This window comes from Lactuca serriola, chromosome 4, assembly GCF_051521515.1.
Source record: "Lactuca serriola cultivar US96UC23 chromosome 4, Lser_US96UC23_V15, whole genome shotgun sequence".
NCBI lineage: Eukaryota > Viridiplantae > Streptophyta > Magnoliopsida > Asterales > Asteraceae > Lactuca > Lactuca serriola.
The window spans coordinates 16,030,291-16,102,379 of NC_136411.1; the positions used below are offsets into that span (position 1 = coordinate 16,030,291).

Below are 72,089 nucleotides of genomic sequence, written 5' to 3' on the forward strand. Positions count from 1 at the left end.
TCGTTTTCATGGTGGAAATTGGTGAATCGTCATTCGCCTACCTTCAAATGTTATATAGCTTGGATTATGGCATCCCTCTTCCAAGTTATAAAATATTGTGTTGGGTCCTAGCCTTAATATTTCATATTGGGTGTTATATTAAGGACTTTAGATCAACTATCTTGAATATCTCCCAATAGATGTCTAGTCCAGACATCTATGATCTTCCTAAATCTCTTGGAACTTCACTTCCTCCACCTCTCCAATTATTCTCCCTAACCCACAAGTTCAAGGTCACTAAAGCTCTATTGGCAAGCAAGGTCTATGTATACTCACATCTTGGAGATGGAGTCACATATTGACAAACCGGGAGAGTTGGGTGTCAAAGTCTTAAGAAAGTTGGATGTTCAATCACTTTCTAAGTCACATAGTGAGTTCCTTTGGGACTACTATGAAACAGACTATGACATGACCCTTAATGATCTTATCTATTTGCTTGTTGCTGCTGAATCAGAAATGATTTGAGGACTAGAAAAGAAAATTTGATTAGGAGATCAACTTCCCAATGGACATTGACAATGGGAACATTGGATATCTAGAAAAGCCTTTTCTTCCCAAGAAAAGGGATTGACCATAGTCAACTCAGTTGACCAAAAGGTAAAGAGAAAGGAAAGTCTGCGATAGTCCCATGTACCATTTCCAAAGAGTTCATATGATTCTCTTTCCAGAGGAAGGGGTATTGATTGCAAAGCTGCCTATTTACCTGAAAATCATAAGGTTGATCAAGTCAAGAAGTTTGACTCTACTTCAGATAAAGCCCACTATCTAACTCTGTTAAGTTTCTATTCTGAGATTCTTATTACATGATGTGACTGGGTCACATGATGATGTTTGAAGAATCAAAGAAAAATTGAAGGAAACTTAAAGAAAGAGTATGTTGAATCTGACTGCGAAGATGGATTTCTATCGCTTGATTGAAGATTGGATTCTTGAGCTAGTCTTAGGAGTTATGATAAATTGCTAGGAAACATGTAATGGTAGTTTTCATTTAAAGTTGCATTGTAAGGAAAAGTTTTTTCCACATTTTATGAATAAATAAAAGTTTGTTTTACTTTATTTTATATATCCTTGCAATGACATTTATGAAAACTTGATGTTTGTATGTTTCTAGCAATATTGGAAATATGAATTTGGTCCTTTCATTTGTGGTAGTGTCTAAATTACCAAATAAGGAAAGCTTCTCATCACCCAAGATTTCAGTTGGATAGAAACTTGGAATCATACAAGTTGTACAGTATGATGAATGAGAACTTTCAGCTTTGGAAAATTAAGACTAGTTCCTTGTTCACATGTGTATGTGAGTCAAGTGAAGGACTAAGGGATCGAGTAAACATTCTTGTGCACTGGTCAAGTCCACCACAAAAGATCGATAAGACTATTCGTCATAATTTACTAAAGTTTAGTAAATATGGTTATACTTACAGGCTTAAGTATAATTCTGAAGCATTGGAAAATTTTCGATGTATGGCAGAACGAATGAGAATAATCAAATTAGGCAGAAGGATAAAAGTTTCTCAAATCCGAAAAGATGGGAGAGTACTTTAGTATCATGTTATATGATCATATTAATGATTAAGAGACCTTATCACAATTCATCCTCTAAGTGCATTCTGATAGTGATATTGCCATATTTATACCTATTTTTGGCAATATTTAAGTACATTTTTATTAATAAGTTGATAATATGTTTAGAATAATGGTACTTATGACTTTAAATTGTTATTTTCAGTCAATTAAAAGGATTTTCGAAGAGAGGGACCAAAAGTGACAATATGCAAAACATGGGAGACTTGGAAGACAAGAGAAAAATAAATCCACGAAAGATACTGAAATCATGACGTGGCCAAGTCAGCCACGACGTGGCCAGTGAATTCTAGAAGATAAAGATCGCGATTTGGAGGAATCCTTGCCCGGTACGGATAACTTGAAGCCCACGACGTGGCCTGGATAGCCACGACGTGGCGCGGGATTTTAGAGTCTATTTAAGTGTTCCTGATCATTACGAATGAGAGGACCTTTTGGCTGAAGGAAAGAGTTCCAAGAGACGATTTGGAGCGAAAGAAAGGTTCTGGAAGAAGGTTTTCAACACCAAAAAGAATAAAGGTCTATATTTTAGTTAATTAAGAACATGTTTTCTATTACTTCAAATTGTGTAGGTTTGTTAGTTGCTATGATGAGCAGTTGAATCTAGCTACTCTTGTTTAGCTAGATGAAGCTTCCAACTTATGAATAGCTCAATGTTTATGGATTAAGTTTAGATGGTAAAAATTGCTTGTGTTTGATTTGTATTACCTAGCATGCTATTGTTTGTTTCTCTAATTGATTGATTGCATGTTCTATGTAGCTTAGTGACCATTAACTGCATGAATTTGTTTACCTATTGATTTAGTGAACATTAAATTGTTAGAGCTAGGATTGACCAATCTTAGTTAGTAAAGCTTAGCTGTGCTAGAGAACGCGTATTGTGACTATAATTGCGTTTATATAACAAATCTTACATAGCATATTTACATTCATAATTAGTTTTGTGTTTAATTATGTGTGAACATACATGGTTTGACATGAATTAGTTAATTATTGGTAAAGTTAGAACTAAATTACTAATACAACTAAAAACCAATTTAATAGTTCGTAATCATTAGCTAGCCATAAGGAAGAAGTGGATTCAAACTAAACAAGAGTGTGTGTTTTTACTTATTGAATTTGAATTTAAGTTCATCTGATCTTGTAAAATCAGATAAAACCCCTTTTAAACTAGTTAATAATTAGGTTAATTTAATAGTAAGTAAATTAATTAGTAACACCGTTCCCTGTGATCGACACCCGACTTACCCAAGCTATACTATAATCTGACTAGGTACACTGCCTATAAGTGCATAGTTAGTTAAGTTTGTTAGGTTATAAATATTAAAATTAGTGGGTACTTTTGTGCACATCAAGTTTTTGGCGTGTAAAATCAGATAAAACCCCTTTTAAACTAGTTAATAATTAGGTTAATTTAATAGTAAGTAAATTAATTAGTAACACCGTTCCCTGTGATCGACACCCGACTTACCCAAGCTATACTATAATCTGACTAGGTACACTGCCTATAAGTGCATAGTTAGTTAAGTTTGTTAGGTTATAAATATTAAAATTAGTGGGTACTTTTGTGCACATCAAGTTTTTGGCGCCGTTGCCGGGGAACGGCTTAGTTTTTAGCTTATTTATTTGCATTAAATTAATCGATCCTTCTTGTGAAGTAAAAAGCACAAAAAGTTAATTTTTCAGCAAACTATAATATTTTTTTTCTGTCAGTCACAGAGCCCACGACGTGGTTCCTGAAAATATTTTAGTTTTTAGTTTTTAATTTATTTTTCTATTTCAATGTTATGTTTTTTTTATTGTGTTAGAGTTACAGGAGTTCATGACCAGAAGCTCAAACACACCCTTAGTCCCACCACTTGAAGATCCCGAGTCGCAATTCACAAGAAAAAGACGCCCTTACAAGAATTGAAGTCAGCTTTTTCTAGGAAGTCGGGAAAGAAGACAGGAGAGTCAAGTTCATCCTCGAGGCACAACAGCAATCTTTAGCATTTGGATCATACGCCCGTCCAAACCAATACCAAGCCGGAATTTGAAGAACACACAAGCGAACCCGAGAACGAGCCAAGGAACGAGATGGCAGCAATTTAAGAGATGTCCATGGGAGCTTACAAGAAGCAGATCCGAGAAGATGTGGGTCCCGGTTTAGTCCAACCCGCAATACCTGCCACTGCCATATTCAAGTTGAAGGGGCACATATTGACTGCACTGAAGGACATCCCATTTTTCGGGAAAGATCATGAGGATGCTTCCCATCACTTTCAATGTCCCAAATGTGAACAGAAACACAGTCTTGCTTAGGATGCTTCCCATCACTTTCAAAGGAGCTGCTAAGGAGTGGTTAAAAGCACTTCCACCGGGTACAATTACCACTTGGGCTCAAATGCATGAGCAATTCCTAGACCAGTTTTGCCCGCCATCCAAGATAGCCAAACTCAAGAAGGCAATAGCCAACTTTGAGCAACAGCCGGGGGAGTCATTATACGAAGCATGGGAGCGGTACAAGGGCTTGCTCAGAAATTGCCCTCAGCATGATCTAAATGTGCAACAAGAGATGTCAATTTTTTATGTTGGGGTCAACGTTATGACAAGACAACTCCTTGATTCTCAAGGACCTTTGACAAAGAAAAATCCAATGGAGGTCAAGGAGCTAATTGAAGAATTCGCGAAGCACTCTCGCGAATACCACAACCCTAGGCAAGATGGAATCAAAGGCGGTGGAGGGGCCCAAACTGAAGAAATAGCAGCTATAATGGCCATGCTGAATAATTTGGATCGAAGGATAACACAAATGGACCAGTCAATACATGCCATAAGAGTGGGTTGCGAGAGATGTAGTGGTCCACACTTGACCAAGGACTGCAATGTAGATGAGTTTGGGAACGGAAAAGCTCAAGTGTGCTACTCTAGTGGAGATAAGTTTGATGAGGACTGGAGGAAACCGAAGAAGGAGTGGCCGCCATATGAAGAGTATAAGAAGCAAAAAGAAGAGAAGTATAGGCAGACAGGTCGAGGCTTTTATTAAAAGCAGCAGCCACCAGCCGAGAAGAAACCCGATCTAGAGACCATTATAATGAAGTTTATGGAAGCTTCAAAAAAGAGACATGATGCCACTGATTCTGCTATTATAGAACAACAAACTTTAATAAAGAATCAGCAAGCCTCCATCCATAACCTTGAAGTACAATTTGGTCAACTAGCCACTCTGGTTCATGAAAAATTGTCCCCGAAGAATCCCGAAGTAAAGACCCAATCTCATGTAATGGCCATCGATACTGAAGAAGATGCAATCTCTAAGTTCCTGGAGGCATTGGAAGAAGAACCACAACAGCCTGATCCAAAACCAAAAAAGTCAAAGTTCGAAAGTGAAAAGGTTGCTGAAACATGCTTCGCCACGACGTGGCACTTCTCTGGCCACGACGTGGCGCATGTCTGATCAAAAAGTCTTTGAACCCGTTCCGGTTTATAAGCCACCGTTGCCATTTCCACCCCGAGCTGCACTTAGTCTACTGGAGAAGGAGCATATAGAGTTTGTAAAGTATGTGAAGGGGATCCCGATTAATACTCCCTTTGTCGAGTCCTTATCCAAAACTACCGAGAATCAGAAATTACTGCAAGATTTGATAGACACTCGCAGGCAATTAAAGAAGCAGTCTAAGGTGGTTCTAAGTGAACAAACCTCAAAAGCCGTGTTGGGAGAGACACCAGAAAAGATGGGGATCCTGGACGCCTCACTCTTCCGTGTGAGTTTGGTAATAAAATGAAGGTTAATGCTTTAGCCGATTCTGGGGCTAGCATTAATTTGGTGCCCTTTTCATTTTATCAAAAATTAAAAATTCAGAAGATGAAGGCTACAAAAATGAAGATTCACATGGCGAATCGTTCAGTTACACAACCCCGGGGCATCGTGGAGGATATTTTGGTGAAAATTGGAAAATTTGTTTTTCCAATCAATTTTATAGTGATGGATATGAAGGAAGATCCCGATGTCCCAATTATCCTTGGTCGTCCATTGCTTAACACTGTTGTGGCTCTTGTTGATATTCGTGAGTCTAAGCTCACTTTGAGGGTTGGAGATGAACAAGAAGTTTTTGGAATACAAGATGACTTCCAAGAGGATCATGTTCAAGAAGAGGTGCTCACAATTAATGAAGACAATGAACTAGAAGAACTGGAAAAGCTTATGGAAGAAGAGATCAAAGCAGTTCATCAAGTCAAAAGAACAAAACCGAGGGCATCTGTTCCATATTTGATTGAAGTCATAGCTTACAAGAGTCCACCTTCTTGGGTGAGCAAAGAGGATGAGGAGATGACAAGTGATGAAGAGGAGGTCACTTCAAGAGTGACAAAGCCGGTGGTGAAAGAGGAGGAGGATGCTATAGAGTGTAAGGAACAAACTAAGGGCACAAAACGCAAGCTTGAAGAAGAGGGCAAAACTAAAAAAGAGAATTCAAAGAAGGCATATAAAAGGTGAGTTCAAGCTTACAAGAGGCGATTCAAGGAACAAAAGATCTTAGTGGTGGACTCTTCAGAAGATTCAACGTAGAAGGCATGGAGTCCAGCTCAAGACTCCAAGAAAAAGAAGCGCTTCTCGGGAGGCAACCCGAGCTTGGTTTGCATTTTCTTTTCTTTTATTTTTTTTTTAGTTTTTAATTAGGAAAGATATCAACTCATCATCTAATAACTGATACTTAGTAAAGAATTAGCTGTGGGGAACTTTAATTAATAAATGAAATGCAAAGTAGATAGTTAAAATGTATGATTTTTCAAAATTTAGCGATCAGGCATATGCCACGTCGTGGGTTGATTCAACCACGTCGTGGTAAAAGTGTAATCACAGGAATAGATGACAGTTTCAAAGTCCACGACGTGGCATAGCCAGCCACGACGTGGCCTTTAAAAAGTCACGGGGCGACCATTTCCTTAAAACCCTTTGACCAATAATCCCCATTCCCCATTTGCTACTGCCGCACGAACGGGAACAAGGTCCCCACAACTAAATTCTTAATTTGCTTCCAATTTCCTTGCAAGTTCTTGTCAATTAACTCTACTTGGTATGTGTTCTACCCATCAATTGTAGTTATTTATTATAATTTTAAATTTTCATGGTTAGGGTTTATGTGAATAATGAGATTCACGAAATTGGTTAAGACTAGTTGTTGATTCTAGGTTGCATGTCCCTTAAATGTCCATAGGAACAAACCCTAAGCAGTATTTTTGGTGGAAATCACAGGTAGAGTAACCGATCGATACACAGTTTGCGACTGCGGTCCACGACGTGGCGAGCCTGGCCACGTCGTGACTTCTGAACAGACAGTTTAATTTGTTTTAATATTTTATGTGTTTGTTGCTTTGGTTTGATTTTGTATGCAGAAATGGGACCACGAAGAGCTATTCCACAGGAGGAAAACCCGATTGATGTGGCGAGTATACATCCTTTATATCAGTTTCCTCAAAACATTCCCCGACCATTGTTGACTACTTATGAGAATTGGATGGGATGGTTATACAATAGGGAATTTGCGATAGCCCCAATTATCGATTGGGGATGGCTCGGTGGTGTGGGAATGGTTGTTGATTTGGAACACTATTGGTCGAAAACATACGAAGGGGATCAATTTTCTTTCACTTGTCACGGGTGGAGGAATTTGTTTGTAATTCAAGAACCCGTATACCGGGAATTATCGGTGGAGTTTTTCTCTACCGTATGCTTCGAGGAACGCACCATTGATTTTACTTACAACCGGGCACTCGTGTTTCGTTTGGGTGGTGTTTATAGGGAGTGTAGTCTTCGGGAATTCGCTTGACGGATGGGGCTTTATACCGAAGTGGAGACTCGATCTCCGTTTTTCATACCATTCTTACTTGGATGCGTTCGGGATTTTAATCCCGGTATTATGGATGTTCAGTTCTGGCGGGGTATTTATAGCCATGAGTATAATACTCGTGACTCGAGTGAGTCACAAATTCGGAATCCTGTTTTCCGATTTCTACATCGCCTGATCACTTTTTCTATAAATCACAAGCATCATGGCGATAAAGTCCCTATTCACAATTTGTTTTATCTGTGGACTCTTATTACCCTGGGGGTTTGCTGTGATTTACCGTATATGTTGGCGAGGTTCGTGGGGAAGAAAGCGGCTAATTCTAGGCCCGGGAGTCCGATTACGGGGGGGCATTTGGTTACTCGCCTTGCTAGGTCGTATCATATTTTGACCCATGATTTTGTGAGGAATCTTGCTCGATTCCCGGAAACTGATTTGACCATTCAAGTCTTGGGAGTTATGCGGGCAGTGGTGAATGTCGGGGTCGTTTTTATTATACCGCCGATAGATGAGGAGCAAGAGGAGGCGTAGCCAGGGAAGCAACCACCAGCCAGACCGCGGCGTCGGAATGTGCGAGCTAGAGGTGAGGTCGAGAGAGAGCGTGCTACTTCACAATATGTACAGGGAGTGCCCACCGACCCTTTTCAGAGTCGGGTGGGAACTTATTTGGATAATCTCCGGGGGCATGCCATTTATCATACCCAGCTTACTGAGGGTATTTATTCGCATTTGGGTGTGACCCGACCACCTTCTATGCCACCACAGTATCCTTATTTTACAACATGCGAAGAGCTTTGGCGTCCGCAGAATGACGGGGCAGGACCAAGTGGAGTGGAGGACCAAGGAGATGATGATTGATTTTCATTTCTTTTCTTTTTATTTTGTTTTGTTTTAAGTAGTTTTTTTTATGTTTGAATTTGGTTTGTAATGTAAAACTTTCTTGAACTATGATGTTACTCTTTTATTTCTTTTGGGTTGTTCCATTTTTCAGATTAACATTGGAATTCTGAGGAGCATATAAGGTTAACTTTAGAGTCGTGTTTGTCTAGTCAAGTCAAGGAAGCTTAGAGTCGTGAGTTGGAACCCACAATTCAAGATAAGTGTGGGGTACGTTAGTAGGAGAGAGGTTACAGTTGGGAATTATATTTACAAAGAAGCGTCTTAAACCATTTATACATTGGTCAAGCTACTAAGGTGCATGAAGAAATAAGGCATTTTTGTTGATGTCCAGTTTCCACGACGTGGGCTACTTTCGCCACGTCGTGGCGCTAATGAAATTTGAAGAATAAAGCAGCCTGTTGATCGCGTTTTCATCTTATATCACGACGTGGTGCTCTCTGCCACGACGTGTATCAGTTTTTCCTTTCCCACATTTCTACATACTAGCACCCACTTTGAAGAATTGAAGTTTCGAGTCATGTTCGTGGTTTATTTACATATTCACCCAGTTCTACACAGAGTTTCTATTTTTGGAGTTCCATATTAAGGATGCACATTTTGGAGATGCTCACGCCACTATCCCAGGGGAGTCTGTTCCTTTTTCTCCCTTTTCTTTAATTTTGATTTATTTTTATGCATACAATGAGGGCATTGTATGAAATAAGTGTGGGGTAGGGGTAGAAAAAGTAAATTGCTAGATAATCATAGAATTTGATAGTAAAAATTGAAAATTTGAAAATTGAAATTTTTAATAATTGAATCTAGTAATAATAATTTGAATTATAATTGCTAGTATTATGTGGGATGATCCGATGAAAGTTCAAATGTTTTGTTGAGCCAATACACGTTATAGTGCATTTGTGGCCTCCCTTATTTTAGTGAAATCATGGAACAAAAACATAACCCCGCTTGGTTTGAGGGATGCAATATGTTTAGTAGCCTAAACCTGATATGTATCCAGGAAAATTATTATCATTAACCGATAAAGGTTGAGGTTGAACGCCTTTGCTTAAGCATGTAGGTTTTGAGTGAAAAAAGAGAGGTACATGTTAAAAAGAGAGAGAGAGAGAGAGAGAGAGAGAGAGAGAGAGAGAGAGAGAGAAAGAGAATTACGAGAAAAGTTTGAAAAATTTTGGAGCAAACAAAGTGAAGATCAAAAGATCAAAATTCCAAGAAATTAAAAAGTTGAAGATACCAGAGATTAAACAACAGAGGTGGTGAATTCAAAGAAATCAAAGATCAAATGTCAAAGAAGTGAAGAATTCCAAAAGAGCTCCATAGTGGTATCATAGATTGTAATTCTAGATTATGTATGCTTAGGTTGCTCAACTAAAAATACCTTGAGGATAAGGAGGTTTTCTGCGGATGGATTCGGAGGGTTGCATAAAATGAGCATTGTTCGGAAAAAGTGGGCGAGTGTTTATGAAGATTGTGAGTATTTAAAGTATGGGGGGTACTTTAGGAAAATTTTAGACACAAATGCATGCGTTGAGGTCTTGGCATAATGGCTGAGCTAGATTCAGATTGTTCTATGTGGTGTTAGTAATTAAGAGTTAAGTTTAAATTTGCTTGAGGGCAAGCAAAGCCTAAGTGTGGGGTATTTTGATATTGCCATATTTATACCTATTTTTAGGCAATATTTAAGTACATTTTTATTAATAAGTTGATAATATGTTTATAATAATGGTACTTATGACTTTAAATTGTTATTTTCAGTCAATTAAAAGGATTTTCGAAGAAAGGGACCAAAAGTGACAATATGCAGAACATGGGAGACTTGGAAGATAAGAGAAGAATAAATCCACGAAAGATACTAAAATCACGACGTGGCTAAGTTAGCCACGACGTGGCCAGTGAATTCTAGAAGATAAAGATCGCGATTCGAAGGAATCCTTGCCCGGTACGGATAAGTTGAAGCCCACGACGTGGTCTGGATAGCCACGACGTGGCGTGGGATTTTGGAGTCTATTTAAGTGTTCCTGATCATTACGAATGAGAGGACCTTTTGGCTGAAGGAAAGAGTTCCATGAGACGATTTGGAGCGAAAGAAAGGTTCTGGAAGAAGGTTTTCAACACCAAAAAGAATAAAGGTCTATATTTTAGTTAATTAAGAACATGTTTTCTATTACTTCAAATTGTGTAGGTTTGTTAGTTGCTATGATGAGCAGCTGAATCTAGCTACTCTTGTTTAGCTAGATGAAGCTTCCAACTTATGAATAGCTCAATTTTTATGGATTAAGTTTAGATGGTAAAAATTGCTTGTGTTTGATTTGTATTACCTAGCATGCTATTGTTTGTTTCTCTAATTGATTGATTGCATGTTTTGTGTAGCTTAGTGACCATTAACTGCATGAATTTGTTTACCTAATGATTTAGTGAACATTAAATTGTTAGAGCTAGGATTGACCAATCTTAGTTACTAATTAGAGTAAAAAAGCTTAGTTGCGCTAGAGAACGCGTATTGTGACTATAATTGCGTTTATATAACAAATCTTACATAGAATATTTACATTCATAATTAGTTCTGTGTTTAATTATGTGTGAACATACATGGTTTGACATGAATTAGTTAATTATTAGTAAAGTTAGAACTAAATTACTAATACAACTAAAAACCAACTTAATAGTCTGTAATCATTAGCTAGCCATAAGGAAGAAGTGGATTCAAACTAAACAAGAGTGTGTGTTTTTACTTATTGAATTTGAATTTAAGTTCATCTGATCTTGTAAAATCAGATAAAACCCCTTTTAAACTAGTTAATAATTAGGTTAATTTAATAGTAAGTAAATTAATTAGTAACACCGTTCCCTGTGATCGACACCCAACTTACCCAAGCTATACTATAATCTGACTAGGTACACTGCCTATAAGTGCATAGTTAGTTAAGTTTGTTAGGTTATAAATATTAAAATTAGTGGGTACTTTTGTGCACATCAGATAGCTAAGAAGAGGAGCTATGAATTGTTGAAGTGGTCAAATCAAGAAGATGATTCATACTTCGGTCCAAAACAAGTCTTAGAGTCATACTCCAAGACTGTAAGTTGAGTGACATATCTTAAAGAAAGGTTTAAAACACTAGTCAAATGTAAGAGTAAAAGTATCGTACTCTTGTACATTTGGAATTGGTAAGTTGTGATGTTTTGGACAAAACAAAGACCAACTAAGACCAATTGTGTGAAGTGTTTGTCTTGATAAAGAATCCAAACTATCTCTTGAATATTTGGCAAGATAGTCTTATATGTCAAGAGGATAGTGGGAGTCTTAAAGACCCTAGAAGAATTTGAAGATCTACTCAAGAATTAAAACATGTAGTTTAACACTATCACACGATGTGAGGTTTACAACCTATCCTATTGACATATTTCTATTTCTGTGCCTATTCCAGTTAAATTTGGCTTTGCATATGAGTTAGAGTTCTCGATTGGTTGCATAACAACTTGAAAGCAATGGTAGGCCCTTGAGTTGCTAGGTGGCAAGAAATTAAGATTGAGTTCAGTCCATATGAGTTTGGATTTGTCATTATCCTTGTGTTGTGACTATGGTTTTAACAATTCACATGGATACGAACACATACACCATAAAATCTAAGGGTCATAAGGTTTCTCTCCGATTCATGAAAATGATGGTGAGGAAACACTTCCACCAAGTAGATTTGAAGCATATGGCAAAAGATCTAAACAATTGAGACTATGATTACGACATCCCTTTTCATAGTTCTGAAATTGTTTAGACACACATGCATGCTATCTAAGGAAAGGTGTATGATTTTGATAAAGTTTTTATCAAAACATCTTGTATCAGAAGTCTGAACTTTGGTAAGAAAGTCAATAAAGTATTGATTTCTAGAAGTCCAGCAGATTTCTGAGTACATGTCAAAGCTAGTGGGAGCATAAGTGTTATGCTAATAATCATCATGTTAGTGGGAGCATGATAATTATGATAAAGGTTGCAAGTTATCAATGTTAATTATTGAAAACAAAAGGTTTCAACTGGGCAAAAGTTGTTTTGCTATAATTAAGGGAGAGGAAATTATACTTCATTTCAATTCTAAAAGCTTAGATTGAGGTTTTAATAATCTTTAGTCAATGATATATTTTAATTTTGTGTTGGAATTGCTCAACATAAGAAAATTGTATATATGGGTCTATTATTTGCGTTCTAAATTGATTATGATTACGACATCCCTTTTCATAATCTGAATTATGAGAACTTGGCAAATAGAAATATTGTAGCAAAAGGACAGGTCTAGTATCATGTCTTTATGTGAGACATCATGAATCGTGTCCCATATGCTTCGGATATAGGATCGATTGCATGTGCTATAATATTCATCCTTTCTAAAATTTTCCAAATGCCTAGGGCATTAAGAAGGGAAAAGTCTAGAACTGGATATGACTAAAATGATTAAGCAATTTTCGATGACAATCTAAGGTTTACCAAAGATTGGTTGCTCAAGGACAATTGGAAGTATGGTGTTAATTTTTGGAAGGACCATATTGACATATTCTAAAAAGAGGCAACTATTGTTCAGAAGTGATAGTCAAAATGGGAATATGGGAAGGTGGAAGTTGTTCAATAAATATGTGTAAGATTAGGAAACTTAATGTTTCTCCAAGGATTTGATCTCCTTTGGAATGCTCTGTAATGTTTGTTGTCAAGTCTTTGTGACTTTTTGCAAAATTATTACAAGAGGATCAATGCATATAAGTTTAGAATCTAATAGATTTCGGTAAATGGCATGAATTTGGAATTCCTGCATTTGCGGTAAGGATTCGGGACTGTGAAATGAGAATCATTGGAGTTATGTGCAATCGATCTATTTCACAAAGTAAAGATCATAGACAAACTTAGTATGCATACTTGGAGTATGGCATAACTAACGTTTAGACAAACATAGTGTGCATACTTGGTATATGGCATGACTAGTGTTTAGAAAACATAGTGTACATGCTTGGAGCATGGGACAACTATTATTTTAATTCAAGTATAAAGTTGATAGTTTGAAACTGCAATGAATAATGTGTAATCAATATGGTGATAAATAAAGGGTGTTTTATTTATATTCATAAGTTCTGAGACCATATTGGATTCGATTATTCTTGTGTTTCACTTTGCATGTTTTGACTTCCAGAATAACTAGGTCATTCTTCCTGAATGACTAAGTTATTCAAACCGTCCACAGTCGGTCATATGTTGGAAGTAGATATGAATCAAGACTGTCATGGGTTGGCTTGTAAAGGTCTAAGATGTTGGACAAAGTGGTGCTACAACACTCATGAGTGCTCATAAGTTCTGAGTATTAGATTCAACGCACGCTCATTGGAATCACTTCATGGATCTTATCACGAGTGATCATGAGACGGTAATATCGTATATTCTTCAAACCTAGAGATATGAGTTGTTAATATGAGTTGGTTATACATTGATCGCACGAAAACACATTGGTAACTCAATGTTATAAAATCTGTGTTTGTGTATGATTCAACAAGTAGTAGAACAAGCCATATGAGTCGAAGTTTATCCATTCCTTTTACCTTCAGGATAAAAGTGATATATGTGGGCCCCTTGATGATTTAATGATGACACGTGTGAGTGCTTGGCCAAGCCAGGACTGATTTGATCTATTTAATCAGTCAGTCATCATAAATTGGAAATCAGGAAACAACAAATAGACAGAGAAAATGATTTATAATCCATGTCTCGTTCCATATGATATCTAGAATGGAGGAATATATGATCCATTATCTAATGGACAAGTCATTGACAAAGGTCAGAGTTCGACAGCGGCTTTTGAGAGCTACGATTGCCAGTTGGTTTTTGAAGTCATACTCAATAATAGTTTTACACTTATCCAAGTGGGAGACTGTTGGATTAGTGTCTAAGTCCATAACTATATTTGGTATGTACTTGACCCGACTCGGCATGGTCCATTTGGGTTGCATGGCATCATGCATTTGGATAGACTAAAATGGGAGAAATAACACTTAAGGTTTGGTAATATATTATAAGTTCTAATATATTAATAAGATTATTTAATTAGTATTGATCAATAATTAATTTAGAATTAATTAAGTGATCAAAAGGAGACTAATTAAATACATGGGTTGATTGTGTAAATCATCCATACTTGTATAGTGGGCTAATGCTCCATGGATTATCAGGTTGGGCTAAAACCCATATGATGCTCCATGGTGTTTTTGTACCCATGGATCATGGAAATGAAAGGTCATGACAATTAGGGTTTACATGGTGTAACCCTAATTGTAACACACTATATAAAGCATCTTATTCTTGTCAAAATCGCTACCATGAGAGACTATGAAGGAATGGTGAGGGCTAGCCGATTTCATGAAGTGTATCATTTCTCTCTAAGTTATTCCAAGTGCATTTGATGTTGTGTGAACCATTTGAGGTGTCACACTTGGGGCACTAGGCTCTCAAGCTTCATGGAGTCAAGCTACATCAACAAGGTATGTGTTTCTATCTAGTTTATTATCCAAGTATCAAAAAGATTGTATGCTTGTTAGGGTAATACCTAGGAATATTCATATTTTTTTTTGTATAATAGAGAAAACATAGATCCAAGGTATTTAAGGTTGCATGTACACTTAGGAGTGTTAGAATTTTCATAACCCAACACTTTTTATTTCATATTTAAGTCACATAATGGAAATCACTTTCATTCTCACACCTACAGTAATGAAAATACTCTCAATTCTCTCTCAAATATTAAGCCCAAATTTCTTCGACTTTAGGATCAAGTAAACTCTAAGAAACTATTTTTGCTTCCAAATACTTACAAGTTTTGGTAAATTTTATTCATAAAAAATTGTGTTATTCAACACCTATATTACTTGTATAATATTAATAACATATCATTATATGTTTAAATACTATTAGGACATCGAATAATTTCATGTATTTTAACGCAAAGAACATCGCCATTTTTACTCTATTTCTTGTTCCTTATTTGGTTGTGGGTTTAAGGTAGAATTGTTTATTCGACTCCCTTTTTAATCATAATTATATAAATATTATATTTATATATATTTATAAAACTATTTAAATGTGTTAAACAAATATTTTTGCAAGAGTTATTTTACTACTATTTTGACATAAATGTTGAATTTTACGGAATAACCGTATCACGGATTTTACGACTTAAACTTGTCGAATTATTAACAATACAAAGGTTTTTGTTTCGGTAAAACAAAAACATATAAACTATAATAGGTATAGTTTATGGAAACTTACATATTACTTTTTTCAAAGTTTAAAATACAATACGGAAAACAAACATATAAACTATAATATGTATAGTTTATGGATCATATGCACTACTTTACATACTCAGAAAACATTATGGAAAACAAACATATAAACTATAATAAATATAGTTTATGAGATATACTTATAGTTTATCCATTACAAAGTAACTTTTCATTATTCTACACATAACCATCAATATAACATTTATGGACACACTTCACGTAGTTATCTAAGTACCAACCAAGTCCTAAAATTATAACCAAAGTCTCGTAAAGGAAGAGCGTGACACTTGTGTATAGATCTATACGGGACTGACAATCTCGCACCTTAACTGTTCGCTACAGTTAAGCCGGTAGGCCTGGGGTGACAAATGTCGTACCGATTGTGACGCATGAAGAACATCGTGTTCAGACCATCTTAGGTCATCAAGCATGGTTATGATAACTCATAATTTGGTATTGAACAATACGATTAATATATGAATAAGTAAACAACTTCACATAGTTTTATTAAATAATAAAACTATAACACAGTATTTTACAAGTACAGTTGGTTAATCCAGGCACCTACAAATACACAGTTTTTACACAAGTACCAATACATAATACTATTCCAGTTAAGAGAAAACATACTTTTCATGGTTTTATGTGAATTAAAACTACATTATACTACCTTAGAGTACAATAACATTTACACGTTTTGGTCTTAGGGTATTAAGACTACAACACAATACAACATAAAATATAGGATTTTCTGGGGAAAACATACTACATTTTCAATGAGTAAATAACAGATTTCAGTTACAAACATGCTTATGAACTTACCAACTTAATTGTTGACACTCTTTTCGAAACTACTCGTATTCTCAGAAAATCAGTAAACAGGTAACCACAGGTTTTGAGAAGACGGAGCTTCATAGACTCATGTCTTTTAACCTTTGTTATACATTTTGGTGTCAAGTATATATTGATTTGAACACGAATGTAAAACTATACTTTATCAATGTCATGGTTGTTGTACTTTGAATACTATGCAATTGTTGTGATATTGTACATGACGTCCTCCACCACCAAATGTTTCCGCAGTTCCGGTTTGGGGGTGTGACACGGGGGTCTCATCGGTCACTCGGTCTTGGTGGTGTTCTGTGACAGCGAGGGAGGCCGAGGGTGGGTTGAAAGGGTTAAGGCGGGTTTAATCCAGTTGTTTCTTCTCTTTCTTTTCCAGTCATAATAATGGAAGGAAGATGGCGGTGGAGCTGTGAGAGACGACTGGTGGTGTTGGGGTTGTTGTGTGGTCGGGAAGGAAATGGGATTCCATGAACCTCCTTCTTGTTTTGTTGTAGGTATACACGAGAACAAGAACCAATTTGTTATTGGCTAGGAATGAAAATGCAAACAAACACAAAGAATCAATAAATCAATTTTTACTATAAGGGTTCAATTGTTGTTGGTTGTTTGGATTGTTGATTTTATCATTGTTAGTTTGTGGTTGAGTGTTGTTTTGATTGAGTGTTGTATTGGGTTGAAGAAACTGTCCAGGTAATCTATTCAATTGTGATGTGCAAGATTATTTATGTCCATCGTTTCCTCTCAAGTAAAAAGACATTTATGCCCTTGTGTGCAATGCACATGAAGGGTTTAATAGCCAAAAACAAACGGTGGTTAACTCCAGGACCTGTTTCACACACAAACCTCTCAAAAAGGACCAAAATTTTAATTTTCAAAAGGTTTGGGCCATATCCACAAAAAATAACAAACACAGTGACCGTTTTTGTATTTTTGTCACTTAAGAAAGCACTATTGCAATATGAAATTATAGTTTTGAAGAAGAAATGAAGTCTAAGTTAAATAATATAGAGTAGCCTATACCCCTTAGTCTAAAAGGTAAAGGAGGACAGGAGGTAGAGCTAATTTAAAAAAAATAATAAAATAAAAAATAAAAAATAAAAAAGTTAAAATTATAAGGTATAATGGAAAGAGAAAAAGACGGTTAAAAACTTAAAAATTTTGTTGACATGTACAATATCTTACAATAAAAATTTTGTTGACATGTACAATATCTTACAATAAAAATACACAAAAAGGAATCTTGAAAAGCCTATTTGACCATCAAAGTATTCAAACTCTGACAAGTCAATGGAATAGAAACTTTGAAGGAATGGAATAGAAACAATATGTGTTTAATTCGAATTTGACTTTTCTATGCATAGTTGATATATTTTGGGTTTTAATTAACATAACTGTTTCGTAAATCAAATATTACATTATAAGTTCAGTTATTTGGGTTTTAATTCGACTATTACCGATCCAGCTTTTTAAATCTACATTACATTATAAACGAATAATAATACTTGTCATATTACAATAATTACTTAAAAAATATAATCAGTTTTTATATGATTCTAATTGCAAGATTTAGTCAATTCTTTATACTTATAGGTGTTTGTATTATTTGTACGTAATTTATCAAGCATGCAGTTTATATTTTTAAATATATAAACACGAACTTAGTAAATAATATAAAATCAGTTAGTTGTAATATTATATGTATGAGAATTGAAAATCATGAAAGTATGTAAAACCCATACTTCCACCTAACCGTTCACGCATAGATGTATTAATCTTTCTTTGTCTTTATCATGATTAAAAAATTATAATTAAAAGGTTGCTCTTACACATAAAACAATTGCAAATAATTTTTATAATCCAACTTAATTTTTTGTTATAAATATTACATAAGATGTAAGGATAAAAAGGTGATCTAGTCTATTTTTATTCATTATAGATAACAAACATAACTTATATATATATACTACAATTAAACATGTATATTAATTTGCATGTGAGCATTTGAGATTCCTTCTTTTGTATTTCTAATTCTAAGTACAACCCCAAAATAGGTTGCATTGACAGGAGAGAAATACGAGTCGTATCTAAATCTTCCAAAATAAATAAATAAATAGAGTTGTTTTCTTGACCAAAAGTCTCTTATTTTCTTGATATGTGCATCTTTAAATAGCGTTAATATTATTAACAACCTGAAAAAACGGCTCATACTTCGGTGGAAAAACCCTACTCAAGAAGCATTTACTGGAACCTCAAATTTAGTGATCATCACTTACGCTCTTCTTTAAAAAAGCAAAACAAGAACTAGCTGGTTAATTTTCCATTAAACTGGTCTTGTTTTTCATCGTTGTTTTTTGTTTTAGGGTTAAAAGAAAATCAAGAAAAACAAGATTCGCTCTTTTCTTGGATTTGGTCGTCTTCTTCTTCTTCATCATCATTTTCTTCTTCTAGGGTTTTCAAAGCAAAAAAAAAAAAAACTTAGTCTTGTTTATTGAAAGAGAGTGTTTAGGGTTTGAATATATAGGAATGATAATGGAGGAGAAACGTGATGATGATCAGAAGACGGAGGAGATGATGTTGCCGGGGTTTAGGTTTCATCCAACCGACGAGGAACTTGTAGGGTTTTACTTAAAGAGGAAGATTCAAGAAAAGCCAATACCCCTTCAACTCATTAAACCATTAGATATCTATAAACATGATCCATGGGATCTTCCAAGTGAGCTTTCATGATCCATATGTATTCTTATTTTAGCTTCGTTTTAATCCATGAAATTAAGTTGGAATGTTTTAACTAGAGTTGGCAATGACCGGAGAGAAAGAATGGTACTTCTATTGCCGGAGAGACCGGAAATACAGAAACAGTGCACGGCCAAACCGTGTGACGGGCGGCGGATTCTGGAAAGCAACCGGAACTGACCGGCCAATCTACTCCTCCGATGGTTCAAGGTGTGCCGGGTTAAAGAAATCGCTTGTGTTTTACAAAGGAAGAGCTGCTAAAGGATTCAAAACCGATTGGATGATGCATGAGTTCCGGCTGCCTTCTGCCGCCGATCACACCACTCCGACCAACCGGTTTCTTGAAAAACCCATTCCTCCAAATGTATGTCTTCTTTTTAAAATTCACAATATCAACCCATTAAATTGAAGGGATATTCACAAACATGTGCATTTAGTTGAAATCATCCGTTTTGGAAAAAGTTCTTTTTCTCCGACTATTTTTTTCTGATAAAAAAGTATATTCTCGATTTCAGATAAAAAATATATATTATTGAATTTTAATAATAAATCCAAAATCCAATAAAAAAATCCGGAATTTCAAGAACATTTTTCATTTTTTTTATTGAAATTTATCAAATTTTTATGTGACATTTAATTGAAAATGGATGATATTAGAATTTACGATCTTAAATTTCAAGAAAATGGTTTGTTTTGTACTGAAAATGAAACATATCAAAAAGTTAATACATCCGGTACACAAGTGTTAGATTTGTGGAAATGTTTGAAAGTGATTGGTATTTACAAGTTATTTAAAAAAATATATAATTTTCCTTTCTGAAAGAAAAAGCAAAACAAAAGTCAAAGACTTACGACTTATTGTTTGTATTAATTTGCAGGAATTATGGGCAATTTGTAGAATATTCAAGAAAGCAAGTTCAAATGGACAAAGACCTTTCTCTCATTCATGGGCATCTCCAGTATTACCAGAACACCCTTCCTTGTTTTCCCACTTCCAACAATTGGACCACAAACCTTTTAAGATTGACCCAATACCCCCTACACTTACTACCAACAAAAACAATGCCCCTCCAACTTTCATACCAAGTGATCAAGACACCAAAAACCCCTTTTCAATCCTTGAACCTAACTATAATACCACCATTAATCCATCTTCTTTGCTTTTCAACATGCCTCCCTCGATTTTTGGAGAATTTAGTAAACAAGGTTTAGATTACGAGACGAATGAAAACAAACAAGGTTTTAGTAATGATTGTTTCTTGTTTACTGACCTACCTACCGATATACAAGAAAAGACTCAATATGATGATCATAATCAAGAACATATAGTTGACATGATGTTTAAAAGTTCTGACGATGTTGTGTACTTTGAAGATCAATGGGATTTTACTAACCCTAACAACTTTATATATGAATAAATGTTTTGTGATTCTTTCATAGGCTTGACATTAAGTAGAAGTGATACTTTATCCACTTTTCTTCTTTGGGTTCTCTTAATTTTTGGTTTTCAAGTTTTGAAGATCAATAGGTTCACTCTAGTTCAAATGATTATCGTGTTATAAGTCAAATCCTACAAGATTATATAATTCAAGATCTTATTTCGTGACATACTTAATTACACATAATTCAATCACATCATAATCTTTCCAATTTCATGTAGTGGGAAATTGTCTCTTTGGTTGTTCAAAATTGCAAATCCAGTCCAACAATATTTTTCCCTAACCATGGTCACTAAATATGAACTTTGTTGCATAGATAGTCCCTCTTACTAAATCCATTAATTCTTGCCATTAAAACCACCATAAAATGGCCATTTTACCCCTAGTATTTAGACCTAATAATTCATGTATTTGTGTCATGAAAACGTGTCAGCCACAAATTTGACACAATACGATTACATGGTAAGAAATAAACTTTATCTTAATTTTTAAGATGTATTCGGGTCTCGTATCTGAAATTGTCTAGTCTACGTATCACCCTCACACTTGAATAACTCAATGCTATCATAGAGGCATAAAAATATATTGGTAGAGAAAGTCAAATATGCATATCAATTCATCTTTTAAAATGATCAAAACTAGTTTCATTCAATCACTAATAATGAAAAATGTTTGACTTTTCGGATTACACAAATGATCAAAACTTGTATCATTCAATCACTAACAGGAATCCCCGAATTTTATAATAGATCCTTTGGCTTTAAATGCATATTATGGTTTTGTTACTTTGAAAGCAATAATGATGGATGCAAGTAATATCTAAAACATGGAATTTATAAGGTAATTTCAAAGTAAAAACAACAAAAACAGAATATCCAAACCATAATGGAAATCAAAAAACAATTAAAACAGGAAGAAGAAAAATCTAAAAAAGTAATCAAAGCAAGCATAGATCCGATTACAGATTCACCCAAAATTACTCTCTCTAGCTCTTGCCAGCAGTCTTTTCTTTTGCCTTTTGGATCTTCAACACCTTCTTCACAATCTTTTGTTCTTCAACCAAAAAAGCCCTAATTATCCTAAATTCACAAAACAATAACACACTTGAGCACAACTACAAAACAACAATTCAACATTTAACATTGAATAACTATTTTTTTTATTTTTATAAAAGAATAAAAAAAACATACCTTTCTCTTACAGCACCTGCAGAAAGCACACCACCATAAGCACGATTAACAGTTCTTCTGTTCCTGGATAATCTTGATCTCTTGTACTCAGTAGGTCTCAAGTGAGGAATCTGCATAAAAATCACACATCTTTAATCACTAAAACAAATTAAATATATCAAAAATTTACAAAATTGATTGATCAGTTGATTCATAATTTATAAAGATTTATGTCTACAATCTTCTTTGCTATGACTATTGACAAATAAATCAACTAGAAAAATAAAATCATCCTTCTGTCCATAGTATTTAATTTAAGGATCCGTTATATTATCATTTCTTCATCTTCTCATATCTATTTATCCCACTCTATGTTTATACCACAAGATGTTCATAATCAAAGGCCTAAATCCTTCAACTAAGATCAATGTTACAATGTACTTAAGTACAGCTACATGTATCAAATAGCTAAGTCCCCTGATTTATCTTTCACTTGGAAGAAGTATTCATATTGGATAAATTACAGAGATAGAATATAACCAGAATGTTACGAGTTAGAAACAGAATAGTTTGATTATACGAAAATCTAACCAATAGTTTAACCTAAAAAACTGAAAGAACTACTAATAGGCCACATTAAACAAGACCAAACTTGCTTACCCCTTGGATTCTCTTTCCAGTAACAGGGCACTTAGGTCCACTTGCCCTCTTCTTGGTGGTCTGATATACTAGCTTGCCACCTATGGAAAAAACGAAACAATCATATAAAATTTCAATCGCATACGAACAAACAACGCGCAAATGTAACATCGCTTGAAGAAATTCCCAAACAAATCAAACAACTTACAAACATCGCAAGTTATAAACCCCGATTGATGAAATAACAAAAATGGTAATAGATTGAGATGAATAAGGAAAATTACCAGGGGTTTTAACAACCCGATGTTGATTCGACTTGGTGGCATAGCTGTGCCGTTTACGGTATGTGAGTCGTTGAACCATTTTCCGGTAGGCGGCGCTCTACTCTTCTCTGCTTTTCGAAGGGAGGCTGGAGGAGAAGCGATGTGTGGGAACGATAAGATGTATATGAATTGTGAAGGATGCCCTAGGCTTTAGGCTTTTAAAATAAATGGGCCTCAATTCCTTAACAATTTCGGCCCAACGTCTTTTGCGTTATATATATCAAATTCTGAATTATGCTAAATATTAAAATCTTTTCTATTAACATATTCATAGTTCATTCTTTTCTTTCCAAATTGACTATATACATGTTGAGATAATTTGATTGACTCTATGTAAAATGTTGTATTTATAAATATCTTGCATATTCGTTTATTGGTATAGTTGCATATTCACTCATTTTACGATGATAATTAAATTAAAATATATATGAATCACATGATAATTAAAATCGATTTGATCAAATTAGAACAGTGCTAAAGATTGTCATTTAATATATTTCATGAAGAATGTAGAACATTCTGAGTGAGTGATGATAAATGATATGAATGTTTGTAGGAGTTGGTTCTTAATTTATAACATCGGTTCGTATTTTCATCAATTTTTATTCCCAAATGGACGCTGCTTAAAATGGTTTCACAAAATATTAATGCATTTTATACATGTTTTCAAAATGACTTGCCAAATAAAAATTTCTAGAAAATTTTACATCTTGAAACCGGATGCATGTGAATTAATATTGATCAATGAATATCCAAGGGGGATTTTATGATTACACCTTGGTTTACTTTTATATAATTATTTTTAATGTTTTAAATTTCAGTCCGATTTTACTGGTGGAACCGCTGAAGATACCAAGTCAACTAGGAACAAGTTTTTGCATATTTGTGACTTGGATTGACCCAACCATGTTTATCAAAGAAAAAACAAATAACAAATAACTTGTTGAACGGGTGACCCGTGATCGGTTAAAAACCCCGGTTAACCTAAAATCTAAAATTAAGAAATTGCTTATTTTAAATTGAATCCTAGGTTCAACATTCTCACAAGCTCCTCCTTTCAATCCTTCGAAAACTGAATGACTTCACAAAATTAAATGGGTTCGTCCCTACGATCTACATCCACTTGAGTCTTGATAGAGATTTGAAAGTTCCAGTTTTCTATAAAAAATTCCATGGCTTCACAAGATTTAACAAAATCTATTTTTTCTTGAAAATCTTGTTGGATTAGTGTCTAAGCCCGTAACTATATTTGGTAAGTACTTGACCCTGTTGTGCATTGTCCTTTTGGGTTGTCTTCATAAAAGCAACTTGATATGATGATTTATGGAGAGAGAGAGAGAGAGGTTATTAATATATTATATGAATAATATATTAAAGGATAAATCATATTGTTTAATTAATATTAGACGGGAATTAATTAAGAATTAATTTTGTGGCTAAAAAACATTAATTGAATAAAAGGGACTAGAACTGTCAATTGTGTGATAGTTGAATATTGGGCTAATGGACTCTATAGAAGTTGGAGTGGACGAAATCTATGGGGAAACCCATTAGAATTCGTCCAAGGCTTCTAAGGAAGGAGTCTATGGGCTGCTTAAGGCCTATGTAGTCAGATTAGGGTTTCCTAGTTCAAAACCCTAATAGCCTCACTATAAGGAACTCATAAGGCCCCAAAAACGTGTGGAAGTGTTCTCTAGCATATCTTGGACGTTTTTGGTGCTCCTCCCCTCTTTCCAATATCATCCTCTTGCTTGTGGTGTTTGTAAGCCATTAGAGGAGTGACATTTGTGACTCTAAGCTCCAAGGAAAGAAGATTCAAACATTCTTGAAGAGATTCAAGCCATTCTTGAAGAGGTAATCATCTAAATTTGTTTTTATATGTTAATCTCGAAATATATATGCTAGATTAGGGTTCTTAAGTCTTGGATGAATTGCATGTACAATAGAGAAACCTAGATCCAAGCTTTAGGGTTTGCATAAGCACATAGGATGTTCTTTTGTATAAAACCCATCAAATCTCACATTGGCTGAAAGTACTATAAGTTGTTGGCTTATAAGTCTAGGTGCCCCCTCCTCCTACAAGCTAGCTTTTGGGAGTGAGTTATACACTTGTGCTTATGGCATGATACGAGCCTAGTATGGGATGGGTTCGCATCAACTAGTATTAAAGATGTCCCCATCTTTTGAGGTGTCAACCGTGACCAACAATGATTTAGAGTGATGGCTTGGATCAAAAGGGAGTGCCAATCGTAACCAACAAGGACGTTGGCTCTTAAAAGTGTGCGGTATTGTTATGATCTTACATCGGCTAAAAGTACTATAAACCGGCGGCTTATAAGAAAACATTTAGGGTGCGTTTGTTTCACATGATTATTAAGGAATCAAAAGGAATTGGAGATCATGTTTGGGCTACCAAAGGAATGAAATTAGATTTCCATAATTATCATTTAATTCTCCATTTGAAAGAATTCTAATTCCTCTACTGTACATCAAGAATGTAAATTCAATTCAATATCTTTATTTTAAATTACACATTATCCTCCGGTTATCCATGAGATAAGTTAAATAAATAAATAAATACCTTCTACGTGACTTTTGTCTTTTTTTTACTTTTTATTTTTTAATTATTTTTTTGCCTACGTGAATTTTTTTGTGTCCCTCTTTTTACCACTTATGTTTGCTTTCTTGGAGAAAATGACAAAAGTCTTTAAATTACTTAAAATCAATTACTAGTAACCACTAATTTCATAAAAATAAAATTGACAAATTGTTTAGTTTTTCACTTTCATCTACATTTCTATTTGATAAACTTGTTTTTTTAATTTAAATTTTGTAGAATAGTTCAATAAAAAATGTTGTAATTAAATAAAACATCGTCATGTTTATTAAAAAATATAATTAGTTGTAAATATTATTAAGGGTATTTCTATCATATTACAAAATTTATAATGATTCTGGATTATATCTTAAAAAAAAATCATTTATGAAATCAACAAACCAAACAGAAAACAAATTTCATTATATGTCAACCAAACGCATTACAGCTTCTAATACCTTCAGATTCCAATTCATGTGATAAATTACATTCCTTCCAAAAACATTCTGCGAACCAAACACTCTCTTAGGATTACCAAGTGGCATTGTGGTTGGCTTAGTAGTCTGAGGGCTACTTGGCAGGATTTGAATTTGTAAGAGAGTCTGAATTTTTAGGATCTGAATTTTAACATATTTAGTTGGAATCTCTCAATTTCTGTGTTGAATAATAAAAATGAACATTTTACCTTTCTTTGTCATTTCTTTCGATTACAACATTGTACTTTCAACCTTTCCCTATTAAGATGTCATATTTTAAAAACTATAACAAATTTTAGCATTCTAATCGGGTAGAAATAGGAAGTACAATGTTATAATGATAAAAAAAATGAGCATTTTACCTTTTAACTATTTTTTTCAACACCATCAATTTCACCAAAATAGCATCAAAACTCATAAAAACAGCACCAATATTAAGCAAAACAACATCAAATTTAACAAATGTGTTCCATTGTTGCTCTCAAACTAGTACATTCTGATCTACATCTCTTGTAGTTGACTTCTCATCTACACCTTCTACTACACTTCTTCTATTCAATGTATATGTGAAATAAAACCCAATTTCCCACCTGAATCCATAACTTCTGTTGAAACAAACCGGCCAAATCACAAAGAAACGAATTAGTTTAATGCGTAGTTTATTCCTAAAACTATTCCTTTTTCGCTTCTTTAATGGATTTCATCGGGGTTCTCTTTTGCCATGAATATACTGTCATGAATATGGCATGTTGAAACCTAATCAGTCCTTGTGAAAGAACCACTTCTATCCTCACTTGCTCTATTTGATACCATACTTGGGTTCGTTCTTACTAAAAAAATACCTATCTTGCTCCCAACACTAATTCGTTCAGATGTACTTTTCAGATTAAGATGTAAAAATAAGAGGTAAACAAACGTTTTGCTAAGAGGAAATAAGAGTTAAACACTATGAAACGACTATTTTGAAGAAACCAATTCCCAACGGGAAAAAATAATAAGAAAACGATCATTTATAAGACACATTCAGGATGTGAAAGATTTAGATGTCTAAAAAGTTGATGACAAAACAATTCTATACACATACAGAAACAATACCCTTTGAAATACAGAAACGACTCAAGAAAAAACAGAAAAGAGTAGTAAAACAAACTGTTACAACAATGTGTTATTTGGAGTAGTATATTTCTTCCCCCCGATTGGCTTTTTGGTAATAATTAAATTAATGATCAAACAATATCCTCCTGTGGAGCCACAGCGGGAGTGGCGGCGGCTGCTGGTGGTGGCGCTGAGGCAATTGCAAAGTGTAGGCCCCGCCTTTGTCCTGCTTGCCATACAAAAGCAAACTGTGATGCCGACAACGCTGCAGCCTCCTGTAAAATTAACAACTTTAGCCCCTCAACTATTCTTTTTATCCATTTTGCCACAAACTATTCTCAAATTAATACTATAATTTTCTTATTTAACCTGTCTCTGCCTTCTACGATGCAAGATGCTAATGGCCCAGGCCATGATGTAGCACGGCAGAAGAAATCCAGCAACCCGAAGCGTGAAAAGCTGCATTTTTTATTTTATTTTTTTTTTTCAAATAAAAAATTAAAAAATAAAATGATTTTATTTTTACTTACAGTCAAGAAAGTAGCTGCATCTTCATCTCCATCCCCTTCAGATTCCGGCACTGTGAATGCATGCCTTAGTAGCAGAAGAGCCATCAACTGTAAAAAAAATTAAAAAAAAAAGTGATTTTGAATTTTGATTTCGTTTTTTTTTTTTGATTAGAAAATAAAATTAAAAAAAGTTACAATTAGAACAGCTGAACGACAAAATGCAGCTCCACTGGCATTTGATGCATTATAATCTTCATATTCAGCTTCAAGATATTGGCGTTCAGCTTCAGCAATTGCAAGGAGACGTGGGTCATTTAAGTCCATAGGTGTCCCTGATATTTGCCATCCTCCTCTATTCATTATTAATTAATTAATAAATCATTAAACTCAATCTTTTTTTATATATATAAATCTTATATTTAAATAATACTTTAATTAAATTCTACCCGATATCTATAGTAGTCTCTTCCAAACGAGGGCAGGGAGGTGGAGCTGTATACCCGGGTTGGTAAGCCTGTAATTGTATATCAAATCATCATCATCATCATCATAAACCCTAAAAAGCAATCTGATTTTTTCTTGTTAATCTTGACTACTTACTTGATTGCATATTTCACATGTGATGTCACCCTTTTCATTGCACCAATGTTGAACGCATTTCCTGTGAGCATACTGCATAAACAATTAAACATCAAAGATAATCAATATGAAAAAAAAAATGAAGAGAAATGGATTTCGATTGATTGATTGATGGATTGAGGATTACCTTAAGACTGCCATTGCAAGCACATGGTGTCTCTAAGGTATCAACTGAATCTTCTTCTTGGCAAATACGACACTCTGCTGTTGTTAAAAGAGGCGCTTCTTCATCATCAACGGCCCCATTTTCATCCACTGCACGACCACCATCTCCGGCGTCGGTGCAAGATGAGGGGCCTGCCATCTCCTCGCTCCTTTTTTATGTTATCTTTTCTCCGCCCACAGGCTGAACCAATCATCGATTCAACTCATTATATAACAAAACAAAAAATATTCTCATATTCGTTATTGTTCATCGTGTCGGCAATAAAACCTTTTACATCCAATCAAAATCATAATGTAAATTGCAATTTCCCTAAAATCAGAACATAAAACCCCAAAACCCATGGGAATAAATGATGATTTTGACCACGATCGTTGTTTACAAAACCCTAGAAGCTGGATCGAAGGGTTGCATCGAATAATAACAAAAAAAAAATGGAATTGGGAAGAGACAGAAGATACGAATGATTGATTGATTGATTACCTGAGAATGAAGAAGGAAAATGTGAGAGGATGGCAGAGATTGAGAAGCGTATGAAGAATTTGCGGGGTTTGTTTCTTTCTGAATCTTTCTGTCTCTCTCAAATTAACACTGATGTCCAATTTGCTGAAAACCGCGTTGTTTTGTAGCAAATGGTGAAAGAGAATTTATATGGATGGATAGAAATAAAGATATGATTTTTTTTCATTTTTGAAAGGTTCCTACATTAACGCATTTTGGAGACGTTAGGGATTTGTTTTGTCTTCAACGGCTGGAACTTTTATGAGGGGGTGACTTTGAGTTCTGTTTACCCCATAAATGACAACAATAAAATAAGATTTTCTTTTAAAAATAATTTAGACTGGCTTACAAATAAGGTCCTTGTGTTTTACCAAAATCAGTAAATTACAGTTTTGGTCCTTTCCTTTCGGTCTGGTTTAGTCGTGGTTTTATATCTAGGCTAAATCAATCGATCTGGAGGCTCCCAACTAAAAATATGGGGGCATTTTGGCTTTTATTATATTTATAGTTATAAACCCTCTATTTTTATTCAGGTTTGGGATCAACAATAATAAACTAAAAAGTTTTATAAATTGCGGAGTTAATTTGTATTTATTTATTATTTATATGTTTTTTTGTAAATTATCAAGACAACTACAAATGAACAAACAGAATACTGAAAGTAATGGACCTTAATAGAAATACTTGTTACTTGACAGTCTTGACTCGTTGATTAGTTAGTTCCAACCCAAATTTGGAAGCCCCAAAGGTAAAATCAACACATAAGTATTCAAGATTTGACAGTTAAAAATATATATATATTTTGTAATCAACGGATAATTGAAAATAATTAACCCTAATAGATAATGGAAAATTGGAAAATAAGTAAAACACATATCGTTTGGCGTCGAGGATTTGAACAATTGAGAATCGTGATAGAAGAACATAAGATAAATGTGGTGTTTCAATTTTCAAGATCGCAATGATGTGCCACATGCATTTGTCTTCAAGAATCAAGATTGTTCACTGTGATGCAGCATGTTGGACAATTAGTAATGGACTAATTGAGATTTGAGATATATTACTATCGGGTAAAGTTTGGAGAATGTGTGACATTTTAGAATTGGAGACCCTAGGCTATAGCTTAGCGAAATATAAGTTTGGTTCTCCATGTTTATACCGATAATCTAATGGTTGTCAAATCCATCAATTGTGGTCCTTATTCTAGTTACCATCCATATGCTTTTGTTAAGTTCCTTTTAAAATGAGTATTATGCCCCTTTTTTATAATATGGTAATTTTACCCTCAAACGAAATAAGTACAAATCTAAATTATAGTGATAAATGAGTATTAACCTTAAACTAAAAGCCCTAAACTAAAAATATTATTTAAGAGTTGTTAAATGCATTTTATATGCATCTTTTAGCACAATTTCCTACGTATTTCATTATAAAAAGTTAACTAATTCCCGATAATTCTTATGTATTTCGTGTTTCATGATTATTTTGTAGAATGTCTGTATTGCTCACGTTTGTTATGACTTTTCAGGGCAATTTGGAGCACATGGATGATTGTGCAAGTTCGGGATGCGTTTGTGGATGCTTAGGAGCTTATTTGGAGTCTAGACCAAGAAAGGATGTCGGGAAATGATCGAGAACTACTTGGAAGGAGGAACGACGAACAAAAAGAGCCAAAAAGCCTCATTTGGGATCGCAAGTTATGTCTTTGCGATCGCAGGTTTGACCTTGCGATTGCAGGTTGGGTCGCAGGTTGCCATCGAGGTTCCAACGAGTCACAAAATTCATCAGATGAGAAAAAAAAAAGAACCTACGATCGCAGGTTGTGCCCAAGGTTCTAAAAAGCTCGCCATGGCGCGCCACGACTCCAAGGCTTGCACATGCCGCCAAGCTTTCCCAAAACGCCGCCTTAACTCATATATGTGTGTAAAAATGAATAATAGTTGAAAATACATATAAAAATATTAATTATATAGAAAATTGCCGCCTTAAGTCACGCCTTACAAACGTCGTGAGTCGCCAAGACTCGGAAAATCTTGAGGCTTGACAATGCCGCCAAGTCACACCTTACGTCATTTAGAACCTTGGTTGTGCCTTTGCAATCGCAGGTTGGTCAAATTGCCTCAAAATAGCAACGTACTTCATTAAAGTGTCTCGTGACACATTTTTGGTGATACATGCGATCGCAGGTATATCCCTTTGCGATCGCAGGTATGTCGTTTTGACAGCTAGACGTATAAATACTGCCCCATACTCTTCCAGTAACCCTAATTGGCGATTCCTGGCGATTCAGAGGCGATTTTCAGAGATTTTCAAGTGAAGAACGCAGATCTAAAGGAGACGATTCGATACAAATCCATAGTTTAGTAAGATTTATCGTTTAGATTCTATTTCCATTGTTTGTAATCCGTTTTTAGCCATGTCAGGCTAAAAACTCATATTTCAGTTTCGCAAGACGTAACCTTTTCGTATGATTAATCATTAGGCACTATGTTTGACTATGATTACTATTTAGTTTGATCAGTTCTGTGATAAATTGAATGTTTGATGTTGATTTTAGTTTATGTTGGCCACTTAAATTGTTTGTGAATCATTCTAGTCATCTAATTGCTTAGATCCGTAATTGTCTAGATTAATTAGTAAAAAGTGACAAGTATTAGATTAATTCTGAATTTAGGGTTAACTCTAATATTAAATGATCAAACAAGTTTTAACGCCTCCGAGCTTATGAGAGGTATTGAACTTTACTGGGAATTAAACTGTGTCTAATGCAACTTTTCTTTGTTAATCAAGAGCCTGTTTGGTTAATTTAGTAAAACGTTAGGTTTAACTCAAAGATCTTATTTTGATTAAATGGTTTTTGTAATATAGGTTATTAGAGCTTGTTAATGAACCTAAGTACCAGTTTGAACAAGTGCATAGTCAAATATTGTGTTAAGGGTTAATTATATGATTAGGAGTGTCACCGCGAAACTGGAATTATTTTCTTTATTTGAATTTACATCACTTTAATTTTAGTCATTTTCTTGTCATTTTCAATTTCTAATAGTTTAATTTTCCTAAACAATCCCCCCCCCCCCTTATGTTTATTGCATTTGTCAATAATTAGTTCACGCCTTACGCAAAGAGGTGTAACTTTAGGACATGTCCCTGAGGATTCGACCCTGCTTACCCGTACTATCTATTAGTGTAGTAAAGCAGTTTATTTTATATTTTTATTTGTTTAAAGCGTGCACGACAACGGTTTTAACAAATTGGTGTCGTTGTCGGGGACATGATAAAACACTAATAGTTTTATGCCAAGATCTTCATGTACAGGTAATCTGATTTTTGATCCAGAGATTGAGAAGACTGCTAGGAAGCTAAAGAAGGAAGCAAAACTTCGAAAGCAACAAACAGGAACATTAACCTCACCCATACCACATTTGTTAGTGCTTGTGTAACACCGTAAAAATTAAAACAATTTTTCACATTTGAAAACACATTTTAAATAAAACCATTCATTCATAAAATGTCATAACATCATGTTTTTAGTTCACAAATGTCTCCCAAGATCAAAATACATCCAAACCCAAATGTGTGTACGAATCAAGCCGGTGCCTTCCTGCGGTCATCACTGGTACCTGAAACACATAACACTGAACACTGTAAGCATAAGCTTAGTGAGTTCCCCAAAATACCACACTAATCACAAAATAGCCACTCGAGGCTGCAACTCTGTTGACCCTCTGGTCAAAGTGTCTCAGTGGGGCCCTCCAGCCCCAACTCTCTGTGGGCCCTTTGGCCCTAACTCTAGGGACCCGAAAGTCCCAACTCTGTAACTCTGAATCATACATATCACATATCACAATAAATCACATCACATAATAACATGCAATCACACTGGCATATAACTCTATAATACTATGTCTCTTAACTCTATTACCACACTAGGTAAAGTATAGTGAGAAGACTCACCTCGGGTATCTCGGTAAATCTCTGACTCGGTAAACACTGGCCTAGCCTCCGCCTAATCATATGAAAATAACACTTTATTTAATATAAATCTCAAAGGCTAGACTATGCTCTCTTATGACACTCTCGGAAGGGTAAAAGACCATTTTACCCCTCCCATAGCTCAAAGGACCCACAATAGACCATACCTTAAAAGTCAACCAAAAGTTAACTCTCCGGGTTACGCTGCGCGTACCAGATGTATACGCTGAGCGTACCCGGCTGCACCTCAGAATTGGGGAGCGCCTCCCAGTACGCAGCGCGTACTAGGAATTACGCTCGGCGTACTCCCCTGCTTCAGCCCTTTTGCCCTTGAGGTCTTAAACAGTTAAGACCTACGTCCATATTTTAGATCTGACCCCTTCTAAGCCCCTTAATCCATAAAGTTGAGGACTTTAAGCCTTTGCATGGCTGAACAAGTCACTAACTCCCAAAATGATCCAACCTTCATCTCTAGAAGGCTTAAAACACTTGCATGACTCCAAGGCAACATCCAAGATGAGAATTTTATGGATCTAAATCACTAGTAGCACTGAAAAGGGACAAATCTCGGACCATGGAGCACTTTACACTCATAAAGTCTCCACCTTTGGGGTTTTTAGCCCTAAAAAGGACACATACAACAACAACCAAAAGAAGAGGAAAGTTTTGAAATTTATACCTCCAAGTGCAGCTCTTTCCTCTGTAGATCTCAGATCCAAAATGGCACCTCAAGCTTTAGCCTCCAAGAACTCCCTTCCTTCTTCTTCACCAAGCAACTAAAGCACCAACAAGCTCAAATCAACACTCTCACACTCTAAGAACGAGGGGGCTCTTTTTTAGGGTTTCACTCACTTATATGGAGGCTAAGGAATGAGCCATAACACCCTTTAAATAGTGCACAAGGAGGATTAGGGTTTTTGCACCTGGTCCGGGTACGCCCGGCGTAACTCTAGGTACGCCCAGCGTACCTTGGCGACTCCGCGTCCAAATTAAGCGTGTGAGTACGCGCAACGTACCCCTCTGGTACGCCCAACGTACTTACTTGCTACAAGCCCTCCACTCAAGGACTAAACATGCCCAAACAATAAAGAACAAGGATGAAAGGAATATACCTGAATCTCGGGATGTTACAGCTTGTCCGTTGGAAACATACGAATGGGCCAAATCTCACTTGGGAGACGGAGAGTGACATGATGAGTCGCTATCAGCATTTGTTTGTTGATATGTGATTTCGGGGACGAAATCATCCTAAGGGGGAGAGAATTGTAACGCATGTGTTTATGGGCTAGTCATTAATGTTGATGTAATAGTCTAGATTAACCTTTTGTAACTTGTCTTGAAATAATGAAGATGTATTATTTGAGTATTATGTGTTTTGTGTTTAATTGTGTGACTTAAACGAATTAAAGATAAAAATAAGCATCAAAATGAAATGTTAGATAAACCCGATATCTATGAAGTATGTGGTAGTGGTTGTGACGAGGTTTTCGAATATATAAAGAATGCTGAAATCCGAGTTATAACGAAGAAGTTATGACCTGTCGAATTTTCGCGACAGAACCGACACGACGCTGAATGACGTAAAATATGAATTTAAGATAGAGCGATATCTAGCCTTAGTGATCTAAACGAAAGTCGTAGAATAAGTTAAACCGAGAGCGTACATAAGAAGAACGTCAAAATCTGACTTCGTATGAGGAAGTTATGATTTTTCTAAGTTTCGCCTTAGCAGTATGCAGCTCAAATCTCGAAATTGAGATCGAGTGATATTTGGCCGAAACAATCTAAACGAGAATCGAAGATCTCGTCGATAGTAGTCCAACAGTGAAAAGACAAATGAAAACGGATGTCAGAAGAAGAAGTTATGAATTTCTAACGAAGTTTTCCTGTCCCGACCTACTAAAAATAATATAATAAAAATAAATTGAAAAGTAGCCGACGGAGTCTAAACGAGAGTTGTAGATCATAATCTCATCTACGCACGGATATAAAGAATGTCGAAAATGGAGATCGTATACGAAAGTTATGAATTTCTGAAGTTCAATGCACACACCCCAAAGCAGGAACGCCCCGCGTTTGGAAGAGGAACGCCCCACATTCATTGCGAGGCCTCGAATCGGCCACGTCGCTGCTGACTCGGAAGTCTTATCAGATAGGACCGGAACCCGCTCCTACACTCCGTGTTCGGAGGAACCCCCCTCGTAAATAGAGGGAACGCCCCGCGTTCGGAGGGTCAGCCTCCCCCTATAAATAGAATGCAGGGTCTCCGGGATTTGTTGCTCATTTCTTCTCTCTCACTCCTTATTTCCTCGTTTTGTGTACAATTTATACCCCCGAAGCCCCGGTATCATCTTGAGACCCGAAGCGAGTCTCGAAGCCCCGAAGATCCCAAGCCGAAATTGTGACAACCCGAATTTTTTTTGCTTTGTAAGTCCAACAGTCAACTCAACTGAGTGTCAGAATCGTTTCTGCTATCATTTAGCCTTATTTAGAGTCCGTTTAAAGGTTCAAAGCTCAGTACATTCAAGCATCGAGCATAGGAATGGATCGCGTACACCTTAAACACCAAAATCCATCCATACACTCCGTTTGAGGGAGTGTATGACCGTACACATGAGTGTACGGCCGTACACCCATGTTAGGCCATACACATGTTGGAATAGTGTCTAAGGCTGCAACTATATTAGGCAAGTATTTGATCCGATTGTGCATAGTCCTTTTGCGTTGCCTTTACCATAGCAACTTGATAGGATGATTTATTATGAGAGAATAAATATTATTGATATATTATGAGAATAATATAATGAATAATAATATTGTTATTTGATTAATATAAGTCATAAATTAATTAGTATTAATTTGGTGACTTAAAGAGATTAATTAAATAAGAGGGTATAAACTGTCAATTGTTTGATAGTTACATTCTAGACTTTAAATCCTTAAGGGATAAGGGATGGACGGATTCTAGGGCTTAGGATAGCTCAAAATCGTCCAAGGCTTATCTAAGGTAAGGATTTGGATTGCTTTAAGGAAAGATTATCCAGCTAGGGTTTAAAGGTGAAACCCTAGGAGTCTACAAGTATAAATAGACCCCTTGAGCAAGGGAAATCGACATCTCTTCAAAGGAAAAGAACCACTGGCCGATTTCTTCCCAACCTCTCTCTCAAATCATCCTCTTTGGTAGTTGGTGTTTGTAAGCCATTAGAGGAGTGACAATTGTGACTCTAGAGCTCCAAGACAACAAGATCAAACAAGAGATTCAAAGGTAAACTTCTAGATCTGATTTTGTATTGTTCTTATACCTAATTAGTTATTAGAAGTCTTGGATTCAAAGCATGTTTAATTAGAAAGCCTAGATCCAAGCATTAGGGTTTTGCATGCGCACATAGGAAAGTTCTTATAGCTAAAACCCATCAGTGGTATCAGAGCCTAGATTGGTTTCTATTAAATTGTTGCTTGTTTGTTTGAATCTTATTTGCAAAAATTCGATTTTTGTGTTTCTGAGTCATGGACTCGGCGAGTCCCACAGTGGACTCGGCGAGTTGGCCTGACTCGGTGAGTCCAGAATGGGTACTCGGCGAGTCCAAGCGTCAGGAAGGGCCAGATTCGGGATTTTTTGGTATTTATCTTATGGAAACTTGCCTTTATCATATTAGATCAACCCTAATCTGATTTTTTGATATATATGACTATAATCTTGATATAATTAAAGATATTTATCAACTAATAAAATATTTAATTTCCTTATATGATAATTAATTAATTATTTTGATTAAATTGGTAATTATCTTACAAGAAATCTTGAATAAATCAAAGATGGATAATTATGGAATTAATTGTTAATCAAAATTATTTGTTATTTGATCCTCCATGTTTTAAATGTTTGAAACTTGTCCTCAAGTTTTTGAAATTTATGTTTTGTGATTAAAAGTTTTAATTTAGTAGGCCTCATTCACGAAGCCGATCTATAAGGTGGGTATAAGGTTGCGGCCTATAAAATGCTAGTCTTACCGTTAGTAGGCCTCATTCATGAAGCCGATCTATAAGGTGGGTATAAGGTTGCGGCCTATAAAATAGCGCTTAATGGGTGTACACTCACACCCACCGCTTGCTTGATCGGTGGAGGGTAGTTAGCCGAACGGGTAGGATAGGGCATCCTCATCCTCTCATTAAAAGTATAATATGAAATACAAAGTAACTACATTTTTTTTAAAATTTCCCAATCTTAGTTACTTTAGGAAAAGTGAATTGATGCAATCCCATGAAATTACACTTTGCACCCTTGCTAAGAAGTTAGTGGAGCGTGTGTGGTTTACCGGCACACTAATTGGTTCTAAGCAAAGGTGGCAAAGGGTGATTCATTGTTTATCATAGTTCGATGGAGCGTGTGTGGTTTACCGGCACATCGAATAGGTGATCGTTACAATGAAGGCACCATGTGAATTTGCATGGTAATTCACACCCGCTTTGTGATCCTCGGTATCCCAGTCACAAACAAGAGGGGCATATCGAGATTTAAACATGCCATTGAATAGTTTCAATGAATCTCATCCGAACCTAGGAATTCTCAATACATTTAGGACTTAAAGTTATGTTTTTGTGGTGGAGAATTAGTGAATCGTCATTCACTTACCTTCATATTATTTGCATGTTGGATTACGACATCCCTTTTCTAATATGTAAATATTGTTGTTGGATCCTAGCCCTAATTTTTCTTATTGGGTGATAATTAGGGATTCATATTCTAATCTATCTTTGTCCTTTCTATTTGTAGATGTCGAACGCAAATAACGTTGCTGCTAGTTCTTTCACATTGATGAGCCTTTTTCAAAAGGTCACTTTCGATGGGACGAACTTTAGCGAATGGATAAGATACATTCGCACCATTGCTCGCTATAAGGATAAGGAGTATGTCCTCGATGAGAAGCTCGAGAAAATTAACCCTGAAATCGCTACTCCGGCTGAAATGACCGCTTTTGAAACTCATGAGCGCGATGCAACGAAGGTACATTGCATCATGATAGCCACCATGAACTCCGAATTTCAAAAGTCCTATGAGGACATGTACCCGTACGAGATGCATCAAGACTTATTGGAGAGATACCACCAAAACGCGAGACAAGAGCGTTATGAGATTTTCACTAACATGATTTCTGCTAAAATGGGTCATGGAGAGTCTCTTACCGTGCACCTGCAAAAGATGCAAAGGTATGTCGACCGCCTTCGCAAGTTGAATGTTGACTTTGGGGAAGACTTGGCGATCGACATGGTGCTTCACTCTTTGCCTCCAAGCTATAATCAATTTAGGATGACCTACCACATGAACAAAGAAGAGGTCACCCTAAGCAAACTCCAAGGTCTCTTGAGGGTCGCTGAGAGCAACTTCAAAGACAAGTCTGTTGCACCAACTTCCAATCCGCCCACTGCTCCTGTCTTGGCTATTGGTCAAGGAAAGGGAAAAAAGAGGAAGGCTTCGTCTAAGAACTATCGCAAGGTTAAAGCCCGAGATGGTGCCTCTTCTAGTGGGACCAAATTTGATCCTGCTAAGCCCTGCCCTAACCCAAAGGAGGCAGAGTGCCACCACTGCCATAAGATAGGACATTGGAAGAGAAGCTGCCCAGAGTACCTGCAAGCCATTAAGGAAGGAAAGATCAAGCCATCTTTCGCAGGTATATACACAATTAAATCTAACGATTCTAATCATGCTATTTCTTGGGTTCTTGATACCGGTTGTGTGTAACGCCCGTAGATTAGGGCTAGTCAATTTAAAGACGATAAGCGTCAAAAATGAGTTTCTGATAGAAGATTATTTAGAATGAATAATCTTAACTAGGTTATAATATATGTTACAAGGATTCCGTACATATAAAGAACGTCGAAATCCGAATTATAACGAAGAAGTTATGACCTGTCGAAGTTTCGCGACAGAACCGGCACGACGCTGAATGACGTAAAAAGTGAATTTATGTTAGAGCGATATTTAGCCTTAGCGATCTAAACGAAAGTCGTAGATTTCGTTAAACCGAGAGCGTGCATAAAAGGAACGCCCAAATCTGACTTCGTATGAGGAAGTTATGATTTTTCTAAGTTTCAACTTAGCGGTATGCAGCCCGAATACTCGATTTGAGATCGAGCGGTTTTTAGCCGAAACAATCTAAATGAGAATCGAAGATCTCGTTGTTAGTAGCGAAACGATGAAAAGTTAGGCGAGAACGGACGTCAAACGAAGAAGTTATGAATTTATAACGAAGTTTTTCTGTCCCAGCCTTCTAAAAATAAATAATAAAAATAAAAGTCAAAATTAGCCGACAGAGTCTAAATGTAAGTTATAGAGTATGGTCTGACCTTCGCGTGGATATAAAGAACGTCGAAAACGGAGCTCGTATGCGAAAGTTACGCAATTTAGAAGTTCGACGAGTCAATTACGCCCCGCGTAATTTGAGTACGCCCCGCGTAATTTGAGTACGCCCCGCGTACTCAGGCGGATGCAAGTTGCCTGACCGATACTCGAGTGCCACAGATCGACGCATGCAGTGACGTCAAAGTACGCCCCGCGTACTGAGTACGCCCTGCGTAATTTGAGATTACGCCCCGCGTAATCCCAGACCCTCAGCCTATAAATAGAACTCGAAATCAGCCATTTTCTCTTGTTCAAACTCTTCCCTCTCTCTAAGTTTTGCCTCGATTTGCGTGCCAATCATATCCCGAAGCCCCGGTATCATTCCCGAGCCCCGAAGCGAGATCCGAAGCCCCGAGAATCCCGAAGAGCGTTATTCCCGAGCCGAAGCCCTGCCCGCGAGGAGCCGGTTTTTGTGAAGATCTTCCAAATCTACGAAGAGACACTACTTCTGCAAGACGTAGTGCTGTCAGATCATCTTCTGATCAAGTGAGTGTATAGTCACTTTCATCTTACACATAAATATGAAGTATTTTATAAAATACGTGTTATGTGTATATTTATATATATTGTTGTTTAGATGCATGAGTGCATAGTTACTTTCTTCTAATACATAAATATAAAGTATTAGCTATGAAATACGTGCTAGGTGTTATATATTAATTATCTATTTGAGATGGATTTGGAATTGATGTTTTTATACGGGTGTTAAATGATTTAAATTGTGTTTGTATTTATATCTACAAAAATGTTGGGTAGAACATGGGTAGATGGAATAGTTGGTGACGATGCGACTTTGTGCCTATTTGATAAACCTTGGTGACGATGTGCCTATTGTGTAAACCGTGGTGACTATGAGACGTAGTGCCAATTGTATGAACCCAGGTGACTATGAGACGTAGTGCCTATTGTGTAAACCGTGGTGACTATGAGACGTAGTGCCAATTGTATGAACCCAGGTGACTATGAGACGTAGTGCCTATTGTGTAAACCGTGGTGACTATGAGACGTAGTGTCAATTGTATGAACCCAGGTGACTATGAGACGTAGTGCCTATTGTGTAAGACCTGGTGACTATGAGACGTAGTGCCAATTGTATGAACCCTGGTGACTATGCGACGTAGTACTTATTGTATAAACCGTGGTAGCAAATGGACTGTGTGCCAGTTCCTCAGGTAAACCCTTAGGAATGAATGAAGAAAGTATAATCGATTCTTAGGGTAAAACCTTAAAGAAGATAATGGGGATGGGTATTTGGGTTGATTGTTGATAATTAAATATAATAAATGTATTATTGTGGGTTGAAAACCCTATATGCTCACCAGGCTCCCAAGCCTGACCCACTCAGTTTTCTTTGTATCACAGGTATCAATACGAAGACATAATTCACTGAGAGAATAAAGGAGATGTAAATCATTAGTGTAAATGAATGTAAGTTCTGTTTATGCTTATGTTCCTGTATTGACGATGACATCCCAAACGTTTTAAAATGAATAAAATACGTTTCTTCAAAAATGTTTTAATAACGTATTTATCATGTTTTTCTGGGGACAAATTCCGCGACACTTTTATTAAAGAAGTACTCTGATTTTTATAAAGCATAAACAAAATCGGTCTTTTCTGGCCGTAAAAATGGGGATGTCACAGTTGGTATCAGAGCATTAGTTTAAGCGAACTAGGAATTTGTAGGATTTCTAGACTTAAACTTAAGATGCTAAGTGGAGATTGTGAGATGTGTGTCTGATAAATTTTAGACACGAGCACTAGTTTATTTTAGGAAAGTTTCCTAAAATGCTTTTATGTGCTAAATGTTATATGTTGCCATATATGATATTATTTGTTCGGATCTACGGTTTGTTGCCAACCAGATCTGAAGGTTTATGTGTTTAGAATTCTAAGCGTATGTATACGATATTAGAACTAGCATGTAATCGTTTGGAGTAATAAGGTGAAATTATTCGGTGTGTAGATCAAAAATGGTGAGAACAAGAAGCGGAGTTGGAAATGCTGATGAAAACAGGAATCAACCGCCTGTAATTCAACAAGTGCCTGTCGTAGCTAATGCACCTGAGCCGATATCAATGGCTGGTGTACAAATGATGATTCAAATGATGTTGGATCGTCAGATGGAAGAAACAAGACGCCTGCTTAGGCAGAATCGTGAAGAACCGTCAATTCAAGCAGAAGAGCCCGAGGAGAATGGAGGGCAGTCTGAAGGAGAAAACTTTAGTGGGATCATTGGTCAAGTCGAACAACCAGTGGTTAGACGCAATAACCAGTATGGAGGAAATGATGGTCGTGGGTGCAAGTATAAGGATTTCATGGCATCCAAACCACCATGTCTATCCGGAAGCCCGACGCCGGTGCAAGTTATGGACTGGGTCTCCGAAATGGAGACTATGTTTGAAAGTTGCGAATGCAGCAACAGGCAGAAGACCGCTCTTGCAATTCCTCTATTAAAATCTGGAGTACTGAGCTGGTGGAAGTTACTGGCAGGTTCGATGCCCAAGGGGGAAGCTAGCAAGATGTCTTGGGAGGAGTTCGTGGTACAATTGAAAATGCAATACTGCTCTGAGCAGGATCTCCTAGAAATCAACAATGAGTTCCAGAATCTAAAGAAGGGAAAATTGAGCATTACTGAATATGCCACAAGCTTTACGGAAAAGATGAAGCTTATTCCATACCTAGTTCCAACTGAACTTTCCAAGGTCAACAAGTTTGCCAATGGATTACCAGCGGACTTTGGTCCGATAGTCAAGCAAGCAACCACTTTGAAAGCCGCCATCTGGGCAGCCAAAAATGTTGAAACCCAAATAAAAGAAAAGGGTCTGGAGAGAGCTGAAGTTGGAGAGAAAAGGAAACATGAAGGATCTTCAATAATCAACAAAGAAACCAAATTCCCGAAATCTGGAGGAAGAGATGAAGCTAAGTGGTGCGAGAAGTGTAAAAAGAAACACTTCGGGAAGTGTAGCGAGGATATGACTTGCTACAAATATGGGAAGACGGGGCATTACGCCAACAAGTGCGCATCCAACAAAAAGGTGTGCTACGGATGTAACGAGGAAGGGCATATTTCTAGAGACTGCCCAAAGAAAAACGCACCACCACAGCCAAGGGCATTCCACATGATCCTCGACGAAGCGAATCAAGAATGAGGAATTTATACCCAAGGATCAACTTATGATGTAGCCAATTAAAGGCATAGTATAGGGTGAACTTGAACTTTTGTGTAATCATTTCAAGTTATATTGTAAACCCTGGTTTTGATATTTATGTGATAATTATGGTTTTAGTACCTGATGTGTTAAATGATTGTGTGATTTTTGTATAGTGACTTGGTTCGACTGAGAGACAATACTTGGGACGAGTATGAGTAGGTGTGAAAGGTAGTAGATGCATATACTACCGGAAGCACAGGACTCGCACTTGGATCAGGGAAAGTCACAAGGTTACCAAGAAGCTAGTGATTGATTCCACTTTATTCTGGTATGTCATTACCATTGTTTCGGTAGTGACTAGTAAGATGGTTCTTGTTCCGACCCTAGTAGTCATGTTTAAATTTGAGTTCGACTACGAGGAGTATGTTACGTGGTCTAGAGGACCAAGTTAGATGTAACATCTGACTTAAGTCAGAAGGTTGAAGTTAATGCGATTGATAGTGTCACGCTCGTTGTTAAAAGAAGTTTGTAGGCAGAAATGCTACGTGCTGAAATGTGATTATATCACATTAGAATATGAAGGAAGGTATATTCCATTTTGGAATTTAACTCTAAGAGACCAAAGTCTAAGCATTACATCATGCGATGAGAGGTCAGTAGAGCACGACCCATCGGTCTGTTACAACAGATAAAGGAAAGTATTTATCCTGAGAAGAAAAAGGAGTCCTCAATAAGGACCTATTTTGTAACTCAAAGGTTACGATTGAAAGCCAACATAGTACGAAGAGCAGGTGCAAGATTGAGCATCACGGTGATTACTTAGGATGGAAGGATGACATATGGAATCATTATACAAGCCCTATTTCGTTGATGATTCCGGGACGTAATCATCCTAAGGGGGAGATAATTGTAACGCCCGTAGATCAGGGCTAGTCAATTTAAAGACGATAAGCGTCAAAAATGAGTTTCTGATAGAAGATTATTTAGAATGAATAATCTTAACTAGGTTATAATATATGTTACAAGGATTCCGTACATATAAAGAACGTCGAAATCCGAATTATAACGAAGAAGTTATGACCTGTCGAAGTTTCGCGACAGAACCGGCACGACGCTGAATGACGTAAAAAGTGAATTTATGTTAGAGCGATATTTAGCCTTAGCGATCTAAACGAAAGTCGTAGATTTCGTTAAACCGAGAGCGTGCATAAAAGGAACGCCCAAATCTGACTTCGTATGAGGAAGTTATGATTTTTCTAAGTTTCAACTTAGCGGTATGCAGCCCGAATACTCGATTTGAGATCGAGCGGTTTTTAGCCGAAACAATCTAAATGAGAATCGAAGATCTCGTTGTTAGTAGCGAAACGATGAAAAGTTAGGCGAGAACGGACGTCAAACGAAGAAGTTATGAATTTATAACGAAGTTTTTCTGTCCCAGCCTTCTAAAAATAAATAATAAAAATAAAAGTCAAAATTAGCCGACAGAGTCTAAATGAAAGTTATAGAGTATGGTCTGACCTTCGCGTGGATATAAAGAACGTCGAAAACGGAGCTCGTATGCGAAAGTTACGCAATTTAGAAGTTCGACGAGTCAATTACGCCCCGCGTAATTTGAGTACGCCCCGCGTACTCAGGCGGATGCAAGTTGCCTGACCGATACTCGAGTGCCACAGATCGACGCATGCAGTGACGTCAAAGTACGCCCCGCGTACTGAGTACGCCCTGCGTAATTTGAGATTATGCCCCGCGTAATCCCAGACCCTCAGCCTATAAATAGAACTCGAAATCAGCCATTTTCTCTTGTTCAAACTCTTCCCTCTCTCTAAGTTTTGCCTCGATTTGCGTGCCAATCATATCCCGAAGCCCCGGTATCATTCCCGAGCCCCGAAGCGAGATCCGAAGCCCCGAGAATCCCGAAGAGCGTTATTCCCGAGCCGAAGCCCTGCCCGCGAGGAGCCGGTTTTTGTGAAGATCTTCCAAATCTACGAAGAGACACTACTTCTGCAAGACGTAGTGCTGTCAGATCATCTTCTGATCAAGTGAGTGTATAGTCACTTTCATCTTACACATAAATATGAAGTATTTTATAAAATACGTGTTATGTGTATATTTATATATATTGTTGTTTAGATGCATGAGTGCATAGTTACTTTCTTCTAATACATAAATATAAAGTATTAGCTATGAAATACGTGCTAGGTGTTATATATTAATTATCTATTTGAGATGGATTTGGAATTGATGTTTTTATACGGGTGTTAAATGATTTAAATTGTGTTTGTATTTATATCTACAAAAATGTTGGGTAGAACATGGGTAGATGGAATAGTTGGTGACGATGCGACTTTGTGCCTATTTGATAAACCTTGGTGACGATGTGCCTATTGTGTAAACCGTGGTGACTATGAGACGTAGTGCCAATTGTATGAACCTAGGTGACTATGAGACGTAGTGCCTATTGTGTAAACCGTGGTGACTATGAGACGTAGTGCCAATTGTATGAACCCAGGTGACTATGAGACGTAGTGCCTATTGTGTAAACCGTGGTGACTATGAGACGTAGTGTCAATTGTATGAACCCAGGTGACTATGAGACGTAGTGCCTATTGTGTAAGACCTGGTGACTATGAGACGTAGTGCCAATTGTATGAACCCTGGTGACTATGCGACGTAGTACTTATTGTATAAACCGTGGTAGCAAATGGACTGTGTGCCAGTTCCTCAGGTAAACCCTTAGGAATGAATGAAGAAAGTATAATCGATTCTTAGGGTAAAACCTTAAAGAAGATAATGGGGATGGGTATTTGGGTTGATTGTTGATAATTAAATATAATAAATGTATTATTGTGGGTTGAAAACCCTATATGCTCACCAGGCTCCCAAGCCTGACCCACTCAGTTTTCTTTGTATCACAGGTATCAATACGAAGACATAATTCACTGAGAGAATAAAGGAGATGTAAATCATTAGTGTAAATGAATGTAAGTTCTGTTTATGCTTATGTTCCTATATTGACGATGACATCCCAAACGTTTTAAAATGAATAAAATACGTTTCTTCAAAAATGTTTTAATAACGTATTTATCATGTTTTTCTGGGGACAAATTCCGCGACACTTTTATTAAAGAAGTACTCTGATTTTTATAAAGCATAAACAAAATCGGTCTTTTCTGGCCGTAAAAATGGGGATGTCACAGTTGGTATCAGAGCATTAGTTTAAGCGAACTAGGAATTTGTAGGATTTCTAGACTTAAACTTAAGATGCTAAGTGGAGATTGTGAGATGTGTGTCTGATAAATTTTAGACACGAGCACTAGTTTATTTTAGGAAAGTTTCCTAAAATGCTTTTATGTGCTAAATGTTATATGTTGCCATATATGATATTATTTGTTCGGATCTACGGTTTGTTGCCAACCAGATCTGAAGGTTTATGTGTTTAGAATTCTAAGCGTATGTATACGATATTAGAACTAGCATGTAATCGTTTGGAGTAATAAGGTGAAATTATTCGGTGTGTAGATCAAAAATGGTGAGAACAAGAAGCGGAGTTGGAAATGCTGATGAAAACAGGAATCAACCGCCTGTAATTCAACAAGTGCCTGTCGTAGCTAATGCACCTGAGCCGATATCAATGGCTGGTGTACAAATGATGATTCAAATGATGTTGGATCGTCAGATGGAAGAAACAAGACGCCTGCTTAGGCAGAATCGTGAAGAACCGTCAATTCAAGCAGAAGAGCCCGAGGAGAATGGAGGGCAGTCTGAAGGAGAAAACTTTAGTGGGATCATTGGTCAAGTCGAACAACCAGTGGTTAGACGCAATAACCAGTATGGAGGAAATGATGGTCGTGGGTGCAAGTATAAGGATTTCATGGCATCCAAACCACCATGTCTATCCGGAAGCCCGACGCCGGTGCAAGTTATGGACTGGGTCTCCGAAATGGAGACTATGTTTGAAAGTTGCGAATGCAGCAACAGGCAGAAGACCGCTCTTGCAATTCCTCTATTAAAATCTGGAGTACTGAGCTGGTGGAAGTTACTGGCAGGTTCGATGCCCAAGGGGGAAGCTAGCAAGATGTCTTGGGAGGAGTTCGTGGTACAATTGAAAATGCAATACTGCTCTGAGCAGGATCTCCTGGAAATCAACAATGAGTTCCAGAATCTAAAGAAGGGAAAATTGAGCATTACTGAATATGCCACAAGCTTTACGGAAAAGATGAAGCTTATTCCATACCTAGTTCCAACTGAACTTTCCAAGGTCAACAAGTTTGCCAATGGATTACCAGCGGACTTTGGTCCGATAGTCAAGCAAGCAACCACTTTGAAAGCCGCCATCTGGGCAGCCAAAAATGTTGAAACCCAAATAAAAGAAAAGGGTCTGGAGAGAGCTGAAGTTGGAGAGAAAAGGAAACATGAAGGATCTTCAATAATCAACAAAGAAACCAAATTCCCGAAATCTGGAGGAAGAGATGAAGCTAAGTGGTGCGAGAAGTGTAAAAAGAAACACTTCGGGAAGTGTAGCGAGGATATGACTTGCTACAAATATGGGAAGACGGGGCATTACGCCAACAAGTGCGCATCCAACAAAAAGGTGTGCTACGGATGTAACGAGGAAGGGCATATTTCTAGAGACTGCCCAAAGAAAAACGCACCACCACAGCCAAGGGCATTCCACATGATCCTCGACGAAGCGAATCAAGAATGAGGAATTTATACCCAAGGATCAACTTATGATGTAGCCAATTAAAGGCATAGTATAGGGTGAACTTGAACTTTTGTGTAATCATTTCAAGTTATATTGTAAACCCTGGTTTTGATATTTATGTGATAATTATGGTTTTAGTACCTGATGTGTTAAATGATTGTGTGATTTTTGTATAGTGACTTGGTTCGACTGAGAGACAATACTTGGGACGAGTATGAGTAGGTGTGAAAGGTAGTAGATGCATATACTACCGGAAGCACAGGACTCGCACTTGGATCAGGGAAAGTCACAAGGTTACCAAGAAGCTAGTGATTGATTCCACTTTATTCTGGTATGTCATTACCATTGTTTCGGTAGTGACTAGTAAGATGGTTCTTGTTCCGACCCTAGTAGTCATGTTTAAATTTGAGTTCGACTACGAGGAGTATGTTACGTGGTCTAGAGGACCAAGTTAGATGTAACATCTGACTTAAGTCAGAAGGTTGAAGTTAATGCGATTGATAGTGTCACGCTCGTTGTTAAAAGAAGTTTGTAGGCAGAAATGCTACGTGCTGAAATGTGATTATATCACATTAGAATATGAAGGAAGGTATATTCCATTTTGGAATTTAACTCTAAGAGACCAAAGTCTAAGCATTACATCATGCGATGAGAGGTCAGTAGAGCACGACCCATCGGTCTGTTACAACAGATAAAGGAAAGTATTTATCCTGAGAAGAAAAAGGAGTCCTCAATAAGGACCTATTTTGTAACTCAAAGGTTACGATTGAAAGCCAACATAGTACGAAGAGCAGGTGCAAGATTGAGCATCACGGTGATTACTTAGGATGGAAGGATGACATATGGAATCATTATACAAGCCCTATTTCGTTGATGATTCCGGGACGTAATCATCCTAAGGGGGAGATAATTGTAACGCCCGTAGATCAGGGCTAGTCAATTTAAAGACGATAAGCGTCAAAAATGAGTTTCTGATAGAAGATTATTTAGAATGAATAATCTTAACTAGGTTATAATATATGTTACAAGGATTCCGTACATATAAAGAACGTCGAAATCCGAATTATAACGAAGAAGTTATGACCTGTCGAAGTTTCGCGACAGAACCGGCACGACGCTGAATGACGTAAAAAGTGAATTTATGTTAGAGCGATATTTAGCCTTAGCGATCTAAACGAAAGTCGTAGATTTCGTTAAACCGAGAGCGTGCATAAAAGGAACGCCCAAATCTGACTTCGTATGAGGAAGTTATGATTTTTCTAAGTTTCAACTTAGCGGTATGCAGCCCGAATACTCGATTTGAGATCGAGCGGTTTTTAGCCGAAACAATCTAAATGAGAATCGAAGATCTCGTTGTTAGTAGCGAAACGATGAAAAGTTAGGCGAGAACGGACGTCAAACGAAGAAGTTATGAATTTATAACGAAGTTTTTCTGTCCCAGCCTTCTAAAAATAAATAATAAAAATAAAAGTCAAAATTAGCCGACAGAGTCTAAATGAAAGTTATAGAGTATGGTCTGACCTTCGCGTGGATATAAAGAACGTCGAAAACGGAGCTCGTATGCGAAAGTTACGCAATTTAGAAGTTCGACGAGTCAATTACGCCCCGCGTAATTTGAGTACGCCCCGCGTACTCAGGCGGATGCAAGTTGCCTGACCGATACTCGAGTGCCACAGATCGACGCATGCAGTGACGTCAAAGTACGCCCCGCGTACTGAGTACGCCCTGCGTAATTTGAGATTACGCCCCGCGTAATCCCAGACCCTCAGCCTATAAATAGAACTCGAAATCAGCCATTTTCTCTTGTTCAAACTCTTCCCTCTCTCTAAGTTTTGCCTCGATTTGCGTGCCAATCATATCCCGAAGCCCTGGTATCATTCCCGAGCCCCGAAGCGAGATCCGAAGCCCCGAGAATCCCGAAGAGCGTTATTCCCGAGCCGAAGCCCTGCCCGCGAGGAACCGGTTTTTGTGAAGATCTTCCAGATCTACGAAGAGACACTGCTTCTGCAAGACGTAGTGCTGTCAGATCATCTTCTGATCAAGTGAGTGTATAGTCACTTTCATCTTACACATAAATATGAAGTATTTTATAAAATACGTGTTATGTGTATATTTATATATATTGTTGTTTAGATGCATGAGTGCATAGTTACTTTCTTCTAATACATAAATATAAAGTATTAGCTATGAAATACGTGCTAGGTGTTATATATTAATTATCTATTTGAGATGGATTTGGAATTGATGTTTTTATACGGGTGTTAAATGATTTAAATTGTGTTTGTATTTATATCTACAAAAATGTTGGGTAGAACATGGGTAGATGGAATAGTTGGTGACGATGCGACTTTGTGCCTATTTGATAAACCTTGGTGACGATGTGCCTATTGTGTAAACGGTGGTGACTATGAGACGTAGTGCCAATTGTATGAACCTAGGTGACTATGAGACGTAGTGCCTATTGTGTAAACCGTGGTGACTATGAGACGTAGTGCCAATTGTATGAACCCAGGTGACTATGAGACGTAGTGCCTATTGTGTAAACCGTGGTGACTATGAGACGTAGTGCCAATTGTGTAAACCGTGGTGACTATGAGACGTAGTGCCAATTGTATGAACCCAGGTGACTATGAGACGTAGTGCCTATTGTGTAAGACCTGGTGACTATGAGACGTAGTGCCAATTGTATGAACCCTGGTGACTATGCGACATAGTACTTATTGTATAAACCGTGGTAGCAAATGGACTGTCTGCCAGTTCCTCAGGTAAACCCTTAGGAATGAATGAAGAAAGTATAATCGATTCTTAGGGTAAAACCTTAAAGAAGATAATGGGGATGGGTATTTGGGTTGATTGTTGATAATTAAATATAATAAATGTATTATTGTGGGTTGAAAACCCTATATGCTCACCAGGCTCCCAAGCCTGACCCACTCAGTTTTCTTTGTATCACAGGTATCAATACGAAGACATAATTCACTGAGAGAATAAAGGAGATGTAAATCATTAGTGTAAATGAATGTAAGTTCTGTTTATGCTTATGTTCCTGTATTGACGATGACATCCCAAACGTTTTAAAATGAATAAAATACGTTTCTTCGAAAATGTTTTAATAACGTATTTATCATGTTTTTCTGGGGACAAATTCCGCGACACTTTTATTAAAGAAGTACTCTGATTTTTATAAAGCATAAACAAAATCGGTCTTTTCTGGCCGTAAAAATGGGGATGTCACATTGTGGTTATCACATTTGTTCTAATGTGCAGGGACTAAGAAGAAGTAGGGATGTGGAGCAAGGAAGGATCAATCTAATCATGAGAAACAGAAGATTGTCGCCTGTGACCAAGATTGGAGTGTATTCTTTAGTGCTTAGGAATAATTTATGTTTAGATTTGAACAATTGTTGCTATTCGCCAGAAAATGCTAGAAACATCATTTCATTTCATGGTTTGTTTAGACAAGGTTTTAGATTTTCTTTTAATAATGAGAATGGTTCTATTTTAGCTTATCTAAATGGTGTCTTTTATTTTGAAGCTATACCATGTAATGGAATATATGAAACTGTTATGATTGTTGATAACTTAGGAAATGATGTTTTGAACATAGATTCTTCCAATAGTATGGATAAAGCATCCTTGTGGCATTGTCGTCTTGGACATGTCAACAAGAAATGCATAGCCCAACTCCAAAAGGATGGAGTGTTGGAGTCATTCGACCTTAGGGAAGATGACACGTGCGAATATAACCTTACATATATAACCCATTAGAATTTTTTGAAAAAATTATTTTAAGAAAATCAAGAATTCCCCAAAAAATGACAAGTGGAAAATAACAATTTTAAAAATCCTAGAAAATGACATTTGTCAAAATGAAGGAGAAGATGACAAGTGGAAAATAATATACGATTATGATTTTACCAATAGTAAATGAATTTCATATGTTTAATTCTTGTTATGTGCGAATGGATTTTTATAATAAATCAATGAATTTGGATTTATATGATACATGAAGAAAGTGTCGGGGCATATTGAGGCAATTATTCTTTTAGAATCTTTGTTTGTCTTTTTTTTTTTAATAGATGTTTATATCGAAATATCTTGTATTTTTTCCAAATATGATTTCATCAGGATCTATTTAACAAAATTAATTAATAATTTGTATTTCATAGGGCAACCAGTAATACTAACAAGGAATGTATTTGTTCTTCTTTCAGAATGTCTTGAAGAATAAATCAAAGATTGTAATCAAGTCGATTATTTGGACCACTGAAGAAGATCAATAATTGTATTTTAAGATCAATAATGGTAATACTAATGAGTAATGTATTTGTTCTTCTTTCAATAATTGTATTTTTAAGAATGTTATTTTTTTTAAGAATTTTATTCATATTTTAAGACACTTTGTTAGAATTTGTATAATTACAAGACTACGACTTTATAAGAATATGTATGAATTTGTATTTAAGTTCGAATATATATATATATATATATATATATATATATATATATATATAATATTGTTACTATTTATATGAGATTCAATTTTTATTCATTAGTAATATTCTAATAAAATAATATTTTAACAGAATTACCGAACATCATTCTAACAAAATAATATTTTGATAGAATAAAATCGGTTGTGATTACAAATTACGTTTGAAATTAAGTTAACCTTTTTTTTAAATAGATTTTTTAAATCAAGAGAATTAATTATCTCCGAAAATTTTGAATTTTCATTTTTTTTAATTTATCTTAATTGACTAAAATACATTATAATGAATTCAGATGATGTTTTTGTATGATCTTAAATTTAATAATATTTTTAGCCACTTACTTAAAATAACTAAAATGATTGGTCCACAATCAACGTTATAGGTACGCAATAGTTATAATCGAATATAAAAAAATAAGAATCTCTCTAAAAATAAAGATTTACCCGAAGAGATTTTCACATTTATACTTTTTCCTTTCAAAAAGTTTTTATTTTAATATTTCTCATCGTTCGGAATTTTATAGTTTTTTTTTAAACGAAATATCTTTTTTTTTATAAAATATCAATATATATTGACAGAAGGCAAACGGGCAATAAGTTGTGTCACTAGTCCTTTTTAGATGGAAACACTAATTCTTTTGAAAACAAAAACTGTGGATCTAGGAGATATAACATTAGAATGTATGACCCGTTGAAATCTGTAAAGGAGCTTCATCGCCTCTAGTGTGAGAAAACCAAAGGCATCAAATGTGAAAGGTATAAAGACATGTTGATTTTCAATACATGCATTCTCGTGATTTGTCACTTTGCAGGCGACAACTTTCAAAGGAGCATGTCCCGCTGTGAAACTCCCGATCATCAAATCAATGAGAGGGGAGGCCCCAGTAAGGTCCACATAAGCGTGCTTCCCTCTTACCCATCTAAAGAACAAAATTTTCAGCCACTCTGAGTGTGGATCTTCCATCTATAGGGTTCGTCAAAAACTGCACAGACACTTCTTTCTTTACAGAAATACCAACATGATGACAGACATCAAAGAGAAAATCTCTAACCACATCATGTCAGTATTTAAAGCCATGTAGCTCTCTATAATGAACCACATGTTCCCCAAATGTCTCTATACATGCCTTGCGGAAAACTAGGCATATCTCATCAATCGGGAATATAGGAATCATGAAGCGATATCAAATGATAGTATGGTTTTCCATAGGAGACATATGCTGGCCGAGGCCATCAATAGGAATAGTTAGCATAAAATCTTGAGCATGAAGCGCTCGAAGACACTCAAAAACTGTTTTCTGTCTAACAGTCATGCCCAAGTCAACTTCCATATCTTTGACGATTTTGCTAAAAAAGGCACATGCTAATGCTTTTTGGAATTTAGGGGTTGTCCTTATTAGTGAAACCGATACAATCGTATAATGAAGACGAATCAAAGCACAAAGGTAATCAGATTCCATACCACATATGTCACAACACATAAGATGTGATCTTGTAAAGTCCAGGATTGAGCCCTCGAGGCTACAAATGTATAGGATGAAACCTCGTATACTGAGTACAAGCCCAAACCATCGAAATGAATATGTAAAGAAGCTAGATGCCAATGGATATCTCCAAATAAAGGGCCTCCACGAACCACCATATCCTCGATAGATCCGCACAATCATTTGTCAAAGAACAAAGTTGCTTCGTCCATGTGTACAGGTTGACATGTCCTTAAACCAAAGAAAAGTTTTGCAATGCCTATACATGATCGAAGCAAAAGGAGCTCACTTTGTGGGTCACATAGGTGTGGAAGAAGACTCATCAAATCAATAGCATTGTCAACTCTCTTCATGGCCAACCTACTAATAAACCTCGCGCCTCTGCTAACGTCCCCCTCCCCCTCCCCCCCCCCAAGGAGCTTCACCCCCAACGACGGTCTCCTTATATGTGTTGGGAATAAATCGCCATGAAGCTTCCTATCATCACATGAGGGCCAAAGAATCTTTGTTTTCTTAAAATTGAACTCGAGACCCAAGCTTGGACATTCACCCGAATAATGTTCAACACTCTAGCCACCACCTCTGCACCCCCAATGACAATCCCATCATCTAGATACAAAGCATGGAGAAGGAGCTTGCAATTATCTCTAATCTTATGCACTAGCAGGTGCAAAACAAGGGCAAAAAGAAGAGGTCCCAAAGGATCGCCTTGTTGCACCCCAGTGACGAACCATATATGTTTGTCTCCTATATAAAGTCATGATGCGTGATCCCTTATTTAAAGTTATGATTTTGATCCCTTTATATATTTTTTTATAACTTTTTTTTATTAATATTATTTTTATTAATATAATTTACCAATTAATTGTGATTCATTTGGAGGGAGTATCCAATGTTTCTAACTATTTTAACATTATAAACACTTATAGTATTTATTATGGTAATAACTTACAAAATTTATATGTTCTTAATATCAACATCATTTAATATATTTGTACAATTAATTGTGATTGATTTATATTATTACGTATTCCTAATTTATATAATGGTTAATGAAAAATTATGATATTTATTGTCATTTTAACTTAATAGATTGTACACATTTTTACCACAAATTTTATTTAATATGTTTGTACTAAATAACGATGTTATTATTAATTTTATTATTTAAACGTATGAATTTATATGGTGTTGTAGCAAGCAAGATACATTTTCAAACATTATTTTCTTCTACTTCCTCCATACTTAATTTATTGGATCGAAAATTTATGTTAATTCTTTTGTGTTCCACTTGATATGATGTAATCGACATTTTTCTATATATGGACTTTTGATATTTAGAAATCATATTATATATGAACTGCAAAGGAGTTCCCTGGCATAATGTGCGTTGTGACTTCTACCAGTTTTGTATTTATACATATTTTTTCTTTCAAAATGGATAAAAATGCTTAAACTCCACTACCCAATCGAACACCACCCCCTCCCCCACATCTTTACAAACGAAAATAAAAACACATTTCATCTAAACATCATACCTTTAAGATTCGAACGATACGACCCATATATATAACCTAACTCCAAAATTCACCATAAAGCCCATTTCAACATAGTTTCTTTTAACCAAACTCATATAAATCACCACTTTTTTTTAACAAAATACTTTGTCACGATTCTAGCGTCTTTTAATTAGGATATCTTTTATTAATCCTAATTTACTATCTTTTTAGGATATTTAACGATCCTAACGTATTTTTAATTAGGATATCTTTTATTAATCTTAATTTACTATATTTTTAGGATATGTAACGATCCTAACATATTTCAGTTAGGATATTTTTTATTAATCATAATTTAGTATCTTTTTAGGATATCTAACGATCCTAACGTATTTTAATTAGAATATATTTTATTAATCCTAATTTACAATCTTTTTAGGATATGTAACAATTCTAAAGTATTTTAATTACCATTCCAGGCATCCCTAATGGTAATCTAAACTCTAAGGCAATTTTTAATGTATTATCGTGAGCCCCTATAATCGACGTTATGTCTGTAAATGTACCCCAATCACGACGCTTCATCGGACATTGAATAATAACTTATATGGAAGGTATCATGCCGAGATTGTAGCTAACAATCATAGGTGGGGTTGTCATGACCCCGCATAGATCTATACATAACTTTCTAGCTCTCTCAAGACTAACAATTATAGGTATTAGAGATATGTCGTATTTAATTAAGACTTTTGGATGAATAACCAACTCACTAACACATTAACTGTAGGTTTTTATCTTTTATATTTTAATCTTTTATCTTACCATAATCACACTAGTAGCGTATCGAAAAGCACCTGAACCGATGCAACCGGAGTCTCTTGCCATCGAGAAGGTATCGAAGTATCGAGATAGAGAGACTGTTTAGAGATTGGTTTGAGATGAAAAAAATCAGGAAGCAAGCAGATCTATTTATAGTGGTGGTGCACGCCGAGTACACTCCTGCGTGGCGTACACTCGCTTCGTGGCCCATCCAAATCATGCCACGTGTCACCCTTTGAGTGGTCCACGTTTCCAAATCTTCGACGAATATGTGGTCAGTCATGTGTGACGGGCATGGCACGTACATTGACGTGCACCCTTTCTTCATTTTTAAAAAATTCATATTTTCTTCATATGAACTTTGTTTCTTACCCTCTTTATATATTTGTGTAGCTCTTTCCTAGAACTATAACTCTCCTTTAGGACAACTCGTAGTGAAGAGGATATCATCAGAAGATAACCCAGCAGATCCGCTTACGAAGGGACTGAGTAGGGTTAAGCACTTGCAGCATGCTAGGAGTATTGGGCTAAAGGATGATATTATCATAGATTAGATAGTAGTAGAAACGTGTAATAGATAAATGTAATTAACATTTGATGATTAAATAAAGGAGTTTTATTTATGAGTAATGTTACTATCTTATCTTAATTGTTTAACTATTGTTTCATTTTGCATGTTTTGACTTCCAGAATAATTGAATTTATTAAGAATAATCGAATTATTCAAACTGTCCACAATCGTTCATATGTTGGAAGTAGATATGAATGAAGATTGTCGTGAATTGGTGCGTAGATTGTCTAAATGGTATTGGACATGGCAAAAGATTGTTGTGACGTTCATGAGTGCTTATCAACTGGTTTTGAGCATTGGAACAAACCCGTGCTTGCTGGAATCACCTTATGGAATATGATATAAAAAGGGTGATCGCAAGACGATAATATCATATAGTCTTAAAACCTAGATATATGGTTTGTTATTTGTTAATTGATTGTACATTGATAATGCGAAAACGCATCAGTAACTCAGTGTCATAAAACGCATTGTTGTGTATAGTTGATTAATGAATAAGTAAATGCATATAAGTCAAAGTTTATCTGTAACTTTTATCCTAAGAAGGTAAAAGCGATATCTCGGCCGCTAGATGATTTGATTTGACTTATGTGCCGGGCCCGGTCAGAACTGAATTGATGTGTTCGATTAAGTTCTATGTCAAATAAATCGGAGATCGAGAAACCTAAATGCTTGACTATTCATTCCATAGAATTGTTAGCATGATATCTAACAGAGAACTGTACGATCCCTTATCTAAAGGACAAGATTGATTAGATCAGAGTTTGACAACGTCTTTGAGAGCTACGATTGCAAATCGAATTGTACTTGTGCATATAGTTACTAGACTTATCCAAGTGGGAGACTGTTGGAATAGTGTCTAAGGCTGCAACTATATTAGGCAAGTATTTGATCCGATTGTGCATAGTCCTTTTGGGTTGCCTTCACCATAGCAACTTGATAGGATGATTTATTATGAGAGAATAAATATTATTGATATATTATGAGAATAATATAATGAATAATAATATTGTTATTTGATTAATATAAGTCATAAATTAATTAGTATTAATTTGGTGACTTAAAGAGATTAATTAAATAAGAGGGTATAAACTGTCAATTGTTTGATAGTTACACTTTAGACTGTAAATCCTTAAGGGATAAGATGGACGGATTCTAGGGCTTAGGATAACTCAAAATCATCCACGACTTATCTAAGGTAAGAATTTGGATTGCTTTAAGGAAAGATTATCCAGCTAGGGTTTAAAGGTGAAACCCTAGGAATCTACAAGTATAAATAGACCCCTTGAGCAAGGGAAATCGGCATCTCTTCAAAGGAAAAGAACCCCTGGCCGATTTCTTCCCAACCTCTCTCTCAAATCATCCTCTTTGCTAGTTTGTGTTTGTAAGCCATTAGAGGAGTGACAATTGTGACTCTAGAGCTCCAAGACAACAAGATCAAACAAGCGATTCAAAGGTAAACTTCTAGATCTGATTTTGTATTGTTCTTATACCTAATTAGTTATTAGAAGTCTTGGATTCAAAGCATGTTTAATTAGAAAACCTAGATCCAAGCATTAGGGTTTTGCATGCGCACATAGAAAAGTTCTTATAGCTAAAACCCATCAACACACCCCTCCATAAGTATGCATTCACTTCATTTTCAAATCATTCTTCAGTTTCAAGGTCAAGAACATCGCTTTCTCTCTCAACTATTATCCGTTTTTCATCCTGGTCTTCAAGAATGTAAGCCTTTCTTCCGTTTTGATTTGTTGTTATACTTCTTTTCCTAGTAACACCCTTTGATTTCATCCATGGAAATCATCCTTTGGCTAGATCTTCAAATCTTCATCAATTTCACCAAGAACACCAAGAACACACACTTGTTGTTGGTGATTGTGAACCCTTTTGAGCCTTCATATCGTAAGTACTCTTTCCCTATGCTTAAGTGCTTCAAGACTTGTAGAAAATGCCCAAAATTCATGGTCATGAGGTGTGTACGGCCGTACACCCCTCAAAACACCCTTAAAGGGCCTCCAAAATGCCTTTCTAGCTTCAAGACTTGTAGAGCAATTGTCCCACAAACATTCTTATCCTTGGAAAAGGTTTTTGTGCACTTGTTACCACGAGTGTACGGCCGTACACTCCCTGTCCGTACACTCCTGGCCGCACACTCCTCCATGTGGTTGTACACTCCTCTTTAGTGAATCACATGTGATTCCAACACTTGGTCAAAGTGTTTGCTAGTCCCATGAGGTGTTTCCTTGCATTTGGTTGCTTCTAAACACTATATTTATGTCAATATATGCCATTGTATGTCATTTAGGACTCGTTAAGTCCTGGGAGTTCATTCGATGAACTTCTCATCCTTATGCACGTATTCGTTTGATTCACCCACATCAGGTGAGTTCATACCCCGTAATCAATCTTTTAAACTGTTTTAAATGCTTTTAGGGGGGATACAAGTTGAAAACAATTTATAATTGTGTAATTGTTTGTTATAAACATCTTTCAAAAGGTTGCTTATACGTTTTATAAGTGATCAAAACATTTCAAAAACTATTTTAAAGTTATGTTACTTTTAGTTTAACCAAAACTCCATTTTTAAAGTACGAGCATAACTTAGTAGTAAAATGAGTTTTTTCAATAACAGTTCAAGCAAAACACTAGTAAACTATAAAGGGTATAGTTTAGAGAGTCAGTTTACACTAGATACAATACACAATAACATAAAAGAACACACAATAAAAAGAAACAGGGAGAAAGATACAATACACGATAACAGAAAGAACATACTAAGATACTATAACATAACGAACATACTAAGATGCTATAACATGGAACACTACAGGATCTAACTATACAAATAATCACTAACGCATTGTTCTAAACAAAAGGTGATAACTTATTGGGTATACATTACATATAACTTTAATATGGATTACACGGCTAGCAGCTGGTTTGCTGAGGTCGCGTTTGGTTCCCATAATATTTTGACAGGGAGAGCGTTTAGTATGGGAACTAGCCTCCACATTATGACCTTAATAAAACAAACATGTTTTAAGCTAATTAGTACGTCAGGATGTCAATTCATGAGACACTGAGTACTTATATTTTTCCCATTACTTTCATAAAGTGACAGTTCCACTTGAAAGTTAATGCAAACTATTTTCGAGTCAAGATTGTTATAAACTAGGGAAAACTTACATTTTACAAATGACAATCAGAACAGTCAAGTCTAGTACATTCAGTAGAAATGGACCATAATGCTAACCTTATGATTCCTTAATGTATACATAAAGGGATATATACTAATAGGATCCGACAGGTAATAGGATGTGTGCTTTCCGCTTCATTTCCTGTTCCTTGTTTGGTTGTGGGCTTAGAGCGGATTCACCCAGCCTATTATCCATTCAATCTTAGTTATATATATGTTCCGTATACATTAAGTCATCATAAGGGGTACCAGGTATGAGTCAGGGCATAGGACACTAAATCAATGCATAGTTTTCTAGTACAAAACATACCTTTCAAACAGAACTTTTGGTATTCAAAGCTAGAAACTTACCAATAAAGGGTTTAATCCATTTTATTAAACCAGCATAACTTAAAGGACCTTACGTGATTAATTCTATAATAACTTAGTTTATACATCAGGGTTATATATAATTAATACCCGATAGATAGTTGGATGTGTGTCTTCCGCCTCATTCCCTGTTCCTTGTTTGGTTATGGGCTTAGGGCAGATTCACACAATTAACTATCTATTCGATATTAGATTATATATAGCATGTATAACCTAAGAGATTATAGGAGGAACCACTGTGGTTAATATTTTATTATAAGAAATAAGGGTTTTCTTAAAGGATCTTTTCATCAAATATAAAGGAACTATTTCAGTTAACTCCGTGAGTACCAAGTGAATACACTAGGGTTATATACAACAATGATCTAACAACCAATGGGATGCGTGTCATCCACCCCATTTCCTGTTCTTTGTTTGGTTGTGGGCTTAGGGCAGATACACACAATTGATTGCTTGTTTACTCTGAGTTTTATATAACTTGTATCCATTTAGTACTCATAGAAAGGATTGTAGAGTCATTTTACTTATCTTTCATGAAAGCAGGAAATATAGGATTTTCTAGAGGAACATGCGAACTTTTCTAAAACATAACTTACAACTTACTAAACTTTCTACAACATACTTACATCACTAAAATCTTATGAACTCACCAGCTTAATTGCTGATAAACTCTTTCAAATAACTTGTATTCTCAGGAAACTAGTAGGAAGGTACTCGTATTGGGATTTCAGAAGATGGAGCATAATAGCTTCAAGTCTTGTTTTGTTATTTGCTTATGTATTCTATGTTTTGTGAACACACACTTTGTAAACACTTTCTTTCTAAAGAAATGGTTGTTTATTTACTTTGATTACTATGATGCATGTCTTGTGATACTAAACATGACGTCCTCCACCCCAGAACGTTTCCGCCGTTTCAGTTTTGGGGTGTGACAGAAAATCTGCCCGCGAGAAGCCTGGTTTTTGTGAAGATCTCTCGGTTTTACCGAAGAATACTACTCTTAGAGCCGTGGTACTGTCCGATCATCTTCTGATCAGGTGAGTGTATATTCCTTTTCTTCTAACACATAGATACGAAATATTCTCTACAAAATACGTGTTATGTATTTGTATATTATTTGATTATTTGAAATAATTATTGAATGAATGATTTGTACAGGTTTTAAGCTGTATAAATGTATATATGTTTATCTACAAATATGTTGGGTAGAACATGGGTAGATAGTGATGTGTGATGAAATAAAAATGATGAGACTCCTCGATGTGATTGTGATCTAGTCATTCAGCAGAATATGGATGACGACCACAGACTTTTCTAGACAGTTCTGTGGAATGTTGGCAGGCTCATAACCTGTAGGCGTTGGTGAACTTGGGCGTTCATTCGTTGTATTATATCCCCCTCATGGTTGCCTTAGGACATTCATTGCTGAGGAAACCCCTCTGTAGTAGTGCCTGCACCGATGAAAACCCTAGATTAGGTCCCTTGTAATAGTTGTTGTCATAGGGACGTAAAGTGAGAATAACGGGAATGGGTAATCGGGTTATTGTTGGTTGGTGAAAATTAAATATAATTATTTATTGTAGGTTGAAAACCCTATATGCTCACCACGCTCCCAAACTTGACCCACTCAGTTTAATTTGTATTACAGGTAGTGGCGCGAGAGCATAAGTTGGGGAACTTGTGAAGATGTTTTTGTTTATAGACCAGTAGTTGTATATAACTATGTAAGGTCTATGTTTTATTGTTTATGCTTTTCTGTCTGTATCGGAACATGACATCCAGAGTTTTGATATATAATGAAAATACATTTCTTTAAGAAATGCTTTGATAAATCTTATTTATCATGTAATGTTTTGGGGACAAATTCTACAACTCTTTTAAATCAATAGATTTACTCTGAAACTATTTTAAAAGCATAAATGGAACCGGTCTTTTCTGGCCGTGATTTTGGGAATGTCACAGTTACCAAATAAATGATATGAGAATATTGTGATGTGGAAGCCATGTCAGATCTTATGTGGCAGGATTGAGTTTCAAATATAAGGTGTGGATCGAACCTAATTTCATATATCTTCTTCTTTTCTTCTCTTCTTCTTATCAGAGTATTTCTTCACGAAATGGTGTATGAAGGTCGATCCAGTGGTTCAAGCTCACTTAAATGTCAGCGAAACGGTCGTTCTCACCCTTTCAGGAGATGTTAGTGTGGTTTAGAACCTCGATTTTTACAACAGTTAAATGAAGCCTCTTACAAGGTCGATCCAGAAGATGCTTAGTGAGTATGAACCACCTTGTAGGGGTCTTCATTTACTTGTTATACAAATGAAAATTCTAAACCACAATAACATCTCCTAAAATGGTGACTATGCCCTTTTTGTTGACTAGTAAGTGAGTTTGAACCATTGGAACGACCTTCGGGCGTCATTTGTGAATAAATACTTTGACGAGAAGAAGAAAAGAAGATATGTGATGGGTTTGATGCAAACCAACTGAATCGCTGAAGGAACCTTTTTCCATTGTTAAAGAAAGTACGCTTTTTAAGCTTTTTCCTTACTCTTACTAAAGCAGGCACATGCAAAACACCATATATTTGAAACTCAATCTTGCCAAATAAGATATGACGTGACTTCCACATCACAATATTGTCATGTCATTTATTTGGTAACATGCTAGATTGATGGTAACCACTCAATTGGTTGACATTACAACAAAACTGTAAATGTATGACATAACTGGGAAAAGCAAAACACAGTGTCAAAATCAAAATTTTGGTAAACTTAGTGACTTCATTGTAATTTGGGAAAAGTAGTTACCCGGAGAGCATGAAGAACCGGTCATTTGGTTGATAGTGCAACAAAATTGCAAGTATAGTGATTTAATTTAAAGAAAAAAAATACGGTGTCAAAATCGGAAATTTCAGTTAAGTTAGTGATTTGATTGTAATTGTCATATTTTTTATATAAAAAAATACATGGTATTTTAGTTTTTACATTTAAAACACATAGTATTTATAAATTTTAAGTAGTGATTAGTAAACACTAAACGTATAGATCGCTAAATATGGGATTGAAAATTTACTAAAAACTGTGTTGCATTTTGGATTCCCCTCACCCACCCACACACCACCACCACACACAATAATAATAATAATAATAATAATAATAATAATAATAATAATAATAATAATAATAATAAATAAATAAATAAATAAATAAATAAATTAATAAATAAATAAATAGATAAAATGAATGGATTAATCTAGAAAGTGTTGTGATATTTGAGACGAATGGATTCTTATTTTTGTAATACAAAATGTATTAAAGCATCTTAGAGTAAGGCTTTCATGGTTATTTTGCAATGAAACTAGGTACGATTGTGAGTATTTTTGACATTGAATATTTCATTGTATTCTTGACTTTTTTTTAGAAAGAAAGAAAAAAAGAAACAAAATCAAACTCTTACTATGGAATCACAATTAAAAAAGAAAAAATGACAGTTTTTATATATTTTTAAGTTTGATTAAAAGACTGGAAAAACTTACACTTTTATTATTTGCCTTTTATGTGTAAAACAAAACTTAAATTATCATAAAAAGATGTCCCTACCTTTCTTTTTCAATAGGGAAAGATTTGAAAGAAAAAAACAAAAAACATGTTCTCTTTATTTTCTTCCTCTTCCCTCCTAATAAAGACTAAAAAGATGTTTTTTCATTATAAATATAGTAATTAAGAAAGCCTCATTCTTTCAAAAGACAATTTAGGATGACTATGAAATTGTATGAAAAATAATATGGAAACAAAATTATATATATATATATATATATATATATATATATATATATATATATATATATATATATATATATATATATATATAGTTTGTTGATATAGTCATATTTTCTGTTGGAATAAAATAAGTTGAAAATACAAAATCTATAGTTTTCATCCACTTGTGATTAAATAAATTCCAAAAAACTGAATTATAGAAGTCAATCTCGAAATGAACAAGTAGGTTCTTGGACGTGTCTCTTTCTAATTTCTATGAAGTTAATGACTCGGTCTCTTTTTCTTGTTAGTTCCTCAAAAAGTCAAACCACCAGCACCGAATATAAATGCCGATCACTTTTTATATATGATCACTACTAATAATTTATAGTACAATATATACATTTTTATTTCAGTTACTTGTCTTTTCCAAAATCCATTCATTCATGTATCCAAGTGATGTTTTGATGTCGATTAGTTTTGGTTAAATTCTAATAATTTATAGTGACGTAATCATATTCCTATGGTGAATTCTATGGGAATGTTAGGAGCTTTAATGAAGTTTTTTGAGTTCACAATTGGGAAAAGCTCTCACTAATTCCTTAAATAATATTCAGACAATGAATTTAAAATCTAAATATGATTTGGAGTTAGGTTTTGCTCTCATAATTGCAAACCATAAATGAAAAAATGAAAGTCTATAAGTCATTCATGGAGTTTTAAAATTCTAACCAGAAGATGATAAGATTATACTTTAACTGATGGATTATTAGTGTTCATACTATTAATTAGCACTTTGCGGAAACGATTGTCAAAACGTTAAATGACCTAATATGATCAAAGTCTGAAAGATGTGGTGAAGAAGACAATGTATATAGATGAAAAGAAAAATGATTTTCAGTCATTCCACAAACATTTACAATAACACAACACCAATATGATATGAATATATCTATCGATGCCAATAGAACACAAAATTAAGCACCCTCTTTTACAAATCTAGCAAAAAAGAATAATCGACAACAAGAAAATGCTAAATTACATCGGTTTCCCACCCCCGAAAAATCACTCCTCCCATATGCAAAACACGCGCGTGTCTCCTCTCCTCGATACCATTTCATATCATATTGTCAATTTATCATCATAAGTATTATATATATATATATATATATATATATATATATATATATATATATATATATATATATATATATATATATATATATATATATATATATATATATATATCACATTGAGGCCACTAATGAAAAATCAAGGAGCCTAAAAGGAAGAAGAAAAAGGAACAACAACAACTATGAGTGTCTACCTATTACTCGTGTCACTATATACTTTCCTTTTTCTAGATCGTATATTGTCTTTAAGTGGGGCTTCCTCCATTTCGATACAAAATACGCACCAAATATTAAAAATATCACAAATATTAATCCACCTAATGTCGTAAAGTCAACACCACCGAGTGTTATAGATTTTGACTTTGTTGTTGGGTGTAATTTCCCGAGGTCTAAATCCTTCATGATTTGAAAAATGAAGGCTCCCAATGCCCAATCAAGTGGAATATCATTTACCTCACTACCATATCCAATCCTGTTTCAAAGTAGTAGTATACAACCGTTTAATTTTATTTTATATATTCAATAAAAAATGTTTGGATATTAATTCCAATAAAAGTGTACCTTTTGTCATCCAAAGCAATCCCAAGGCTATCATGAAGAAAAGCAACAATATATGCAGAAGAAAAGCAATATCGATGTAAATCCTCATCATTAATTCCTGGATATTTTGACTTTAAATTTGACCAATCATCTTCACAAAACTCTTTTCCAGCCACCATCAGCTCCGAAAGAAACTTTTTAGGTGACAACCCAAAAAACTACCCAAAAAAAAAAAACATTTATACATAAAAAAAAAATATTATTATTTTTTATTTAGAGTAAATTACACGAATGGTCCCTATGGTTTGGTGTAATTTGCGCCATTGGTCCCTAACTTATTTTTTTTAACTCGGAAGGTCCCTACTATTTGTTTTTGTTACGTGTTTGGTCCCTACTGTTTGTTTTTGTTACGTGTTTGGTCCCTACTGTTTGTTTTTGTTACGTGCTTGGTCCCTATCTTACATAAAAAAAAAACTATTATTTAAATAGGAAAAAGTTGTGGGGTAGGTAAGGTAAGATGAGGGGGTGGGGTTGGGGTGTGTTTATTTAAATAAATTAAAAAATCAATGGCAAAATAGTCTTTTTAGATAAGACAGGGACCAAACGTGTAACAAAAACAAACAATAGGGACCATCCGAGTTAAAAAAATAAGTTAGGGACCAAACATGCAAATTACCCTAAACCATAGGGACCATTTCTGTAATTTACTCTTTTATTTAATATAGAAAGTGAAACAAACCTTAGATGTATGGAAGAAATTCTCAGTGGCTAAAAATTTCCCCTGGAGCTTGGGTATATATGTTGACCCAATGGAGCATTGGTCAAAGGCGCAGTCTTCTGTTTTTTTTTTTTTTAAATAAAATGTTAATAAATAAAAAAAAAAGGAATGTTGAATAAAAAGTTGTACCTTTGCCTTTCTGCAACAATTTATAGGAGGCAGATCTGCATTCAGTGAAGTTGCCAGTTGAATGTAGAACTGGTGATTGGTGATTTGTTTGGAGTAAAGAAGTTGGAGTCATATTATTTCCTATTATCACATTGTTTTTGTATCCTTTTGGGGAGCATGGATCCACTGTACAAATATAAAGACGTAAATGCCCTCCTCATCAAAACTAGGAGATTAACAAGTAAAAAACATATGTAGTACCTACCCAGATTTTTACTTTTGGCAAAGTTTGACCCACGAACCAAGTCAAATGCAACATTCTGAAAAAAGAAAAAGGAATGTAAAGTCAATCAGATAGTGTAAAATTTATATGGTGTACTAAAAAGAATGAAAAATATGAATATTTAATTAAATAAAGAATGGTAAATGATGTTTTACCTGACCAAATTCAAGCAAGCTGTGGCTGTAAAGACTATAACTAACATTTCCAAAATTAATTGTTCTTGAAAATTCAGGGGGTATTGGCTCGTTTGAGAAAAAGGTTACCTGAAAGACAATCATATATGATTATGTTTCTTTTGAGAAACAAGAATCGATAATAAAGTTTTTTTTTTTTTTTTTTTGTATTATTAGAAATGTAGAGAAAAAGAAGAATAATGAAAACCTGAGCAGAAGCACCACCAAGTTCGATTATCCCTGTTGTTTCTTGAGGATCACCTCCAAGAGTTCCAAGAGCATAATTAGCCACAACCCATGCATAAACTCCTTCATCAGACCCTGAAACAATGATATTTCCAATAAAATTGACTTTCATTATGTTTATGTATCTCACAAAACATACCAAAAAGGAAAGATTTTCTAAGCCTGCAAATACTTGTTGAAATGGATTCTTAAACAATTCCATTCACCTTTAATGAGATTTTATGTTCACATTTGCATCTATACTCACTAATCAGCCTAAATTGTCACCACTCACCTGACACATTTTTCGAAGGACAGCTAGATTTTACAGGTATTCTTCTTGGAAGGAATGTTAAATCGATAAAATCAATACAGAGGCATGAAATTGCATCTCAAATAAGTAACATATGGTAACTTGTTTTGTCCTATAATCATCAATCATTCACTTCCAAGATCAAAAGAATTAGCAAAGGTATGCCCACAGTAATATTGACACCATAAACTGAAAGACAATCAACACCAAGTGTGTCTAGTCCTTACAAAATAAACAATACCTCACTTTTTCAGTCCCAAATCCTTGATAGCAGCTCAAAGTATAAGTTGAACAAACAAATGCACAAACTTAAAACAACAATCATGAATTGAACATAGAGTTTCCTCATACCTGAAATAACTGAAGCCCAATCATTGCGAAAGGCAAACCCAGAAGTTCTGAAAACCGTCCTGCAAGACTCTAGAATCCGCTCCTGTACGCTCAATTCCAACATCCTTAACCCTGCCGTTGTCATCAATCTGATCTCTGTTTCACCCAAGTTCTCCCCCGGAATCCTCTTCCTTGCGAACTCCAAAAGTTTCAACATAGATTCACCCGCTCCCTTGGGATCCTCCGCAAACGCCGATAACCCAGGGCTAACCCGCATTGAACCCAACCCCTTCTTAGCACTCAAATCGAAAATAGGAGCTCCATCCTTAATCACATACTCAAACACATGAATCCGACTCCCTGTGCTCCCTCCATCAATCACAACTCGGTATCGTTTCTCCGACGGATTCTGCGAATTAAGATAGAAATAACCACACGACACAAAAACCAAAGTGAGGAATCCGATCGCAAAAATACTCGATTTCGCAAGATGAGATTGTTTTTGGTTTCTGGAGAAGAGATTAGTGGATCGCAGAGGTTGATTAGGGCGAAACTTAAGCTTTATGGAGTTATCCATTTCCTTCTTCACTTTATTGTTGATATCCGGACGATCGACTGCTTCTGGTGCTGGCGCCACACGAGCATTCGATCTTCGCATCCAAAAAACTTATCCGTGAACCATACGAACATGTACAGTTCACAAAATTAATTAAACACGCAGAAGTTATGATCTGAGTAGTATGTGTCCTTCCGGTCGAATTGGAGATGAGAGAGCGGTGATCGGAGACGGAATTCTGCCGTCTCTCTCGATCTCCTGGTTTGATCGGAGGGAAAACCGACGATGATTCAGGCTGTTTTGGTTCTTCTGTAAGAGCCCGACTCCCGTGGCGTGATGTATTTCAAGGTTTCGGACTTCTCTGTGTGTGTGCGTGTGCGTCTGCGTGTGTGTGTTTGTGTGTGTGTTAGACCGGCTTCCTCGCTGCTCCCTTTCTTCTTCTCTTTTCTCGTTGGATATCAAACTTTCACTTTAGCCCCCTCTTCTATTTACCTTTGCCAGATTTCGTCCCTAATCTATTGAAATATAAACGGAAATTTGAAAAGAAAATAACCAAAATCTTTTAAAAGCAAATTAACGGTCAAGTGCTTCAATAATTTAATAAGACAAAACACAAAAGAATTTGAATAAAAAGCATTCTATCATTAGGAAAGTATAAAAAACAAAAAGTCATGTCAACAATTAGTCAAGTGGCTAAATCTCAACATATGTTTTTAAGTTTAAGGGCAACAATTCAAAAATTTTACATTCTGACTTAAAAGTTTGTACATTATCATGCGCCCAAAATATCTTTCTACTTTGCTCTTACTTAACTTTCTATCAATGTGAAATTATAACAAATATCATATTTTGATAAAATTCATTAGATTTGAGAACACTTGTCATTATTTTAAATGGATAGAAAGATGATTAGGAAGAAAAATAAAAGGATATTTAATTTCTCTGGGCTAATTTGGTAGTTATTCATAAAGTTAGGACTAAATGTGTAACTTTGCCACAATCCGAATTAATCGAACTTCAATTCAAAGTAAATTTGGTAGTTATTCATGTTACCATAACATGGATTTTGGATTAATTGGACGATATCTTGACCTAAAGTATTACTTAAAAGAAATCATATCCTTATTAGGATTTCGGATATGATTGGATCGAGTTATAAAAACCATGTGGACAATCTTACCTTCCAAAAACAAATTTTGTTACCAATTTATAAATATCGTTACATTCTTTGATTCGTATATACGGTGCCACAAGCCCAAAACGCAAATAAAAACTACCAATCACATTACAACAAATAAATCAAATTTGATTGGTATATATATATATATATATATATATATATATATATATATATATATATATATATATATATATATATATATATATATATATATATATATATATATATATATATATATATATATGAACATGTTAGATTAAAAGTGCTAGGAATATTGCTACCTAATTGGTTTGATTCTTACATATATAACATCAAAGAACGTGGTAAAGATGACGTGTGTGTATGTCTCATGAATGTCTAGACGGGTTGTTGTGCATCTGATTGGTTCGCAAACTAGGTTCATCCTGGGCCCACCAAAACAAAAATCAAAGTTATATGCTTATTCCATCCTTCTCAGAACAAAACAGGTTGTACTGTGTTTAGCCCAATGTTAGTCTGAAACCGAGACTAATATCAATAGGACAAAAATTGCAATTTTTTGTCCCACCTAAAATGGTGGGTGAACACGGACACTCTCTGAGTCTCTCGTATGTGCAAAAGACGTGAATGTCCTCCTCATATTTATCATGGAAAATAGCCCTAGAAAGTTTGTTTTGTTCTGTTCAGTTCAATCCAGTCCAGTCATGTGTAACAAATGCACATGCTAACCAACCTGCATACTGTAACCGAAGCTTGGTGGTCTAAAATCCAAATGCCCCTATATACATACAAATGAAAATTTTAAATCTAAAAATAAATCAATGTTGTAATAGAAAAATAAATGAAAGTATGTTGATAACATACCAGACCATGTATGCTTTGTTGAGCCTCAAAGAATCCATCATGAGTTGGTGCCAATGAATTTAATTGACCCTATACCAAAAAAAAAAATCAATTTGACTAAATATCTACAAAAGTAAAGGTTGAATTTACATACCAGTCCCTGCATGCTTTGTTGATTAACATAATAACCATCATGAGGTGGTTCCATCAAGTTCAACTGCAGCTACATTTGACCCAATTAAGAATTTTTTTAATTAACAAAAAATAAAAATTGTAATTATTAGACAAAATGTCATACCAGTCCCTGTACATTCTGTTGGGCCCCATAATACCCATGAAGAGTTATTCCATCTGAGCTCATACTTTCCTATCACCAACATATCCAGATAAAAAAAATTTAATCCAAAGTCCAAACACAAACCTTACATTTTTTTTATATAAAATTACATCCAATTTATAAATAGAATTTCAAGAAAACTAACCATTTGCTGCAAGCTATCTCGTGCCTCAAGCATTACAGGTTCAGGTTCTGATTGTATCTACAAATGTCACACAAAATACAAGTTATACTAAATATATGTATAAATTATTTATAAAAAACAATAACATGAAACCAAAAAAAAAAAACCTTTCGTTTCTTGTTTACACTCTTTCTTTTACTCTTGTTTCCAGAAACGCCTCCTAAATTTTCATCCTCAACATCTCGTATCAAAACAGTGCCATTACTAGATTCTTTATTGTTCACATCCACACATGCTCTTAAAGCATCCACAAGTGCACGAAATGCAATATCATAACTTTCTTCACATAAAGATCCCTCTTCACCCAATTGAATCGCGTGTTTACATAAATCATTATATAATTGCACCCGATTTTGTGTTTTTTCCATCACCCCATTTTTATTTTGATCATCATTCTTTGCGTCTTTCGTCCATCTTTTTAAAATATAACGAGATGGAATCACTGAATGCCCACAGATTTGAAGAACAATCATCGTGTGTCTACAAAGAAAACCTTTGTACTCAAACAACAAACAAGAACACCAAACCTCGGATTTTGATTCGTCCCATGTAACATTAAAACTTTCGTTTTTTTCACAATCATCAACCGTATATATCGTAACGCATCCGTCTTCACGTTCTTTTTTAGGATGACACCCAACAACCCCCAAAACCTCAACTTGAAATTTTTTAAAAATTGTATGCGTGTAAATACTAGACATTTGTTTTTCCCATGGCGAAGGTGATTTCAACGCGGGTTGTTTATGCCACGTGTCGAAATCCGCTAACGCCTCTTCGTCATATCGGTTTTGTAAAATGGTCGCGTATTGTTTCACAAATTCTTTTAATGTAACTTTTTTGTGAATATATTTATCGAAAAAAGAATTCACACTTTCGCCACGTTGAGGTGTAGACATTCCCGCTAAAAATACGTCCCGCATAAACGACGGGACCCACTTTTTTCGATCTTCGTATAACGAATGAAACCATTCGTTATCCTGAAGCTCGAATCTCCCCACGAGTTTCCACCATCTCATATCGAACTGTTCGTCTGTTAAAGACTTATAAATACACTTGAAGAACTTGGTCATGAATTTATCATGTCGTCTAATAATATGCGCGAAAGTCTCCGGAACCTTCTCTAAGATACTCCAAAGAGAGAACAAATGGCGGCTCGCCGGAAAAACTTCCATGGCGGCCGCCTCCACCGCCTTTCCTTGATCGGTGATCACAACTTTCGGATATTTCCCTCCCATTGCCCTTAACCACGTTTTCATTAACCAAACACAAGTTGTTTTAGATTCGTCTGCGACAATCGCGCATCCAAGCAGCATAGCTTGAAAATGATGGTTCACTCCAATAAACAGAGCAAATGGCATTTTGTCATTGCTTCTAACGTAACTAATATCGAAAGAAACAACATCGGTGAAATTTATGTAATCTTTTCTACTTTTGGCATCGACCCATAACAAGTTTCTTAAACGTTGGTCTTCGTTTAAGTCAACCGCGTAGAAAAAATACGGATTTTCTTTTTTGATATGCGTGAAATACTCGAGCATAGCTTGACCATCACCTTCTTCAAGTGCTAGATACCTACCACGGTCAAATTGGTAATTTAACTCGTTTCTTGAAAAGTCAACGTTACGATACGCGCCCGATTGTCGTGACATTTGAACGTACATCTTTTTTGTTCGTTCAGAAACCGCGTGTAGAATATCGATGTTGTTTTTTTCGGCTAATTTTACGTTTTTGTGGATGCGGAAATGGTAAGCTAAAGCAGGTAAGAGTTCATGGTTATGTTCTTTTATGAATTCATGAATGTACCATTTTGAGTCTTTTCTTCTTTTCACATGCATGCTTGCTTTGCAGTCTGTTTTTTTCACACTTGGACGCCTACTTGTCCCCGAATCGGATTCTGGTGTGACTCCGTATCTTGAA

The 72,089-nt window shown here is 35.7% G+C and overlaps 5 protein-coding genes and 1 non-coding gene across 7 annotated transcripts in view; 1 reads left to right on the top strand and 5 right to left on the bottom strand.

Annotated features, from left to right (window-relative positions):
• Positions 1 to 4,054: 4,054 nt before the first annotated feature.
• LOC145103417 (small nucleolar RNA R71) lies at positions 4,055 to 4,161 on the bottom strand. Its single transcript, XR_013706510.1, has one exon. It is a non-coding gene; the product is annotated as a small nucleolar RNA R71 (small nucleolar RNA).
• A 14,541-nt stretch (positions 4,162 to 18,702) lies between these two features.
• On the top strand, positions 18,703 to 20,763 carry LOC145099962 (protein FEZ-like). Its single transcript, XM_079037428.1, has 3 exons — positions 18,703 to 19,218; positions 19,298 to 19,602; positions 20,117 to 20,763. Exons 1-3 carry the CDS (start codon positions 19,029 to 19,031, stop codon positions 20,654 to 20,656), a joined length of 1,035 nt encoding a protein of 344 aa, XP_078893554.1. The 5' UTR covers positions 18,703 to 19,028; the 3' UTR covers positions 20,657 to 20,763.
• A 730-nt stretch (positions 20,764 to 21,493) lies between these two features.
• On the bottom strand, positions 21,494 to 22,935 carry LOC145101081 (large ribosomal subunit protein eL34). The gene is made up of 4 exons (XM_079038246.1): positions 22,770 to 22,935; positions 22,507 to 22,586; positions 21,868 to 21,977; positions 21,494 to 21,756 (listed from the first exon to the last, which is right to left on the bottom strand). Exons 1-4 carry the CDS (start codon positions 22,846 to 22,848, stop codon positions 21,663 to 21,665), a joined length of 363 nt encoding a protein of 120 aa, XP_078894372.1. The 5' UTR covers positions 22,849 to 22,935; the 3' UTR covers positions 21,494 to 21,662.
• A 3,937-nt stretch (positions 22,936 to 26,872) lies between these two features.
• Positions 26,873 to 29,019, bottom strand: LOC145101082 (uncharacterized). The gene is made up of 8 exons (XM_079038247.1): positions 28,770 to 29,019; positions 28,251 to 28,469; positions 28,085 to 28,156; positions 27,931 to 27,998; positions 27,680 to 27,836; positions 27,506 to 27,592; positions 27,345 to 27,434; positions 26,873 to 27,250 (listed from the first exon to the last, which is right to left on the bottom strand). Exons 2-8 carry the CDS (start codon positions 28,425 to 28,427, stop codon positions 27,107 to 27,109), a joined length of 795 nt encoding a protein of 264 aa, XP_078894373.1. The 5' UTR covers positions 28,428 to 28,469; positions 28,770 to 29,019; the 3' UTR covers positions 26,873 to 27,106.
• A 35,456-nt stretch (positions 29,020 to 64,475) lies between these two features.
• On the bottom strand, positions 64,476 to 68,085 carry LOC145101084 (putative apyrase 6). The gene is made up of 8 exons (XM_079038250.1): positions 67,115 to 68,085; positions 66,434 to 66,546; positions 66,208 to 66,315; positions 66,035 to 66,089; positions 65,791 to 65,955; positions 65,623 to 65,720; positions 64,905 to 65,101; positions 64,476 to 64,815 (listed from the first exon to the last, which is right to left on the bottom strand). Exons 1-8 carry the CDS (start codon positions 67,749 to 67,751, stop codon positions 64,524 to 64,526), a joined length of 1,665 nt encoding a protein of 554 aa, XP_078894376.1. The 5' UTR covers positions 67,752 to 68,085; the 3' UTR covers positions 64,476 to 64,523.
• A 965-nt stretch (positions 68,086 to 69,050) lies between these two features.
• FAR1 (FRS (FAR1 Related Sequences) transcription factor family) overlaps positions 69,051 to 72,089 on the bottom strand; it is a 4,308-nt gene continuing 1,269 nt past the window's right edge. The window contains exons 2-8 of one of the 2 annotated variants that reach the window (XM_079038249.1): positions 70,280 to 72,089; positions 70,134 to 70,190; positions 69,950 to 70,018; positions 69,806 to 69,868; positions 69,673 to 69,741; positions 69,542 to 69,586; positions 69,051 to 69,233 (exon numbers count right to left, since the gene is read on the bottom strand). The exon at positions 70,280 to 72,089 is cut by the window's right edge and continues 279 nt beyond it. In XM_079038249.1, the coding sequence (XP_078894375.1) occupies positions 69,177 to 69,233; positions 69,542 to 69,586; positions 69,673 to 69,741; positions 69,806 to 69,868; positions 69,950 to 70,018; positions 70,134 to 70,190; positions 70,280 to 72,089 (2,170 nt within the window). In that variant the 3' untranslated portion in view covers positions 69,051 to 69,176. Of the gene's footprint in view, positions 69,234 to 69,541; positions 69,587 to 69,672; positions 69,742 to 69,805; positions 69,875 to 69,949; positions 70,019 to 70,133; positions 70,191 to 70,279 lie in introns of both variants that reach the window. The other variant, XM_079038248.1, reaches the window with a different exon arrangement.

Coding starts and splice junctions, on each gene's coding strand:
- LOC145101084 (XM_079038250.1), bottom strand. CDS start 67,751: ATGCGAAGATCGAATGCTCGTGTGGCGCCAGCACCAGAAGCAGTCGAT. Junction 66,316..66,433: donor TTGGTGGTGCTTCTGCTCAG/GTTTTCATTATT, acceptor ATTGTCTTTCAG/GTAACCTTTTTCTCAAACGA. Junction 66,090..66,207: donor GCTTGCTTGAATTTGGTCAG/GTAAAACATCAT, acceptor TTCTTTTTTCAG/AATGTTGCATTTGACTTGGT.
- LOC145101081 (XM_079038246.1), bottom strand. CDS start 22,848: ATGGTTCAACGACTCACATACCGTAAACGGCACAGCTATGCCACCAAG. Junction 21,978..22,506: donor CTGGAAAGAGAATCCAAGGG/GTAAGCAAGTTT, acceptor ATTTTTATGCAG/ATTCCTCACTTGAGACCTAC. Junction 21,757..21,867: donor GCAGGTGCTGTAAGAGAAAG/GTATGTTTTTTT, acceptor TTGTGAATTTAG/GATAATTAGGGCTTTTTTGG.
- LOC145099962 (XM_079037428.1), top strand. CDS start 19,029: ATGATAATGGAGGAGAAACGTGATGATGATCAGAAGACGGAGGAGATG. Junction 19,219..19,297: donor TGATCCATGGGATCTTCCAA/GTGAGCTTTCAT, acceptor TGTTTTAACTAG/AGTTGGCAATGACCGGAGAG. Junction 19,603..20,116: donor AAAAACCCATTCCTCCAAAT/GTATGTCTTCTT, acceptor ATTAATTTGCAG/GAATTATGGGCAATTTGTAG.
- LOC145101082 (XM_079038247.1), bottom strand. CDS start 28,427: ATGGCAGGCCCCTCATCTTGCACCGACGCCGGAGATGGTGGTCGTGCA. Junction 27,435..27,505: donor ATGCAGCTACTTTCTTGACT/GTAAGTAAAAAT, acceptor TAAAAAATGCAG/CTTTTCACGCTTCGGGTTGC. Junction 27,251..27,344: donor ATCGTAGAAGGCAGAGACAG/GTTAAATAAGAA, acceptor TTAATTTTACAG/GAGGCTGCAGCGTTGTCGGC.